Source organism: Sarcophilus harrisii, chromosome 4 (assembly GCF_902635505.1).
Source record: "Sarcophilus harrisii chromosome 4, mSarHar1.11, whole genome shotgun sequence".
NCBI classification, from domain to species: Eukaryota; Metazoa; Chordata; class Mammalia; order Dasyuromorphia; family Dasyuridae; genus Sarcophilus; species Sarcophilus harrisii.
Window position 1 is genome coordinate 51,796,786 of NC_045429.1, and position 72,089 is coordinate 51,868,874.

Below are 72,089 nucleotides of genomic sequence, written 5' to 3' on the forward strand. Positions count from 1 at the left end.
CTAAAAAAGTGTTTAAGCAGAAATATCATAGCCACTATTGTAAGTGCTTTGGAGACTATCTTTTGTGAGATAAGAGCTCCTAAAAGATTATTGATAATTTTTCATCCTAAGTCTAAAATTCTAGTATTGATATGCAAGTCTAAGAAACACTGAAACATATGTAATTATCCATTTTACTTAATTAAATCATCCCAAGGGTATTTCCATAAAAATATTAAATACATATTTCAGATAAGAGTATGAATAATCAACAAAGATCTTTTAAAGAATCTACCATGTTCTTGGTATGTTATGAGGCCCTTGGAATACCAAAAAAATAAGAAAAAACAAAAACAAAAGAAAAAACAGAGAGCCCCCACCTTAAAAGAGTTTGAATTTTGCTAGATTGACACAACACATTCCTCTGATAAGGAAATACAAGATATGTACCAAAAAACAAACAAACAAAAAAATAGATGAAGGGTGAGTGATCCCTGAATACTGGGGATATGGGAAAAGACCTTTTGAAGGAAGTGGCACTGAACTGAAGATCTAAGAACTGACAGATCTGAAAAATAGTGTATTCCAGATATGTAGGATAGGTTTCACAAAGGCACAGATGGGAAAAATGAAACATAATAGTGACTGAAACAACTAAGAGAGCATGATGTGTATTCAATCTGGAAAGATAAGCCAGAACCATATTATTAAAGAGTTTAAAAACCAGAAAGCAGAATTTATGTTTCTTCTTGGAAGAAATGGAGAGCCAATAAAACTTCCTGAAAACTGACTCAAGCAAACCCATACCTTAAAAATATCAATTTGGAGAATGTCTGTCAATGATGGTCACATGAGAGGACCCTGCCAAGTTCAGTTCCCCTGAGAATCACTCTAGTAAAGATGCAATAGGAAAAATAAAAATTTGATTAAAAAAAAGTTTTTCCATCTAGCCTAGGACTGTATAAGAAGATATATGAAAGTGTTTGAGGATTCACCAAGAGACAAGGCCCATTTTACAGATGTATAGGTAGGAGGCTATACATAAAGGCAGAGACAAAATGATGCTAAAGCATGGGGAATAAAACCTGAAGCCAAAACTATTTCTGGTAGACGATCCCTAAAATCAATATGATCTTCATTTTGGGGCCTGTTACATTGGGAGATAAAGGCAATTCCCTGTAGGTGATTGCACAAGGGGCACAAGGGGCAAGGGATACAGCATGCATTTCAGGACTCTTTAGGAGACTGGGCCAGTTATAGCCACATTGGGCATAAATAACAAAGCTATACATACACCCCCCCCCAACCCCCTAGATAGGTGAATGTACAAAGAGATGATGACAAGGATAAAGCCAGAGATAGAAATCATATGACAGAAGGGAAATATAGGGATGCAAGTAGAAGGTACAGCTTTGTGCCTGAATTGAATATAACTCCTCATATCTAGAACATGTCATGGCATGGCAGTTTTTTGGACAAATGGCTGTTATGTAGGGAAACACAATGCAAATGAGGAAAAGGGGTAAATGAGGGAAAGAAGCAAATGAGGAATCCTTGGTCCATGCTGATACTTAGGATAAAGGTCATTGGAATTTAGGGGCTGGCTTGGTTATTTATAGAGCTCAAAAATCAGTTCTGCTAATTAGTATTTTTGTGACTTTGTCCAAGTCATTTAAACTCTCTAAGTTATCGATTCCTCATCTGTGAAATGAGGTAGTTGGACTATTTTAGGGTCACTTTCAAGTCTAAAACCACTATTCTATGAGCTATGATCTTTTGTTTCTTATTGTAAAATGAAGATAATTATTCTTGTTCTGATACATGGATGGAATTTTAAGTATTAAATAAAACAAAATATGCGAAATTACTTTGAAACGTCTTTGTCACTAAAAAAATTTTATATGATGTGTACAGTAGCACTGGCATATAACAGGTGCTTAAAAAATACATGTTGACTTGACTGTTCTGCATGTGGGTAGATACAAGTGCGAGAGATAGTGTCTAAGAAGATTAGATATCACATCACATCTGTGGATTTGTTAGAATAACACCTTACCCTCCATCACCTATTTAATTCCCATTCACACTTACTCTACATATGAACTTTTAGCTGGATTTTTTAGCTTCATTCCTTTGGAATGGAAGGCTTTTTACCTTTTGATTAGACTTTTAGCTGAATTTCTCAGCTTGTTTCCTTTGGAATGGAAAGAATTCTAATATACAAAAGAGGCTTAGAGGTCACAGAAGAAGAGAAGAAATTTATAGGACACTTGAATGTTTTAAAGTTGCTTCAAGTCTTGAAGCAAATGTTTTCAAAAGCCCCCAGGTCTCGTCATTTTCCTCATAAAGACAAAGTGATAGAAATTTTTAAGTGTTTTGAGAATTGCAAAATGGAAAATGCTCTCTTTCTATTCACACAAAGGCTCTGGGGTATGTTCTTGGTAGTAATGGAAGAAATGAGTAGGCAGTCTCTTTTGTGAGCTCAGGGGGTTTCTGATTCCTGAAGTATCCCTCTTTGTGTTATTGTCTATGCTAATGTGAAGAATTCAATAGGGACAGAGATTCGAGTTGGTTTGAAGAAACCTGTGACTTTGTATCCAAGTCTATAAATGGGAATCTGGCATGTTTTACTATTACTTCATTTGTATGCTGTTCAATTCTTTGTTTATTCCTGGGGCAAGGAGATACAGAAATCAGAGTCTCTCTTATGTCACTCTCATTTCCTCTTTCTGCTGCCTTCCTCACACCACTGACCTGCCTAATTTTGCATCTTGGAGAAATACCTTAAAGCCACTAAATCAACTTGCTTTTATCATACCAAACCCACTAACTCTAAATAACACGCAGAGACTCCAAATCTACAGACAAGGAGAAAGGACTGATGAAAGTGCCATAATTTCTAGTCATTGGTTTCTCCATTAAAGCCCCACTCTGATGATTTTCTGAGGTATGGGGGTAGTTGAGTTCTCAAAGGATACGTCAAATGTGCATTTCTCTAGTACAATTATGATTCATTTGTTTAATCAAAGATATCCTAATCAAAGGTTCTGAACAGTGTCTCTGAACTTAATCATGTATTATTTGAATAATTATATTTTAACATAGTTGGTTTTCTTTCTGAGTCTATATATTTGATTTCATCCATTCAAAAATATTATCCTGAGAAGCAGCCCATAAATTTTGGTAGATTGCCAAAAGGGTCCATGTCATACACCAAAAAGTTAAGAATCTCTCCCCTAGAATGTTACATTAACAGATATTTTTAAAAGGAAAGAGACTTGAGGGGGCATCTAGTTCCCTACTCCCACCCCATCCTGACCCCATTGGCTTTGTACGAGCACTGAAATAACACTGTTAATTCCAGTTCCAAATCTGGTACTCCCAGACAGAGAATCAGGGTAAAGTTCCATCTCTGTCCCTAAGAATTCCGGGATCTAGGAGCTAGCCTCTCAACCTATAAGCAATAAACCCAATTTATGTGAGTCTAGAATGAGTAATTACACATACCATTGGAAAGTTGTGTTATTGTAGTGTTGATACACAGTCTGGGAGGTAGAGAGTAATGTTGAAACTGTCAAGTGAGATATAGCACTGCCTATCTAAAAATTGTCAGTTAAGGCTCAGCCTAGTAGCAAGCCCTAGATCAAGGAATGTGTGTTTCAGTTCACCTAATTTTGGCTACATTCAGATTGAGGCTCACCAATAGTCATATGATTATGGTTAACTTATTTAAACTCTCAGAGACTTGGTAGGTGATAACAATTTTCCCACAGAAACAATCCTCAATCAAAAAATGATTTAGTAAGCACCTATGGTGGCCAGGATTGCCCAAGATGAAAGAAATACAAAGACAATAGCAAATAAGACATATACTGATCCAATTTCAGATGCATAATAATGGACAAATCTTCTAAACTTTCAAGGCCTCAGTTTCCTCAACTGTAAATAGGAAAAAAGTAATACTTGGTCTGCTTACCTTACGGAAGTCTTATAAGGAAAATATTTTAAAAAGCCTATGAATTTAAGTTATCATTAAATAAAGGATAGAGGGGAAAAAGTTTTATTTTTTTAAAAAAACCTTTTTATGAAGCCATTTACATACTAGAAGGTATAAAGCAGAACCAGTTGACATTCTCATTCTTTTAGTTTACATCATGATTGACATCCTTCTCTAGAGCTGGCCAGTAGTACCCTTCTTAAGTTACAAAATTTTTGCAAGGTTAAAGGGGCTACAATCCTTCTAGCCATGCAATTTCTACTCCTAATCACCTGACATATCCAGTCTGTTGCCAAGTTTTGTATTTCTATTTCCCTGGATCTACTCACTGCTTACACAGTCACCAAGCTAGTTCAGGTACTTATGATCTCTCTACTGGACCATTCAAGTTGCATGCTAGTTGGTCTCCCTATCCCTAATATCTTCCAATTCCAATCTATTCCTCACCTAGCCACCAAAGTAATCTTCTTAAAAGAAATGCTGACAATGTCACTAGCTACACATATAATAAATTCTATTTATTTCTTCTAGGATGAAATTTTATGCATAAAATATGGTACTTTTAGGAGGAAATGTAAACTCTTCTTTTTAGCAATTAAATCCCTTTACAACTTGGCTTTCTCAAGTTATTACTTACTTTCCTTCATAGATTATTCTGTTGCCATACTTTTTTAGTCTTCATTCAGCTGGTATTATTCTCTATCTTCTAGCACTATAATTTTGTATTGGTTGATCTCCATATCTGGAAAACATTCTCTCCTGACTTCTGTCACAAGAAACAACTCAAGCACCAACTTATACATGATATCTTTTCAGATACTCCCAGCAATGGGCATATTCCCTTCAAAAACCATCTTGAATTCATTTTACATATGTTGCATATATAATTGTGGGGATTTGTAGTCATGCATATTTTGTCACATTTGACAATCACAAAACTCTATAAAATTAGTGCTTTATTATCCCCATTTTACTGAGCCAGAGAAAGTGTAAATGACTTGCCCAAAATCAAAGAAAGAGTGATCATCTTAGATAGGATTTGAATTCAGCCTATTGTACTATGCATCTCCTTTTAACCATATGAGTACATTTACATATTGCCTCTTCCATTATAATAAATGTTCCCTGGAGACTAGTATTGTTTTACTTTTTCTCCTTAAATCCCTATCATAGTGTCTAGAACATAGTAGGTGCTAAAATATTTTTGATTGATGAATTAATTGCATAATATTTGTAATATCTTTCAGAAAAAAAAAAAAAACTTAGGCAACTCTGTAATGAATCAAAGTGTTAAGGAGGTGTTGTAGAAAGTGCCCTATAGTGGACCTCAGGAGTCATTCTTGTAGCCTCCCATTCCCAGCTTTTTAAGTCACTTAGATTCTCTGAGGATCAGTTTCTTCAGCTCCAAAATATAATGATTATACCTTTGCTCTCAACTGCTTTTTATTTAAGTATAGTTTTGAAAATCAAATTAGATAAGAAAGTGCTTTCTAACCATAAAGTAAAATGTAAATCCCAGATATTAATATTATTATCAATTTTGCCTGTTCAAGTCTTTAGAGGAAGTTTCTATTTTAGGTGATCAACAAGGAACACACGTACTAATTTCCTCTGGCTTTTAACTGAAAGTTGTCCTTGGTGCCATTTAGAGAATAAAGAATATTCCAATTGGGAGCAGCACAGCCCAAGGTACACATTTGAAGTTAATGGACCCAATCAGAACTGGTAACTCCAATTCTATCTGGGAACCCAGTTAGAACTCTATTCCAAGGAATAATAGCTAATGTTAGGAGCCCTGTAAATCTGTAATCCTAGAAAACAAGACCATATTTGCCATAATTAAAGAGACTCCAGACATTTGTTCAACAAAAGCAGAATTAATGGAAAGGAAATTTGTTTTTCCAGTTTAAATGTTATATACAGAGAGCAAGGAAACAGAAATACCTACATAACAGCATGACCCCTAATTTAAAAATCAATTACTTTGAATGACTAATGAGAAATGCTTAAAACTTCACTGAGTCAATCAGTCAGCTTAAAACCCAACAAAATTGGATAAATTTTCATTTATCTAAAGATTTTTTTGGCCCATTAAGATAACAGTCTAGATCCACCAAATTTGCCTGCATCCAAGTCCCCAAACATATTGTCTGGTTGGCTTAAATGTTTGGTGAGTTGACAGGCAGCCTTCTCAGTGCTTTCTCTAATATGGCTTGTAGTTTTGCTAGAGCTTCCTCTGCCTGTGCAAATGTATTAGCAAAAAGAGTGATTGTTATTGTTCTTTAAGAAGAAAAATATAAGAATACTCTCCTTAGACTTTTCAAACCAGAATGATCATTTCTCAGTTCCTCAAATCATAGAGTAAAGAAACATTTATCCTACTCAAATCCTATCAGTTTTCAAACAAGAGAGATTTCAATCGTGTTTAAGAGAACATCAACTTAGTAAGAATAGTTTAATTTAAAAACATATTTATTTGTCAAATATTTCCCAATTTTATGTAAAAAATGATATTCATTTTTTAAAAATTTGAATTCTAAATTATTTCTCTCTTTTGCCCTCCTCCACACATTGAGAAGATAAGCAATATATCAAACAATTATTCATATGATCATGTAAAACATACTTCACATTAGCCATGTTGCATAATAAAATACACAAGAAAATAAAGTTTGAAAATGATTCAATCTGCTCTCAGAGTTCAATAGTTCCCTTTCTGCATGTGAATACTACTTATCATGAGTCCTTTAGAAATGTCTTGGACCATTGTCTTTTGGTAGCTGTCTTTTACTTGTAATCATTGCTACAATATTACTGTTACTATGTACAATATTCTCCTGGTTCTGCTTTTTCACTTTGCATCAGTTCACATAAGTCAGGAAGAACATTTTTTTTTGCTAATATGCAAAGTTTTAAGGGGGCAAACTGACTGCTTTTTTGTGTCTTTTAGGTACTTCTCCCTAGAGTTACCCTCCATCAACCCCTCCAGGGAAGTCAATGAGCATTTGTTAAGTGTTTACTAGTTAACTAGTTTATTAGTTAAATACAAAGCAAAGTCATGTTCTCCGCCCCTAAGGAGCTCACAATCCAATGAGATATAACATACAAACAGTCTTGTTAATTAGGCTGCCAGGTGATACAGTACTAAAACCATAATTTAAATCCTATCCCAGACATTTCTTAAGTATCTGACTTTGGGTGAATCCATTAACCTCTTTCTACCCTATTTTCCTAATCTGAACAGTGGGATAATAATAATACCTAATTTACAATGCTGTTGCAAGGATAAATTAAAATAGTATTTACAAAGTACTTTAAAATATTAAAACAATGTATAAATACTAATTATTACCATATCCAAATGAGAGATGGAGAGAAAGATTCAGAGAAAGAGAGAAACAAGGAAAGAAAGAGACACAGAGAGGTAAAGAGAGAGATAGGCAATCACAGAGAAAGTCAGAGACAGAGAAAGAGAACAAGATAAAAGAGCAAGAGACAGACACACAGAGGCAGAGAAAGAAAGAGACAGAGGCAAATTCAGAGAGACAGAAAGAGACAGAGATAGAAAGAACTGTAAGTAGGTTTCAGGCATTCAGAGGCACTAGAAAAGATTTCTGATGAAAAACAGAATTTTGCCTGAGACTTAATGAGAAACAAACCATGAAAAACACAGAGTCTGAACATAGAATGCCATGTGCAAGAAACTGCAGGGAGGGTAGAGTCTCTCTGTTATGGATTACATAGTAGGGAATAAAGTATAAAACTATAGAAGTAGGAAAGAGCCTGGTTGTGAGAGGATCTATAAGTATATATATATATATATATATATATATATATATATATATATTTTTTTTTTTTCTCTCCTAATGGTAAAAGAGAATCAGTAAAGTTTACTGAGTTACAGAAAGACACGGTTAGACCTGCATGTTAGAAAGATAATTTAGGCAGTTGAGTAGAAGATGGGCTACAGTAGAGAGAAAACCATCCAGATGACGAAGTGTGAGGTAATGAGTACCTATACCAAAGAGGTGGCTGGATTGATGGGAGTAAAGATGTATACGAGAGATTATATAAAGGTAAAAATAATAGATATAATATGTATGAAGTGAATGAGGATGAGAATCAAGGATAGTACATAAGTTGCTATCTAGGGTGACTGGGAAAATGATGATGATCAAGGCAGTATAAGGGAAGCTAGGAAGAAGAGATAATATTGGGAAAAGTGAATTTGGTTTTGAACATGTTGTGTTTAATATGTCTCTGAGACTTTCAGTTTAAAATGTCCAAAAAGCATTTGGAAATGTTATGTGGGAGGTCTGGAAAGAGGTTAGAATTGAATAAATAGATCTAAGAATGATCTGATCCACATAAAGATGGTAATTAAATCTACTGGGACTGATGAGATTATCAGATGAGAGAGAAGAGATGGAGAAAAGAGAGTTCATTAAAAATCCCCACAGTTAGCAGGTATGACTTTCATGAAGATTTACCTGAGAAATGGTGCAAAAAAAAAAAAAAAAGCCAGTGGAAAGAGAGTCACAAAAACCTAGAGAAGAGAGATTATTGGAGAAGAAATTAACTGTTTTGAAGATGTCAGGGAAGTCCTGAAGTACTGAGAAAAGGCCATTAGTTGAGGAAATTGAGAGATAATTAGTAAGTGAATTAATTAGGGAGGCATAAAAAGATGCTCTCCACCCTTCTCTCTGTCACCTAATTTCCCTGGTTTCCTTTAAGTCTTAGCTAAACCTCCACTATGTGCAAGATATCTTTCCCACTATTAGTCAAGGCTGAGCCTTTCCTCTGAAATTACCTTCAATTTATCCTGTATGAATCTTGTCTTACATAATCATTTCCATATTGACTCCCCCAGGGACCACGCTTTTGCCTTTCTCTGTATCCCCAGTGCCTGACTTAACTTGATTTAACTTCACTGCAGTCAGGACCTAATTAAGATTATAATACAAAAATGTATAGGGGGCACAGTCAACATCATTTTGTTATTTTTTTGTAACTCTCTTTATCTAGACAATGCTGTACTTTCCTGTATCTTTTATGCATGTATGTGTGTGTGTGTGTGTGTTTCAAAATTTATTTTGTATAAATTTATATGCATGTATGTTATCTCTCCAGGTAGAAAGTTTTTTGAGAGCAGGTGTTATTTCATTTTTATCCTTTTTATTCCTATCTTTGGCAGTGTCTGAGACATATAGTCAGTGCTTAATAAATGACTGTTGAATGATTGATAGAAAAGAACAGAAAGAATTAAGGAAACTCTAGATATTCTTGTACATTTTTTAAAATGTACAACAAAAATATAATTAAAAGAAAAAAGATTAGAAAAATATTAAAGATTAAAAACATCTAAAATATATAAGAAATTACATGGAAAAATGTAAATAACTATTTACATACACATATTTGTCTTTGTATTACATCATTTAGAATAGTCATTGGCACACATTTTTTTAATAATTCTAAATAATCCATATAAAATATATGCGTGTGTATATATTTGTATGTATATAGATATGTGTGCATAATGCATATATATTAGTTTTTCTTCATCTATGGCTTTTGTAAGCCTATCTTTGATATAGGCTTTGATTTTTCTCTCTTAGGCCCTGTGTCTTACAATCAATACATTTCTTTTGAACGCCAGATCAAAGGTCCTCCATCATGGGTATTTCCTGGTCTCCCAGTTGCTAGAGTTGTCTACCCAATGTATTTACTAAATTACTAAATATTTATAAAGAAAACATTCAGTACACAATGGATAAATGATCAAAGGATGTGACCAGCCAGTCAGTTTTCAAAAGAGTAACACAGATTGTTACTAATTGCTTGAAAAAATGCTCAACTTCCCTAATAATCAAAGGGATGCTAATTAAATAACTTTGAAGGAACACCTCACAGCTATCAAAGAGACAAAAATAATTAAAAGCAACAAAACAATGCTGGCAGGGTTGTGGAGAAATGGGTCTATTCAATCACTTCTGGTACAATTGCAAATTATTAGTGTTATTTTAGGAAGCCATCTGGCAGTAAACAGGTAACGTTATACAAAAATAAATATACCTCTTCACCCAATAATTTCACTGCAGAGCATATACTTTGAGATCATAATGCAACAAAATAATATCAATGTTAAGCATTTATGTTCTCTTACTTAGATCAAGATAATAGCCTCCTAGCTGGTCTTTCTTCCTTCTTATTCTCTTTCCTACATAGCCTTCCTACTACTTGAATCAACTTCACAAAGATGTTAGTCAACTATTCAAAAATTTCCAGTGGTTCTTCATTAACTATCAAATAAAATATAAACTCATACTTATAGCAGGCATTTAAGGCCTTCCACATCTAGTTATAATCTATCTGTCCATATTTATTTGATACTATTTATATTCAATGATATTTCATGTATTCTATATTCAAGTCAAATTGGCTGACTTTCTGTCCTCATTTCTTTTCCTTCTCTCTTATCTACCAGCCTAATGCCCTTCTGCTTATGTCTTAGATGCACTCCTTAGTTACATAATTGCATCCCTCCTTTCATAGAAGGAGATGCCATTTCCAGTCTGAACTGCTCTATTTTTACCTCTCAGGTATAAATGGTTTCCCCTGATTCAAATTTGTCAGAGCACTTATTATGGACCTCTCCTTTATGCATATTCCACTTTTACTTGAGTATTGATTCTTACCCCACCACTACCCCAATTAAGTTACATATCTCTTGAAAAATGAGTGTATGTATTATTTATATTTGTGCTTCAAACACCAGCATAGTGTCTCACCAATATCACTCCCCAATAAATGAGCATTTGGGTGACACAATGGATGGAATATTAGACCTGGAATCAGAAAGATCCATTTTGGGAAATTCAAATCTGGCCTCAAACACTTACTATGTGACCTTAGACAAACCCTTTATCCTGTTTGCCTCAATTTCCTCATCTGTAAAATGAGTTGTAAAATGAGGGAATAACAAATCATTCTAATATCTTTGTTAAGAAAACCTCAAATGGGATCACAAAGACTTGGACATGATTGAAAAACAATTGAATAATAAATAAATATTTATTAAATACTATCAATTAAGATGAATCTGAACAAATGACTTAAGAAAATGAAATCAGCATAGAGTGAAAAAAGTGCTAGACCTAAGCTACTTGAGACTTAGTTTTGAATTGCATTAACTCTGTGACTGAAATCAAATGAATTAATTTCCTCATGTTCTTCATCTGTCAAATGGGGAGTAATATTTGTCTCACCATATTGTGGTGAAAATTAAATAAGATATTGCACATAAACATGTTATAAACCTTAAAGTACTATATGACTGAACATAATGTAGGTGGATGCAAATCATTTGAGCATAACAGACTTAGAATCTAGTTTACTAGCATCATCTCAGAGTAGTCTGAAGTTTCAGTTTTTTGATAATCTGATAATCATTGAAGCATAGAATCTTAAATAAGAGGTCCTTAGGAAACATTTATTCTAAAACTCTCAAATTACATAGAACAAAGTTGAAATGAAGAGAGATTACTATGTTATTTTTCCAAGGTTATAAAGCCTGTTAGTGACAGAGCAGATCTAGAACCAGTCAAACTAACTCTAGGTTAAATGTTCCTTACATTCCATTACTCTACTTCTGTTCTTTTCTCCTTTTATATTTTATTTTAAGGGTTTTGAAGTAGGATCTGGAAGCCATCTTTTCTTCTTTCACTCTATTCTGTTCTTTAGAAAATGCATTTTCACTAACTTGTCAACTCTCTCCCCATGTTCCTTTCCCTTTCACCCCCAAGTTACTTGTGTAGTTAAAAATGTGACTCAAAACCTCGAGAAAACCAATATTTCTTGTGACATTTCAAACCTTCCTTGGTTTCAGTGACTAGGAATTCCTTGTATTCAGCATTTTTGTGGCATTTCTGTTGAAACCAGGAAGCAGGGGAGAAAGTTATCTGAACATTCAAGAATCCAACTTTTTAAAAATATCAATTTGAATCCCATTGTAGAAACAGTGAAAAATTCTGCCACCAGAGAGTTAAGTTTTTTATTACACTGGTTGAGGCCAATAATGGCCTTGCCCCACTGGGCTCACCATCAGGTTTGCAAATACTAATCATCATTGGCCTGTATTAATACCATTTACTTGCTGGGCAGGGTAAGGGTAAGCCATTTAGTCACTCTAGGGGTCAGCTTTACCATTTGGGGAGAACATTACTACTTGGCTTCCCAGGTTGTAAGAAGTAATAAAAATGCATCATACCCTATAGAAGAAATATGCTACAGAAATACATTACAGCCATCACAATAATATTACCTGCAATTTATATAGCATCTGTACTCTAAGGCCCTCCACAATTTCAGTCTCATTTATCTTCTCAACAACCCTGTATAATAAGGAACTGTCATGCCTTATTAACTCCATTTAATGGAGAAGAAAAGTGATATAGGGGAGGAAAAATATGAATATTTTTGATATTTTATTCTGCATCAGTTCATACAAGTCTTTCCCATGTTTCTCTGAATTCCTTATATTTGTCAAAACTTAAGTCAGTGTTACATTCTATTACATTTATAGACTATAAGTGTAGACTTACATGTTACAAAGTCACATAGATAGTTGCTAAATCTGTTATTTTTTTCTTAACTGTTTTCTTTGTTTTCAAAGGTTTCTATGGCCAAAAATATTCACCACAAAGTGACTAGGCCACAAGTGACTAGCTTCTTTGTGGGTTCTTAGAAGACAGACTTCCTTATAACAAGATTGGAAGCAAAGAAAGAGGGAGAAAATTATAATATCCAGAAATTATTGTGAAGCTAGAAATCAAACCCTTTTTTTAAGTCCTTTTTCCCCTTAAGGCAAAGATAGAATCCATGACCTACTCATGGTCACACTGTGATTGTGGGACTCATAAAAAAAATGGTAAAGTACTTTTCCAACAAAGTGCTTCCCTAATAATCAGCAATGATTCTTTTACGCTTAATTGTCCCTAGAAGCCATCAATTGTAATTTGTCTTTGATGGCCCCATAGGGAACAAGATATTTTATTTTACTGTCGACTTTAGCAAGCAACTCCAGGTGTATACAGTATTAGCTTTCTGGGGGATTGGATGACTTATCCATATCCCCCTAGAGGCTATCTCCAAGTTTGTAGGTTGGGTAGGGACCAAATATACAAACTTTGCTCCCCTTATTTAATAGACTAAAAAAAAAAAAGAAAAAAAAAAAAAGGAGGGAGACAGATTCCAGACCTTTGTTTATGAAAACCAAATAATAGGAAATTGGATCCCCTAAAAGGGCTTTTATGACCATCTTACAGAAATTTTGGAGAATCACAAGATGAGTGAAAATACTTACTTTGGGAACAGGGGAAATCAATTGGAACTGCATTGTTAATTGACCTAAGATTTCAGTTTCAAGTTCAAGCAGTGCAAAAGGATATAAGAAGAAAACTCTCTCTTCCTTTGGCTCTGTTTCTGTCTGTCTCTCTATCTCTATCCCTTTCACTGTCGGTCACTTATCTTGTGATTTCATTGGTTTGAAGAATTCCCAGGATCTAAATTCCCTCCAAAGTTTCACAGAAATGACATCTGACAATTTCTCGGTAACTTAAGGTCTTAGGGTGTAATTTGGGTCATTGAAAGTTTTTGACTTGACAATGGTAAGTCTATAAATGTTGAACCAAAATCTCATTCACACCAATATTTTTCACAAACTGCTATGCCTTGTTCCTCCAATGACAAACATGGGCTATAAAAATAATTCCATATCCTATCTACATCAAGCAATGGAACTGATAGCTATAAAGTGATTTAAAATATGTTCATTAAAGATTTAGTATGTCAGAAATTATGCAAAGCTTCCTGAATTTTTTAATATATTTCATTCTTCTTTGAAAACAATTTTATACATAAAACAAAGGGGAAATGGGAAATTGTTTCCTTTTTCTAAAAAAAAAAAAGCCATTGTTTTCGGTTTTCTTTTAAGTTACAAGTTCTGTTTGTACATTCTCAAGCAGCAGATTCCTTCTTCAAGGAAGAACTTGTTTTTTCTACAGACCATGAATTTCACTGAATAGAGAATTCTCAGAGCACAACCTCCCTCTTCTAATCCAGATTGGATTCTGCTTAACAATTTATGTTTTCAGAGTGCCTGGTGCATTAAAAAGTTAAGTGATTTTTCCCTGAGTGGACAGTCAGTAGGTGTCAGAAACAGAGCTTGAACTTGGGTCTTCTTATCCCTGAAGCTAGCTGTCACTTTATTACTAGTACATTTTCAACATCAGCCACCAGTGCTTGGCATATAGTAAGTACTTATTATTTTTTTCACAGTCATCCTTCTTTCTTCCCTCCCTTCCTCCCTTCTTCCCCACCTCCCTCCCTTCCTCTGTTCTTTCTTTCTTTCTCCTTCTTTCTTTTTTCTTTCTTTCTTTCTTCTTTGCTCCCTTCCTTCCTTCCTTCTTTCCTTCCTGTTCTTTCTTTCTCTATTCCTTCCTTTGTTCATTCTTTCCTTCCTCCCTCCCTCCTTCCTTTCATTTCTTTTCCTCCCTCCCTCTCTCCCTTCCTCCTTTCCTTCCCTCTTCCCTCCTTTTCTTCCTCCTTCTTTCCTTTCCTCCCTCCCTCCTTTCCTCTCACTCCTTTCCTTCTTCTTTCCCTCCTTTCCTGCCTCCTTCCTTCCTTCCTTCCCTCTTTTCCTTCCTTCCTTCCCTCCTTTTCTTCCTTGCTTCCCTCTTTTTCTTCCTTCCTTCCCTCCTTTTCTTCCTTCCTTCCCTCCTTTCTTCCTTTCTTCCTTCCTTCTTCCCTTCCTTCCTCCCTTCCTTCCTCCATTCCTTCCTTCTTTCCTTCCTTCCTCTCTCTCTCTTTCTTTCTTCTCCACACCAGAGGTATCAAAAACCCAGTCAACAACACTCTCAACACTCCCAAACACAACAAGAACCAGATTAAAATATAATTGGGGAAAAAGTCAACAAAATAAATAAAATGCAACAATACATATATGATATTACATTTTATAAAATTAAATCACTATGTGGCCCATAGGGATCCTTATTCTGAATCAGTGACCTCTATTTCTATTTGAGTTTGACAATGCTACTACTCTCACTCCACTGATTAGATCCTAGTCCATTTTTTAAAAAATAGTATATAAGAATTGAAAAAACCTAGAGGTGAAGTATTGTAAATCTAGGGTTTATGAACTTTTTGGTAACTGTATTTCAATTTAATTTGTTTCTTTTGTAAGCTTAGGTATTTTATTTTATGAATTTCACATTATTCTGAGGATTGGTTTTAGCATATGCCCAAAGGGGTCCATAACAGAAAAATCTAATTCAACCTTTTGATTTGTTGATAAGGACAATTTATACCTCTCTGTCCACAAAACTGTCAATAAATATGTTAAAAATTGGCTCAGGTATAATTCTACATAAATAAAGCTATTGTATAAAATATAACTACATTTTTTCACTTTTAATTTTTATTTATGTAATTTTTAATTTATGGACTAAAACAAGCATTTCCATAACATAGTATAATAAAAAAGATGTTTATCCACGAAGCTGCAAATCTATTATGTACAACTACATTTCAATGTGACGTGTTTGTTATAGATGAATCAACTATTCCATATGGCATGGACAGACTTGAAACAAACACCTCACAATCTAAATATTTACACAGTTTTCAGAAGAGGAAATTGAGGATCAGAAAAGACTGCTACTGTTTTTCAGAGAGGAGGGGGTGGGATTGCTTCATCTAAGATTTCATTGGTATGGGAAATTCCCAATGAGAAAGATCCCTTTCTCTATATACAGATAGACAACTGTTGTGCAATAATAGTCTTGTAAATGAGTGGCATAATGAAAGTTCAAGGGATTTACCAAGGGTCAGTCAGATTTTATGAGGCAGAGGCAGGACCTGAACAGGACAGTTCTTCTTGATTCCAGCGTTGGCTTCACATTGCCTATTCTAGGCTGCCTTGATGCTTTAAGGGTTACCAGATTTATCATTTCTTCAAATCAACCTCTTAAAGTAGACAGTACAAGTATTATCATCTCCATTTCACAGAAAAGCCAGAATTGAATCCAGGTGTTCTCATGATTTTCACAATGCTACAGCTGCCTTTTTATTCTATAAAAACTTATTATTTGAAGAGTATTAAACTTGGAATTCTATACTTTTACATACAGTCAAGAAACTTTAATAAATTATTGTAATGTTCTGGCTAGCTTTCTGGAAGTCCTTTGGATGGACCTTGGTCTTAGCAGGATAAACATCACGAGAATGGTCAGGAATAGTCTAGAGTCTTTATTCTGGCCCAGTCTTGATCTTAGTGGAGGAGTGCAGGAGGCAAGAGAGCCACCAGGAGAATGGTCACAAATGGAATGTCCCATTTCCAGGCCTTCTCAGCCCTTAAATCCCTTGGTATGATTACATCATTACAGCTTACTATGTATGTGTGAACTAGAGAACCATTATATCACCACACTAAGTATATATGTTAACTAAAGAACCATCATCTCATCAATTCCATTGAGTTAACACTTTGTTTCAAGTATACTTCCCCAGTGTTCCGGCCCTCTACAGATTATTAATAATCTCAATGTGAGAGATCCCTTATCAAATGGGCAATGATTGGACATATTGCTAGAGGACCTAAATAGTATCAGTCTTGACACCATCACTCTAAATTTTAAAAAGTAGAAAGGACATCAAAGCTAAATGGGACTGTGGCTTATAGACACTCCATGGAAAGCACATAAAGGAGTTAGCAAGAGTAGGTTTTTATCCTTCTCTCCAAGGTTATGAGAAATATTATTTCAAGATACAATTGGTAATCACAGATTGAAATACTAATGGTTAGTATTTGCAAGAAAGTTTGTCATGAAAATAATTATAGCTAATTCTAGGGAAATTCTATGTAGAATTTGATGATATCCTTCAATTCAAATGAACATATACTTTGATACTTGATTTCAGTGGAGAAAGATGAGGGGGAAAAAGGAGAAGATGGAAAGAAATATATTGGAAAGCATGGTTTAGAATGAAGAAACTGCAAAGTCAGAGATTTGTGTAGATCTTAGAGAAGCTTCAAGTGTTTTTATCATGAAAAAATTATTAATTTTTTTTAATTGTAGATACTAGACATAGCAAATACCTAGACGGTATAGTAAATAAAGTTCTGGGCATGAGAAAAGAAGTTCTGAGTTGAAATCTAGCCTCAGATACGTTCTAGTTATTAGACTGTGGGCAATTCACTTGACCTCTGTCTGCCAACCTTTCTTCTATAAATTGGAAACAATAAGAGCACTTACCTCCCAGTGTTGTAAAGTTAAAATCAGATAATAACTGTGAAGCACTTATCACGGTTCCTGGCATATATTGAATGCTATATGGATTTTATTGATTGTTATTTGTTTCATTGTTGTTGTCGAATTTATTTTTGAATTGTTGAATATTGTTATTATGGAAATCATCAGATGACAATCACTACATTTTAAAAGGCAGACCCTCACTTTTCTCATTCTTAAAATGAGAGTGTTAGTTTAGATACCTCTAAGATTCTAACTCTAGACCAATGATCATTGCTACCTGTTATGGGCCAGGACTCTGAACTTGAAACAAAGGATTCTTACAAGGTGCTAAGTCAATGGAATTGATAGATACAATGGTTATCTAGTTTAGCATGTTTCAATATTATCGATTTAATTTTACAACAAATAATGGTTTCCTAGGGATATAATGATTGGTTTATACTCAGTGTAGAGCATATAAGATGGGAGCCTCAACCAGGATTCATTCAGAGAGATTCAGAGGGCAGAGAAGACAGGAGGGAGCTCAAGCTCTCAGAACCAAGGAGAGTGATAGGCCTCTAAGAAAGCTAACTGGGACCTAGGAAAGGAAACACGATCTTGAAAGAGATAATAAAGGATTTGGACTTTAACCCCTGGCTACTCTTGTGATGATTACTGAACTGAAATGAAGACTGCTCCCAGAAACCCTAAGAAAACCGAACAAGAGAACATTACAGCTATCATTTCTGTAATCTTCACTGAAATGTTAGGAGATGTAGATGATGCATATATAAAATATACATAACTTTTAAACATATGGGATTGGTGATGCTTAGAATTCATGGAATCTTAAATACATTAAATATATTTACTCAATATATCCCCAACAACCTCCATGCATAATATCCATAAAAATCAAGTTGTGTGTGTATATAAATATATATATATAAAATCAAGTCATATATGTATGTACATATGTATATATGTGTGTGCATGTACATATATATTTTAAACTATAATCAAGTAATATGAGCATATATGTGCATGTCTTTCTATACATAATTACATATTACACATATATATGTATATATGTAATTTGGTGTTGGTGACTTTCCTGACATTTTTTTATCATTAATAATTTCCTATCAATCTTGGCTTAGGTTCATAAATCAACAGACTGTTCAGAATCAGAGGAAGAATGAAAAGGTTCTTTGAAAAGATCTGATGATTAAATAAAGAAGAAAGAAAATATATAAAAGGGGACACCTTGATGGCATAATGGATAGAGTAGCAGCCCCAGAGTCAAGAAGACCTGAGTTCAAATTTGCCCTCACACCCTTAACACTTACTAGCTGTGTGATCTGGGACAAGTGACAACCCCCAACTGCTTCTCAGAAAAGAAAAGAAAATACTTGATTATATCAGTGGATTCTCTTTGATTATATTCAGAGTAATAGAACCTCCAAAGGGAAGTCATAGTACATTGAATTTGCATCCATTCTCCCAAATCTAGAGTAGTTTGCCCAGGCCTTATTTTTAATTTGAACAGCACAGTCTGGATTCAAATCCTGATCATTTGTCTCTGAGCCCAGGGCTTTTTCTCCCATATTATATATACTTCATTAAAAACTACAAATTTAAAAAAATCTTTTTATTTTATTCTGAACCCAAAAAATAAAACAAGCATTTTCATGACATAGTAGAATGGAAAAATGATATTTTTAAAGACCCACAAATATTTTAGTTATTACTAAAGACAGGAGAGTTTTGATGAAGTGTGTTCTCTATTATCATACATTTATGATGTCTAAAGAATACTAAAGAATCCAAAAGGCTTAAATTAAAGTAGAAAACATCTCAGGTAGTTTAGCAGGTTTCTAAGTATGGTCTGCAAAACCCTAGGGGTGTCCATGACTCTTTGAAAATGATTTTCACAATAATAGTATGATATAATTTGCTAATTAAAATACCCCTCCTATTCCCAATTGTATATCTGGGAAAAGCTTAGTTTTCTTAATAAATTTCAACCAAAACAACATATTACAACAGATTGAATATAGAGTATATAGGAGAATCCAGCTGTCTTCTATTAAGCCAGACATTAAAGAGATTTGCAAAAATTTACAAAACGATGCTACTCTTTTTACCATTTTTTGAAAATATAGTTATTTTCCTAAAAATAAATCATTTACATTAACACATAATAAATGTATTATTTTTTTAGACAAATTAAGTAATATTTTAAATTTATCACTTTACTTTTCAATACAGTATATATTATTAGATATAATCCACATAAAGAAAATTTCTTTAGCATATGCAATAATTTTTATGAGTACAAAAGGACACCAAGGCCAAAAAGTTTGGGAACCATGAGTATAGTTAATCGCACTTGGACTCAGGATGATATGACTAGTTGTGAGATGTTTGGTAATTTGTACTGAGTTTGTGTCCCGTTTTCTAAATGGGAATACTAATAACTATACTACTTACCTCAAAGAATTAGCCTAAGAATGAAAAAAGATTAGGGGATATAAGGAGTTTTTAAAAATGTAAAAGAATATATGAATGTCAGTTATTATTATAATTATTATTATAATTAATTTTTCAGACAAGGAATCCATTCGTGGAGACACTTAGTAAGAGTGCCATTTTTTGGTGATATATATGTGTATTTATGTGTGTGTGTGGGGTGTGTGTGTGTGTATTCATTCATTAATTCATTATTTATTTGAAGATAGGAAGTTGAGTGAACTCAAGTTAATTCTAAAGATATCATCAATACAAATATTTACAATAAAAACTGTTATGAATGATGAAATGCCATATTTTCAATTCATTTTTACTTATGAGTAGAAATCTTTTGCATATCTTGCCGAGGGGTAGCACTGACATAGCCTATATTAAGGGTCACATATGTAATTAGAATGTTCAGATCTAAGAATCTCCTCTAACTGTCCTTCATGTATAGGTTTCTCTGACTTGGGAACCTTTGCCCACAACAATTTATTATTTGCCCTAAGGGCCAAATTTCATCAGAGCTGTGGCTCACCTTTCCTGTTTTCTCATTATTCTTACCTTCCCTTGATCTCAAATGTTACCTTTTTTTTTTTTTTTTTTTTTTTTTTTGAGCCTCCTTCATCAGCAATGAGACGAATAGATGGCTCTCAGTCCTTCCATTCCCCTTTTCTCACTCTCCTCAATTGCCAGGATCCTGGACTTAACCTTTCTATAATCAGTTCCCAAATATTTCTTAAGTGATTCTAAGACTAGTAGCAATTTAATTTCTGAGTGCTTCCTCCCTTACCAAGAAATTGGAATAGCATACCTGGGGAATGCCCTTTTAATTCATCTTTCTTTGATGACTTCTTCATGAGGAGGGGAATGAGAGGAAAGTAGCTCCTGATAGATTTTCTTACCCTTTCCATGTCTGCTCTGGTTGCTTTGGCAGGTGGATGGTCGTCTCCACTACTAGGCTAGCCTTCTGCTTAACATCCATTTCTCTGCACCCAGCTGGCCTCAGTTATAATATGATCTCAGCCCCATTGAAGCCCATCTGGGAACTAAACCTCCCCTGTAACTCTATATGTTATTTGAACCAGGAAGGTAAGCTTAATCAGTCCCAAATGGGAAAGCTGACCCATGTAGCGGTTAAGTGGCTCACCTTCCCCTCTCCCTCCCATTACACAGTCAGGAATGATGTTAATGCTGAGGAATGCTGATTAAATATGTGCCAGGTGGATGCTTAACTCAGTGAGCCACTGCTTACTGTCTGTTCTTACCCCAACTCTCCAATAACATGATGCTCCATTATTTTTAGGAACTGAATTCACTCACAACTAAGTTGTTCACAGTTACTTGCATTCTTAGTAATACTCAAAATGTCTCTATGAAATAAGTATTTGTGTCCAATGTTGGGCATTTTGTTTTAAGAAGGAGAGTTGTGAGGGGAGACGGAGCCAAGATGGTAGAGTAAAGGCAAGAATTTACCCAGCCTCTCCCCTAAACTGCTCCAAATTACTGTAAGTAATGACTCTAAACAAATTTTAGAGCATCAGGACACACCAAAAGACAAAGTAGAATGTTTTCCAGTCAAAGGCAACTTAGAAACTCAGCAGAAAAGTTCTGTGAAAAGGTGGGAGTGGTGGGGGGGAGTCCAACAGTCCTAGAGCAGGAAGGTCTTGTGTTGCTCCAGACTGAACCCCACCAGGGCCTACCTCTGAATTAGTGGCAGTACTGTTGCCTTCCAGATTTCTGAGTCCAGAGACACCAAAGAGGAATTGGAAGGTCAGTAGAAAAGGTCTGTGAAACCAGAGTGGGAGCCCAGTGAGCAAACCCAGTGCAGGTCCAACTCTAGCCTCAGACCCAGACCTGGCCCAGCCTTGGCCCTGCCTCAGCACCTATCTCAGCCCTGACCCAGACCCCAGTGTCATCGAGGTGGGATCTCTAAATAAGCAGCTGTGGTGGACCTCTCAGACTGGGGATGCCAGGGAGAACTTGGAAGGTCAGTGGAGATGTGTGAAAGTCTTATGTTCAGTATCCAGTTTAGATTTTGTCAATAGATCTGTAGAGAGGACCAGAAGGGTAGATCTTACAGGGGTGAGGGAAGGAGGGAAACACATCTAACAGCTCCAAAGTAGAAAAGAGTGCTTGTGGCCAGATTCCTTGAAGGATTTCTTAAAACAGCTGCACAAAACCCTTGGTTTGAGACAATGCATCCTCCACCCTTTAAACAGAGCCTTATTTTAACAAAGAGGTAAAAGGAGAGTGTAGTAGGCTAAGAAAATAAGCAGAAAACAAAAAGAAAGCTTTGGACCATTGAAAGTAATTATGGTGACAAGGAAGATCAAAACACCCACTCATAAGATAATATCAAAGTCAAAACTCCTACATCCAAAGCTTCTAAAAAATATGGATTGAGCTCATGTCTGGAAGATCTGGAAAGAGATTTTGAAAATCAAGGAAAATAAATAGAGGAAAATTTAGGGAAAGAATTGAGAGTGGTGCAAAAGGAAATACAAAAAGCTAATGAGGAGAAGAATGACTTAAAAAAGCAAAATTGGCCAATTGACAAAGGAGGTACAAAAACTCACTGGGGGAAATAATTCCTTAAAATAGAATTGAGTACATTAAAGTTAATGACTTTATGAGAAATCAAGATACAAGAAAGCAAGACCAAAAAAAAATGAAAACATAGAAAAAATGGTGAAATATGGCTTTGGAAAAACACCTGACCTGGAAAACAGATCCAATAAAGATAATTTAAAAATTATTGGCCTACCTGAAAGTCATGGTCCAAAAAAAAATCCTGGACATGTTTATTTCAAGAAATTATCAAGAAAAATGTAATGATATTATAGAATCAGAGAGTAAAATAGAAATTAAAAGAATTCCCTCATCACCTCCTGAAAGAGATTCTAAAATGAAAACTCCCAGGAATATTATAACCAAATTCCAGAACTCCTAGGTCAAGGAGAAAATATTGCAAACATTCACAGAGAAACAATTCATGTATAGTGGTGCCTCAGTCAAGATAACACAAGATTTAGCAGCTTCTACATTAAAAGACTGGAGGGCTTGGAATATGGAGAGCATGGAGAGCAATGGTGCTAGAATTGCTCCAGCAAAACTGAGTATAATGCTTCAGAGGAAAAGGTCATCATTCAATGAAACAGAGGATTTTCAAGTGTTCATGATGAAAATACCAGAGATGAATGGAAAATATGATTTTCAAACACAGGACTCTAGAGAAGCATAAGTAAGTAATCAGGAAAGTAATAGCATAAGGGACTTAATAAATTTTTCTGTTTACATTCCTACATGAGAGGATGATACTTGAAATGTATTAGATCATTCTAATTATTATGACAGTTAGAAGGAGTATTTGAATATGAAGGAATAATATCTATTTCAAAATGATGAAATTAAAGAGTGAGAGAGGAATCTATGTACTAAGAGAAAGGGAAAGGGAGGAGTGGAATGGTGCGAATTATCTGCTATAAAAAAGAGACAAAAATGTTTTATAGTGGAGGAGAAGAGGAGAAGGAGAAAATGAGTAAGTGAACCTTACTCTCATCAGAATTGGCTCAAATAGGAAATAATATACAAACTCAATAGGGATATCGAAATCTCTCTTGCCCTGCAGGAATGTAGAAGGGGAATGGAATATGGGAAAGGAGGGAGGATGATTAAAGAAAGGGCATATTGGAGGACAGAGTGATTGGTAGCAAAACACTTTTTCAGGAGGACCAGGGTGAACGGAGAGAGAGAATAAATGGGGGGGGGGAATGCAATTAGCAATAGTAATTTTAAAATTTTTTTGAAGCAAGTGTCTCTGATGGAATTTTATTGTTCTCGAGGAAATGAGCAGGATGCTCTCAGGACAAAAAAAAAAACCCTGGAAAGTCCTCCATGACCAAAGTGAAATATACTATATACAACGCAATGGCAATTGTTCTGGGATGACCAGCTGTAAAAGACTTTGTTATTCTCAGTAGTATAATCATCCAAAACTACTCTGAAGGATTTAGGATGAAAAATCCTCTCCATACCCAGAGAAGGAACTGACTGTGTCTGAATACAAATCGAAGCATTCTCTATTTCTCTCTCTTTATTTTTAACATATTTTTTCTTGAGGATTTTTATTTTCATTAGGGTGAGAGAACTGTTTTCTTTTACAACTTTATTTTTCTGGCAATGTTTTACATAACTTCACATATGATTTCTTAATTGTGAGTGGGGATAAAGGAGAGAACCTAAAACTCAAACATCTTAAAAAGCAAATGCAAAAAAAAAATGTTTTGAATGCAAATCGAGAAAATGTCAAATAAATAAATACATTAAAAAAAGAAAATCACACAGGGAGGTTTTGAAGTATACACTATTAATAAAAGAACTCTCAGTACCTGCCAAAGGCTTAAGAGTTAACTCTAAAAAAAGAAGGATAATTGCAAGTTTGAGTCTATATAGAAAACTAAAAATTATAAGGCTGGAAATGATGCAACATATAAATGATGCCACATAGGTAAACTGATAAAACTGTTTATATTTAACCTTGAAAAGAAAAAGAACTGAGATCATAGAACTTGAAACTAGAAGACACATTTAGAAGTATCCAGTTCTTACTTTTTTATCTCAGTTTATTTTTTGATTTTGTTAAAATTTGTTGAGGACTCTACTCCCAAGAACTTTTTTTCCTGTGACATATCTATAAATATTTACTGGATTAGAAATTAAAATGTCATTGTGTTATTATGAAAAATGGAATTTAATGGTTCCCCTAAAATCTTTAGCATTTTCAAGGGTCCTCATACTCCACTAAAATCTACTTATCTTATCCAATCCTTTTTTTTTTTTTTTTTTTTTTTTTAACAGATGAGGATGCAGAAGCCTAAAGAAATTAAGGGCTTTACTCAGAATCACACAGTTAGAAGCCAGTGTTCTAAAACAGGCATTATTCTGGCTCTGAATTCAGTGACTGAATGAATGAATTAAGGATTTATTAAGCATTTACTTTTTGGTAAAGCACTGTCCTAATACAGATTTAAAGAAGATATAATCCATGCTCTTTAGGAGCTCACATTCTAATGCCCTTCTACCACGTCATACTAACTTAAGGAATATGTAATGACTGGTACATAGAACTATCATATTTTGTTTTCTTGGCTCCAAAGGGACAGATCAAGAACAAAGGGTAGATATAGTAGAAAGGAGAGAGAAACTAAAGCTTGATATCAAGAATATTTCCCAACAATTAGAGACATACAAGAGTAAAATGGACTGTCTCAGGGAGTTTGAGTCTTGATGACTCATTAAGGGATTTGCAAAAGGGATCTCAACACTTCATGTGTTATGTTAGAGGATCTCTGAGTTTTTTTCCAGTGCTTCTATGATTCTATCAAATATATTTCATGAGACAACCTAACAGGTTAATTCCTGCATCACTAAGCCACTATCAGTTAAGTAGTTATTAAACACCTACTATGTGTCAGGCATCATGTACTATAAATTCAAGTATAAATAATGAAATGATCCTCACCTGCAATGAAGTACATGTAAAAACAGCATAAAAATAAATGTAATGAATATATATACACAAAGTAATTTTTAAAATGTACTATGGGAGGGAGGGCTGTAAAAAGAGGAGGGATCAAGCCAGACACCATGCAGAAGATGATATCGGAAATACAACCCCTTTTGTTTGTTTGTTTTTAACAAATTTTGTTGATATCTTTTTATATATCACTAAATTTTTTTTCAATATCCTTGTTCCTTCTCTTTCCAAAAATCCATTTCACATATGCATATGGCAAATTATATATGTTTGTGTGAGCATATGCATTGTGTATATATGTGTACACATTGATATACACATGTATGTACACACACATACAAAGAATAAGAAAAGTAGAAAAGTGAAGTGGGGGGGTCTTTTTTTTTAAAGTCTTGCTTATTCCATCTAAATTTGTAATATTTAATATTAATTTTTGGTGGTTGTTATTTCCAATTTAATTTTAATCATGTATATTTTTCTTGGTTTCTTATTATACTCTGCATCAGTTGATAAAGATTTATTCCTGTTTCTCTGCATCCATCATATTATTTGTTTTTTATAATACAATATTCAATCAATTCCATATAATTAATTTATCTAAACACCTATTTACAGTATGTTTAACCATTTCCGAAGCCCAAAGCATCTACTTTGTTACTGATGCTTTGCTTTCACAAAAAAAAGGTAAATATAGGCTAAATCTTTATCCTATAAATATTGTGATATATATGGGGATATGTTTAACCTCCTTCTAAATAACAGTTTAGTAGTAAAATCTTTGGATCAAATTATAGACATTTTAGTCACTTCATTTGCATAATTCCAAATTGCTTTCCAAAACAGTAACACTGATTTAATTTCACAAACAATGCACTAGGAAAGCAATCTTCCAATAACAATTCCAACATTGATTTCCCATCTTTGTGGATTTGCAGAATGTGAAATTTGTATTTTTTTAAACTTGAAATTGTCATTATCAATGATTAGGGACATTTTTTTCACATAGTTATTAATGGTTTACAATTGGGGGGGAATTATTTTTCATATTCTTTGACTATATATTAGAAAATAAATATATGGATAGGTGTAGATAGATAGATATACAGTTTATCTACATATAAATTGTGTACAGATGTGCATATATAAATTGTCTTCTGTATGTATCTATATTATATGTGTATATGTGTATACATATCTAAAGCTTTGTTGTTCTTTTATTTTCAAAGAGAACCAATGATATCACAAAGTGATATCTTAATTTGTGCATGAATTAGATTTAAATGAGACAGAATTGTGTAAAGTTGTTAGCCTCCTTCTCTCTTCCAGAGTATCTTGGATATCAAACTCTTATCAGAGAAAATGGAAACAAAGGTTTTTGTTGTTATTATTGTTGTTGTTTCATCATTTGGCCACTTCTTGTTTTTAATCTTAGTTTCATTAACTTTTTCATGTAAAAAACTTCTAAGTTTTATATAATCAAATTTCATAAATGGCCTCTACACTTTGATTGGTTAATAATACATCTATGCATAATGATGAAAGTTTTATTATCTACTTCTTTTCCAAATGTTCTATGCTATGGTTTTAATATCAAGTTCATTTGTCTATACTGAACTTCATTTTAAAGTAATGGTAGAGCTCTGTGAGGTAGATGTAAGTTGAAATAAATTCCAGATATGGGGGACAACGAGTGGAAAGTCCTGGAGATGGGAGATTGAATATTGTCAATAAGGAATAGAGAAAAGAATAATTTGGCTGGATTCACAGAGTGTAGTAGGTTGAGTAATATCCAGTGGGATTAGAAAATTAGATTAAGTCCAGGTGACTAAAGCTTTAAGAGTTAAGTAAATGAGTTTATATTTTAATCTTAGGGTAATAGAAAGATACTAGAGTATGTTCAATAGGGGAACCACATTGTTATGTCTGCATGTCAGGGAAAATTACTTTCACAGAGTGCACTGGGATGAGGAAAGAAGAGTTAGAGAGAATAGCTAGATGACTATTGCAGCTAGAATACTAGGCCTGGAGTCAGGAAGACTCCTCTTTCTGAGTTGAAATCCAACCTGAGATACTTACTAGTTCTTTGCATATATAAATTAATTAATCCTGTTTGCCTCAGTTTTCTCAGCTGTAAATTGAGCTGGAGAAGGAAATGAGAAACCACTCTAATATATTTTCCAAGAAACCCCCAAATGCAGAGTGGGACATGGTGAAAAAATGAGTAAACAAAGAAAATAACATTGTAATAATGTACTCAAAAGCCCATGAGGGCATAACTTAAGGTAGTAACTTTGAGTGGAGAGAAAGAATTAGATGCAAGAAATATTGTTCTGGTAGAAACAGTAAGATTGGGAATTGACTGAATATATGAAATGAGGGAAGATTATGAGTTGAGGATAATGCTGAGGTTAGGAACCTGAAATACTAGAAGGATGATGGCGCCTCTGACAGAAATAGGAAAGTTGGAAGAGGATAGGGTTTTTAGGAGGAAAAATATTCATTCTATTTTAGGCAGTCCTGTGCAGAATTTGACAATAGGAGATTTCCTGATTTAAAAAAAATTAATTTCAAAGGGCCAGGAATAAACAGTTAATCCATTTTATTTATTACAACTTTATCTTCCATTTTTCTGTTGTGAGGATTGAAGTATTCCAAAGTCTTCTGTGACCTGATGGTCACACAAGAATCAAGAGTTTCTGAACTGTGGTATGTTTCTTAAATACTTGACAGCATTGCTTGGAGCAACAGTTGAGCACAAAATAGGAAAAACTATGTAAATGGACAGAAAATGCAAGTCAATTGCCCACTTAGACCTGGTGGTTCTCATGTGCTAGAAAGGCAAGTGTCAATTACATTGGCACTGTTTGGCTCTGATTATCAGAAAAAAAAGACAAAGAAAGAATCTTACATTAAAAAAGCATTTTAAATATAATTTTACAGAACCATGGGGTTACAAAGTCAAGTTTGGGAATAAAGAACATAAAATTCAAAGAAGGAAACTGTACTTCAAACATTTTTCTCCACTGTCATAGGCTTGTTTGAGGAAGGTAATAATTCTCCTTAATGAGTAAAGCTACCACTAAGAGCCTCAGAGAAGACTTTCTAAAATTCTGACCCTGACCTAGGCTCCAGCCTCAAATAATAAGTCACTTGCAGTGGGAATGTTGGTGACTCTCATATTTTAAAATGTACTTAACCTGAGAATTTGGCAGTTCATTGGCAGAATTTTTACTTTAAGACCTGAGAAATTTGAGCTTTACACTCTGCCCTCTTCCCCCCCTCCCAAGAGGGAGAATAAGGAATTTTTTTTAACTTTAGCCCATCTATTCTATTTTTCCCATTTTCATTTTAGCAAACTTTTAAAATAAGTTTTACTGAAGACTTTTTGTCCCCTCTTAATAATAGTGTCTTTTATCTGTTGATTATTTCTATTTTCTCCTGAATATGGCTTCTTTGTATATAGTTCTCTTCTAGTTGGATAACACCTTCCAAATAGTATAATGCTAAGTCCAGGTGAAAAACTAAATTTGATAATGTTTAAAAAAGACTTCAATGAACAATTCTGGGATCATATAACATTTTATCCAAGCATGAGATTGGTACCATAATTCTCTATTTTCTTCCAGATTAGACTTAGGAAAGAGAAGCAAAAATACATTGGGCATGAAGATCTTTCAGAAAGCAGGTTTATCCTATATAGCTGCTAAGACAGTATTGCAAGCTTGTGATTAGGTAAGGATCAAAGAAACTGGGAAGGGAGGGAATGAATTTACTTTAAACTAAAATAAATTTCCATTGAACAGTCCTGATAAAGTGCAATGGTCACCCGATTTCACCTTGGCTTTTCCATCCAAGGCGATTAGGTAGTTTTCTCACCATCTCCCCAGATTTCAAAGAGAGGGCTGTGAACTGCAGCTTGCAGATTGGAGAGTTATTGACTGCAGAACTCCTTGATTAATTTACTTTAGACCCTTAGGAGCTTGGGCTATGGAAATGGGACACTGTAAGTTGCCTGCTGTGCCTGAATTGTATATCCACCACAAAAACAGAATCCCCACTGTTATCTAGAAGTCACTTTCCTCGGTGGTATTTCTCTAATGATCACATATTGTTTCCCAGAAAGTGCTCCTAAATTATTTAGGAGGAACAGCCTGTCACCCTGAGCATTGAGCTCTGCTTTCACATAGCCAATTTCAAAAAAGGTAGACTTGATCTCATTCTTGGGGCTCAGAGAGAGCAATCTCCAATAAAGATTTCTGTGTTTGGGACCGTTGTGGGTGTTGTCTGTATGTGTGATAATGTGAAGAGGTGGTGGTGGGGAATCTGTTTGCTTAGGGGAAATTATAAACGAGTGGGTTCCTGGAGTCTTGTAAACTGTTATCACAGATTGCCCAGTGACGTACAGCCTGGAGGATAAAGAATAGTTCTCAGCAATCAATTGTGGACTTTTCCCCCTTTTCTTTTTAATGAAATGATGCTCTGGCCTTTAATTCAGAGGAGTCGCCTGCAGGCGAATAGAAAGGAGAGAGGAAATGAGAGGGCCAAGCATTAAGAGAGAGAGGGAGAAGAAAAATAAAGGGGGAATCGAGGGAAAGGAAAGGGGGATGCCGGAACACAGAAGGTAAAAGGAATGGAAGGAGGGGAGAAGAGGGGGAAATGGGAAAAGGCGGGAGGAGGCTAAGGAGAGAGGCAAACAGGGAAAAAATTGCAGGTAAAAATAAAACAGAAAAGGCCCAGGTGGAATTCATGCAAACTGTTCTCATCAACACTGCTACTCCCTCCTGTCACTAGAACTGTCAAACAGGCTCCGCTCGTAATGAAAGGAAAAATATTTTATTCAGATTTATTAATTTGAAAATGAAGCCCGCCTGTCGAGAGGGGGACAGTTCTTCTCAATCTGTCATCGTTGAACCACACGCTCCTGACACCGGGATTCATTTGTCTTGTCGGCTGTGACAGTTGGATTCTCCCAGAGCTCTTCCTAGTGGATCGCCCTGGGATTTTCAACCGGATGAAACACATTCCGACAAGGAACAGCCTCTTTATTAATGCAAATTACATGAGGAGGAGAGGAAAAAAAGGGAGGAAGAGAGAGGCTCCAGCAGCCGCTCTGGTGTTCTTATCCCTGTATCAGTCATTTGTTATTTACATTTATACACATTTTTCAGTTTTAATAAAAGGAGACTCGGATTTTCAGTGACATTTATGGACAGTTTGTTTCCAAAAAAATGATGCCATCACCGTAATTGTATGCAAAACCTGCAGCCCGCTTCCCCTCGGTCGCGTCTAGCCAGCTTCCGTGGGAGCCCGTAAATGCACTTTATACGGCACAGGCAAGGGCCTTGGCACGGCGGGCGGCAGGCGCCGAGGGGAGGGATGGTTTATGGGCTGACAAGCCCGGCCGCTCCGCTGCTGCGGGGCGGGGGCCGCTCGGAACTGCGTATCGTCATCTTCCTCGTCGCCTTCGGGCTAGTCTCCTCGCCCCTCCTCGGGAGCTGTCCCTATCCTAAACCTCCCCGGAGCCTTAGTTCTCCAAGGCGCGTCTTGGCCACTCTTCAGAAGCGCAAGAGGGTAAGGGCCGGGGCTAGGGGGTGATCTTCGGGGTCACTCCAAGTCCCCATCCGCGGCTGGGGTTCTGTGAGGTTCAGTTCACCCTTTTGTCTGTCAAAGGCTTGTTCGCCCTTAGAGGGCTAACGTGAAACATGTCCCTCCAGAAACATGGATGTGAAAGTGACCCTGTAACTGCCTCTGACCTCCAAACCCTCCTGGCTATGTGCCGGCCTAGCGACTGCAGGGCCTTCCCTCACCTGACCCAATTGACCGAAGCCTTCCCAACACCTTCAAAGAAATGGCGGCCTGCATAATCTAGTTCACTATCTAGGGAGCCAAGCTTTAACAGTCACCTTTGTGACCTCCCAGAATTATTTTCTAGGTCTCTGGTTTGGAAAAAGAAGGGTTGTTTCCCAGAGTGATCCAGAATCCTAAACTTCTCCCAACAAACTGGGAGCTCCTGGAGAGCAGGTACTATCTTTTGTGTCTCTGCATCTCCAGCACTTAGAAAAGTACCTAGCACAGAGTAGGAGCTTAGCTAATAATTAACGGTGACAATCAGAGGCCCAAGGAGAAACAGAGATGACCTGAGTCTTTGTACTGCATGGTTGAAACAAACAAGCAAACAAGCAAACAAATGAGTAAATAAATAAATACACCTTAAAAGCTTCCCTGTCCTTATTTTCTCATACTGTTTGCCTATTTTGTAAGAGGACAGCTTTCTCATACAATTATAGAATCTTAGATTGTGAGGCACCTGCGGATTATTTTATCCAATCCTTCTACCCAGAACAAGGAATCCCACTGTAACACGTCTCACTGGACATACACGCCCCCCCCCCCCAATGTATCTATATAGGGATTAACTTTCCTTTCTAAATTTTTATGCCACAGCTGCAAAGATCTCAATTTTCTGTGATGCATTGTATATAAAAAGACTTACAATGCTGTGGAAAACAAAAACAAAAACAAAACTGACTATGGAGTTAGATGGCCTCAGTTGGATTCCTGACTCAGCTCCACTAAACCCCCATCATCACCATCACCTTCACCAAACCCCACCTTTCAACTCCCCTGTTAGATGTCTTCCTTATTAGAATGTGAGTCCTTGAGGGCAGTAACTGTCTTATTGTTTTTGTTTTGTTTCTTTTTATATTACCATGTATTTATGGTAAATTCACATTTGGTTCTAATTTTGAGGTCATTTTTGAACTAGGGGGAAAACCACAAGGGATTATAAACCCAAATTCTACCTGCAGAATTGTTGTGTAACAAATAATTGTAAACAAAATAAGTGCCCATTCCTTGGGGAGTTCCTAAACAAGAATAACATGTCATATCACTGTGTCATAGGGAATGACAAATATCATTAATTTAGAGAATCATGGGAAGACATAGATGATCTGATGCAGAACCAACAAAACTCTCTCTATAGAGATATATAGATATATAAATATAGATATATAATGATTGCAATGATGCAAATGGAAAGAACTTTTAAAAGAGAGAGGGAAGCTAAGTGCTACATTCCTGTGTAATTATTATGACCAAGTTTTGTTCTAGAGAAGAGCTAAGAAAACATGCTTCCCTTCCTTTATTACATAGACCTTTAGTAATAAAGGGTATGTAGTATTGCAAATAATGTGCCATCAATTTATTGATAGTTTTACAGACCTGGGTTTTTCTTTTCTGTCTTTTGAAATCTCCTTTATAGAGAATAGCTCACTGAGCAGGTGATATAGTCTATTTGGTAAATAAGGCATTATATATATCACATATATGTGCTCATGTTGTGTATATATATATATATATATATGTATATACATAGATGCACATATTCACATACACACATATATACATATACACATATGTACATATACACATGCATATTTGATAAAAACAAGATTTTTTTTAAGCATACAGAGAAGAGAATATAGGATGTAATTTAGCTGGGATGAGAAGAGGTAAGTAACAATGGAGCAAAGGGAAGTGCAGATAGTTAATTAATAGGTTAGAAGTCAGGTTCTACCCCTGCAGATCTCTACTTATGTGACTCTGAGTGTATCACTTTATTTCTCTGAGATTCCATTTCTTTCCCCAGGGTTTTGTTTAGCTCCAGGTCAGAACTCTTTACTGGACTGAAATTTAGTGTTCACATCAGAGGTCTCTTCTACAAAGTGTGATCTGCAAAATAAAGGCGTTAGAAAAATGATCTGTAAGGTGACGTCCAGCTCCACCATTCTATCCAGAATACAGGATACATTTTACTGTTGTATCCTGTTCATATCTAGGTTTTGTTAAGTGTAAAGAATGCCTATCAGGGAACCTACTTTTTTAGTCTTACACGGATGTCTGAATATAGGTAGCTCCTTTCATTTCCCCTAAAATTGTCTTCCCAATTAAATGAAAGGAAAAGAGAAGACAAATAGCCCAAAAGGCAACGAGGATGTCAATGATGTGTGTGATACAATTAATGGAAGCAGGAAAAAATTACCTCCTGACTGGTGAGGCAACACAAAGAACCAACAACTGTGTGTAAAACAAATGCCTGGGTTGGTGCACATTCAGCACGAGTGTGTATATGTTTGTTTAATGATGTCTCCATGGTCTATAGAATTAATATTTAATAGCACTTGTCAGCAAGATCTTATACAAGGGTTTGTTTTGCATTTTTTTAATGCTTGTTAGTGGTTCTGACTTCCTGGGTTGTCCTCCTTTAATATTTGAGTTACTCAGTGCAATTTCAGCTTCTTCAGGGTTTGCCTGCCTTTCCATTTCATATCATCAGGGGGGTCAGAAGAATTAAAGGGACCTACTTCCTCAGTGCCCTTCCTCTCCCTGAATACATAGAGGATAGAGGGAGGGGGTATGAATGAGTCCTCTACTGAGAACACCATTAATATCACCATTAGCTGAACCATTGGGGATTGGGGTTAGATAGATGAATAGATTAGATAAAAAAAGAGCATGCTACAGATCCTAGAGCTTTTGTTCCTTTAGGAAATCTATTTTTAAAGGAATTGTGTACATCACAGCATCTCAGATGGGGAAGGGACCTCAGAAGCTACCAAGTCTAAATTGAGAGCAACTCAATGCAAAGCAACTGATGATTTTTAAAAGAAAATATGATCACTGAAAAATTTGGTTTAGCCCTCATGTTGTTGGCTAGGAACACTTGAAAGATTTTTTTTCCTTTGAACAGTGTGGGACAGTGTAAAGATCCTTGAAGACAGGAATAAGAAGTCAGTTTCCAGTCCCATCTCTGATACCGGGCAACATAATTCACCTCTATAAGTCTTCAAATTCTTCATCTATGAAATGAGGGGTTGGATTTATCAGACTCTAGTTCCCCCAGCTTTCCAAGACCACTCCAAACATTACCTTTGCCATGAAGTCTTTTCTAACCCTTGAAGCTTTCATTCATCTTGTCTTTGCACCCTTTTAGTTTGTTTGCATCAGTTTAGTACATTCTAGTAAGAATAGAATAATTCTGTTTTATTCAGGGATATTCATTTTCTTTCTCTCACTTGAACATAAATTCCTCAAGGATTGAAAACAGATCTGATTTTTTTCTCTCTTGCTCTTTTTATTTAAAAAAAATCTCCTTTTCTTTCACCCTCACTCTCCCCACCCCAAACAAACATGTAGCAGCTATAACAGAACACAAAGCTCGGGGAAACTATAGTCTCACAGATCCAAATCCTGGCTATATAACTCCAAAGAAATAACAGGCTGAAAAGGTGCTCTACATACTAGAATAAACAAGTGAGGAGTTAGTGAACAAATTATAGTTATATGTTACCAGGCAATATTATTGCACTATAAAAGTGGTATATGAGGAATTCAGAGAAACAGGAAAGATGATAACTGACAAAATTTAAAGAAAGCAACCATGGAATGACATATAAAATATATCTGGTTTTTATTACAAATATGTGCTATTGTGTTATTATGCATATGTGTTATATGTAATATAAATAAAAAGCATTAAAAAAGATCTTAATTCGTATTAAATACAATGCACAACCTTGGTTTCAGAGGACAGATTTATCACATACCTATTCTTGGAATAGAGGTAGGAAATTCAGGTAGTTATATCAGATGCTTTTGCCTGTTTTTCTTTATTTCCTCATGGATTGTATGGGAAAGAGTAGTCATATTAGGAAATGTAGTATAAAAATAAAGGCAAAAATAAATAGATCCTTTAGAAAGGTAGAGAGAAGAAATTGCAGGTGGACCATTACTACCCAATTGATGGATTGATTGATTTATATGTTCTAGTCCTAAGTACAATGGGAAAAGTATATTAAATCAACAATTCAATTTAGGAATTTTTTGTTGATAATCTACTATGTAAAAAGTACTTTTCTGTAAAGAGATTTTATATGAAGTAGAACATTTTCAACTCTAAGGCTTAAAATAATGTTCCACAGTAGACATGGTATACATCCTCTTTTCTTTAGATAGAAAGCCTTGGTATGGTGCTATAATATTGCATGCCATTCCAACTTAGTAACACACTAACATCAAAACACTAGCACCCTTACTGATTGGCAACAAATACACGCACACAAACACACACACACACACGCACACACACATAGAACATAGTGTCTTCTTGCTCTGTGCCTATGTACAATTTACATATAGTGATTATCTATCTGCTCACTACTGCCTGGGTAGTGGGTTTTCATCAATTTGACATTACATCTACTTATAACCCATCCTAAGCTTTTTCCTTCCTTTTCATGCTTAACTGTGATCTGTTTTAAGAAAATAAAATAAATGAGTTTCTCAGAAAATCTCTATGAGCACTTTCTCCAGAGAGAGACCCCCACTGTGAGCAACACAGGCTATGGCCATTGTTTTGTTAAATAGTAATAATAACTTAAAATGTGATGACAGCAGCTGATGCCTAACTGCGGGATGAGGACTGGTCTTGTTAGTGTTGCCTGGCAACCAAAATGCAACATCTTGGAGAAAGTGAGGAGGCCCAGTGAGCAGAGAGAGGTTATGGCACTAGAATCAAGGGAGTTGAAGAATCCCTGAGAACCCAAAAGAAATGCTCCTTTCCAATTGGCTTTTCTTTTCACAACTACTCAGTTTCTAGTTAGACTAGAAATGAATAGAGCAATCGAAACACATTTTTGAAGTTTCAGCTGCATTACAGAATGATGGTCCTGGTTGTCTTGGACCTGGAGATATCAGAAATTCTACATAAATCCATTCTTCTATTAACTCTCCTTACACCTTTTAAAATACCATTTTGGTAGGCCCAAGAGAGGTGCAATATTTTTATTTTTATTTTTATGGGTATGAGAAGTCAGGTGAGTCTCCTTTTCTTTCAAAGGACTTTCAGAAACAAACCTGGAACGCTGTCCATCATTAATAACCAGAGAAATACTAGAGTATAGAGTAAAATAGTTGGATTCAAGAACTCAGTTATCCTAAATTAAATTTCTCATGCAAATGACACCTTTTTCATGTCATGGAAACATGCTATATACATGTTAATTTAATGTAACACTATTGTTCCTGTTTTCAAATTTATTTCAAATCAATGTGTAAAGATAGAAAAATGGAGTTTTTGACTTTATCTATATTTAGTAGAAAATCAAGTGGAAATCAAAACATATTTCAGTGCGGTTCACCTATATCATCAAGCTGAGTCATATGGAAGCCTACAAATATTACTTTCTTTAACTATGAGTAGTTAAGATGACTACAGGCAAATTAGACAGACCTTACAGTAGCACATCTTATTCAATGGCTAGTCTTACAGCCCACCTGGAAAATTTCCCAGAAGACAAACTTAAGAGATTTAAGGCTTAACTGTTCAATATTTGATGCATATCTCCATTCAAATGGCAACTCTAAAACCATAAGATTCTCACAGTCAAACCTTACTCAGCAGTTGGGATAATTATATGACAAAATAGCCCTTTTATTACAAAAATTCACTCTAATAGTTCAGTGAGAATTTTAAGCCATTATTATTTTATTCTCCTCTTGGTTTTGACTATGAATGCCTAAATGAAGACTTCTTGCAGTATTATTTTTAGGGTCAATGTATAACCCAGGCTATGAATATTTTTTAAATTGAATTCTTCCAAGAGGGATACAAATCCATCCTCTGATTTTCATCTCTTACTCTCCAAAATGGATTCATGGTTTATATTATGAAATTCCTTAAATCAGACAGAATTTACTCTTGAATTCTATAAAACTTTCTCAAACACTTGTTGCTCAATATATGATGATGATGATGATGACAAAAGAGGAAGAACAGGAGGAATAGGGATCAAAAAGGAGGAGGAAGTGAAGGAGGAGAAGCAGAAGAAGAAGCAGAAGGAAGAGGAGGCAGATAAGGAGAAGGAGAAAGAGAGGAAGAAGAGGAAGAGAAGGAAATAAAAGGGGTAAAAGGAAATTCATATGACTGTTGTGGATTAAAAAGGAATAATAGCAAGTTGGACATAATTGTTTCACATGCAATAATCTTTTTATTGTATTATGTTAGGAAATTCTTCTTTCATTCCAAAATTAACTTAAAATTTTTCTCATATACAGTGTATTCAATTTGACTTTGTCTTATATCATAGTAGTTAAGCATAAGATGAGAAAAAGGAAAGGAATGCTATTAATTGAGATTTTACTCCAAAGTCAAATGAATACACATGTGAATTCTACCAAACTTATAAAGAACAATTAATTCCAATACTATGCAGAGTATTTGGAAAAATAGGGAAAGAAGGAATCCTATGAACTTCTTTTCATGAAACAGATGTGGTAGTGATACTTAAACCAAGTAGGGTCAAAACAGAGAAAGAAAATTATAGACCAATTTCTCTAATGAATATTGATGGAAAAATTTTAAATAAAATATTAGCACAGAGATTATAGCAAATTATCCCCAGGATAATATACCATGACTAAGCATGGTTCATAGTGGAATAATAGAGCTGTTCAAAATTAGGAAAACTATTAGCATAATTGATTATATCAATAATAAAACTAACAAAATTATACGATTATCTAAATAGATATAGAAAAAGGCATTTGACAACATCCAACACCCATGCCTATTAAAAACACTAGAGAGTATAGGAATAAATAGAGTTTTCTTTAAAATGATCAATAATATCTATTTAAAGTCATTAGCAAATATCATATGTAATAGGGATAAACTAGAACCATTCCCAGTAGGATCAGGGATGAAACAAGGTTGCCTACTATCATCATTACTATTCAATAACATTAGAAATGTTAGCTTTGACACTAAGAGAAGAAAAAGAGAAGAAGAGAAGAAAATGAGATTAAAGAAATTTGAATAGGTAATGAGTAAATTATCACTTTTTGCAGATGTTGTGATGGTATACTTAAAGAATCCTAGAGAATAAACAAACAAACTACTAGAAACTACTAGAAAAGTACTAAAAACAATGAACAACTTTAGCAAAATTACAAGATACAAAATGAATCCACATGAATCACCAGCATTTTTATATGTTACCAACAAAGTCCAACAGCAAGAGATACAAACAGAAATTTTATTTTAAATACCTGTAGACAATACAAAATATTTGGAAGTCTACTGGCCAATGCAAAGTCAGAAACTATATGAACACAATTACAAAATACTTTCCACAAAAATAAAGTCAGATCTAATCAATTGGGAAAATATCATGTATTCATGAGTTGGCTGAATAAAAATAAACAATAAAAATGACAATACTACTAAAATTAATCTACTTATTCAGTGCCATGCCAATCAAACTCCCAAGAAATTATTTTATAGAGCTAGAAAAAGTAATAACAAAGTTCATCTGGAGGAACAAAAGGTCAATGAATTCAAGAAAATTAATGAAAAAATATAAATAAAGTTGCCTTAGTTGTACCAGATCTACAACTATATTATAAAGCAGTGGTCATCAAAACTATTTTGTCTAAGAAAAAGAGTAGTTAATCAGTGGAAAAGGTTAGATTCACAAGACATAATACTCAATGGATATAGTGTTTGATAAACCCAAAGACCCCAGTTTTGGGGATAACAACTCACTATTTGACAAAATCTGCTGAGAAAATTGGAAATTAGTATGGCAGAAACCAGGTATTGACCCCCATACCTCCTACCCTATACCAAGATAAAGTCAACCTTGATTCATGATATAGACATAAAGAGTGATATTATAAACAAATTAGAACACAGGATAGTCTGCCTCTCAGATTTGTGGAGAAGGAAGGAATTTGTGGCCAAAAAAGAACTGGAGTAGATTTATGGAATGCAAAATGGATAATTTTATTATTTTTTTTTGTATAAACAAAACCAAGGCAGATAAGATTAGAAGGGAACCAGAAAATGGGAAAAAGTCACATTCAAAGGTTCTTATAAAGGCCTCATTTCTAAAATACATAGAGAATTGACTCAAATTTATAATAATTCAAGCCATTCTCCAACTGATAAATGGTCAAAAGATATGAACAAATAATTTTCAGATGAAGAAATTGAAACCATTTCTAGTCATATGAAAAAGTGCTCTAAAGCACTATAGATCAAAGAAATGCAAATAAAGACAACTCTGAAATACTACTACATTTCTCTCATAATGGCTAAGATGACAAGAAAAGATTATGACTAATCTTGGAGGGGATGTGGGAAAACTGGGACACTGACATATTGTTGGTGGAGTTGTGAAATGATCTAACCATTCTGGAAAGCAATTTGGAACTATGCCCAAAGGGTTTTCAAACTGATCCAGTAGTGTCTCTACTGAGCCTGTATTCCAAAGAGATCATAAAAAAGGAAAAGGAACAACAAGTGTGAAAATGTTTGTGGCAGCATCTTTTTGTTTTTTTCTTTTGGATCTGATTTTTCTTGTGCAGCATGATAATTGTGGAAATATAGAGGAATTCCCCATGTTTAACATATATTGGATTACTTGCTCTCTAGGGGAGAGGATGGAGGGGAAAGGAGGGAAAAATAATTTGGAACACAAGGTTTTGCAAGGGTAAATGTTCAAAATTATCGTTGCATATGTTTTGAAAATAAAAAAGTTTTAATAATAAAAAATAAAAAGATTTTTACTAAATTCCCATAATGAATTTGATTCTATTTCAGATATAAGAGGTAAAGAGATATAATGGTTAGAAACTCCACTGCCTGTTAGCTACAAGTCCATGGCCAAGTCATGTAAACTCTCAGTGTCACAGGTAACTGTTGTAAAGACTGCAGGAAACAAATGAACTCCTGGTCTATATCCATGAAAGGAGTTCCTATACCAGGAATTTACTACACTAATAAAATCACAAATAAAAAAAATAAACAAATAAAACATTATAAATAACAAATAACAAATAACAAAAAAACAAATAAAACAAATAAAAACATTAAGTGCCTATTATATATAAGGGACTATACTATGTGGGAAGAAAAAAAATGGTTATTCATTCTTTGCCATTATGGGAGAGCTTACAATTTAATAGGTTTGACTGTCCCTAGTACACACTCTCTTCTAGGTCTCTGGGGTCCTTTAGATCCCTCTTTTTCTAGTCTCTCCAGCTTAGTGTCTTCTGTTTGAACTTTCTATTTATATTTATACTGTCCATATCTTCTACATACATTGTTGTTTACTTGTTTTCTCCCCATTTAGAATGTGATCTTTTTGAAGGCAAAAACCATGTTTTTGGCTTTACTTGTATCCTCAGGCTTGGCAAAGTGTTTCTTACATAATAAGTACTTTGTAGATGCTTGTCGATCCAATGGCTGATATATTATGCTATGATTTCAAAGCATTTTTCTTATTTCACTTGATTTTCTCATTACCCAATCAACAAACTTTTATTAAGACCTATGTGCCAGGCAACATTCAGTGTGCAAAGAATGTAATGTCAAAACAAAACATCCCTTGCCCTAAAGTTTATATTCTATTGAGGCAAAGAATATGTATCTATGTAAGGAGATAAAACCCTGTGAGGTAGGCAGTTCTAGGATTATGATTTTCAGTTCCTTGATAAAGAAACTGAGTCTCAAAGGTATTAAATAATTTGTCCAAGATGACATAGCTTTATGGAACCAAATCAAGATCTGAAGTGAAGGAGGAGGAAGTGAAATTAGGAATTAAGGATAATGGGCAATTTATCTAAACCTTGAAGAGTAGGAAAGATTTCCCTTGGCACAAATGAAGAACAGGGTAATTATGGATATAAGGCTACCATGAGCAAAAACACAAAATAGGGTAACTCTTGAACAAATTCAACAAATGCTAAGCAATTAACTTTAGTTCTAATATCCAATACGGGGATGGAATTATGATTATTGAATTCTTAGATGTAGATCATCATCATAATGACTCTCACTCAGTACAAGTATCAACGTCTACTTACCAGATGAGAAAATTGAGTCTTAACAAAGCTGGAATTCAAGGTCCAGACAATTTCTGCTGTACTTGTGAGAGTGATAGGGCTAAGATAGTAAAATGAGCTGAATTGATTCCCACAGTGGGACATCTGGAGATGGATTTTGTGCTGCCTAAGGGAGCTTAATAGAGTTCCAATGTTGTGATGTGCTCCATACCACCTCTCCTGCTCAAATTTCATCTTAAACTTTTCTCCCCGCCATTCCGGTGTAGATCACCCTGACTTTCATCAGCTGGTTACAAAGATTCCATTAGAAGAACTAAAGGCAGGTGCAGCTCAGAATGGAGCAAGTTCTCATCCTTGCATGCTTGCTCTCTCTCCTGGTGTTCACTAGTTTGTATGATTAATTTTATCAATTTTCCTGACCTGCTTTGCCACCGAAATAAATATGACAGCTGCAGTCTGTGCCAATTCTTCCTCTTGCCAAGTGAGATGCTGAGATGTGTTTTCTTGTTGATCGCAGACTTGGGTAAATATCGAGTAAATAGACCGAACAGGATTCATCCTGGTCGCACAGACAAATCAAGCATTGAAGCAAGAGTAAATCCTTCTATAGGAAAAAAAAAATTCCCTTCTTGCATTGCCCAATTGCTTCCCCAAGGAAAGGCAAACATTCTCAGACCCATCCTATCCACATCCTTTCTGATTCAACAGAGCCCAAGGTACAGAAAATTTTGAAACAGGAAGTCAAAAATTTCATTTTCCTTTCACCTTTGGCTGTTAGATATATGTGGTGGAAGTGAGTTGAGGCAGGAACATTTCAGGGATATCTAGGGGTTTGTGGGCAGAAGGAATAAGTTATAGAGTCATCCTCACTATTATATGAAAAGCAAAGAAAAGTGACAGTCACATACGAAACATTATCTACATTCTGCTTCCGGTTCCTAATGTGTAATGGGCTGAGGTTTGAGTTGATGCACTGAGGTCCCAAGTACGTGAGGCTAAATAGTAATTGGGCTATACTCTATTAATATACATGATTGGATAAAGAATGGTCCTTGCCCGCTCTCCGTGCAAGTCCTGATGTGTTGTATAGGAAATGAGGATTTGGGTGGGTAGAGGCAGAGAGAGACAGGAAGAGAAGCTGGGAGAGATTGGGCCTGGGTTCCATACTCCTAGCTGCTGGTCATGTGGCTGCTGGTCTAGCTAGCTTCTTGACTCAGCTACACACATTGCTATTGCCCATTCTCTTCCACCTCTGATCCTTCTTCACTGAGAATAAAGACTGACAATTTTCCCCTAACCTGAATTCCTGACTCTGGCTGATTTTAAAATATGCAATCTTCACACTAATGCACAACACAAAGAGATCAAGCAAGATGTCCATATAACAAGACTTCTTCCCACCAATATTCTATTCCAGTCCCATTTCTTTGGTGTTCTTCTCATGCTATTCTTTCATTATGCCTTTTTAACACTGACAGATTCCAATTAGACATAATGAAAGAATAGCAAGTTTAATATGGATCCCTGTGACTTCAAAAACTACATGTCGACATTATCTATGTTCTATTATATATATATATGTGTATATATATATATACATATATATATACACATATATATATATATATATATATATATGTATTTCTCCATGTTACTTTTATCTGATTCAGTTGTACTTGGGAAGGGTTGCATATTTGACCCTTCTGATCAAAAACACCCTGGCTTTTTATAACATTATAGAATCATCAATTTTGAACTGGAACAAACCTTTGAGAGATGTTCTAATCTAATGTCTCATTTTACAGAGAACAGAACTTAATGAAAGAGATAGAGTTGGGATTTTAACTTCTCACTTCAGAGCCAACCTGTTTCTATATTTCATTATAGATGAGACAATTAAGGCCTATTGAACTGATATGATTTGCCTACTGTCATTCAGATGATCTGTACCTAAATAAGGACTAGAGCCCCTGGGCTCTGCCTCCTAGAATATGTTTCTTTCATAACATCCCATGGCCTTTCTTTCACCTCAATCACAATTTTGCCCTAGGCTGGCCCAGCGTTGCCACTCCCATGTTAGCTATGCTACTCTTCTGGTTGTGGGAACCTGGGTGTAGCTGGAGAAAAAAAGACATTGATCTTGTGGAACTTGCCTCCTAGGCTGCCCCTCCCTTCTTACCTGGCTCTTGCATTCGCCCTGGTCCTCAAGAAACACACTTGCCCTAAAGAGGATCTGAAGAGACTGGACCTGAGACACAATAATCACTTGCCAGAATTTTCCACAAGAAGGATAGAAGGTCTGAGGAACAAGTGTCAGGTATTGACAGAGGGCAGGTCTGGGCAGAGTAATATATTCCCATTGCCCAGGAGTTGTGGTCATATTAATAACCGCAAGAGGAGCAATCATAGTAATAAATTGTAATTGGTGCTCGTTTATATTTAATTTTCTATGGGTTTAAGAAGAATAAGGACAGTATGTTGCACATAGCAATCATTTAATAAATGCTTCATTAATTCATTTATTCATTCATTCATTAGCCACTAACCTGATCAGGAAGAGTCCACAGCACCCAGACTCCTGTAGTCCTCTATGCCCCATATAAAGGATTTTTAGAGTGCTCCCTCTAATACTTCTCATATCATCATCATCATCATCATCATCATCAATCATCATCAATATTATCATCATAGTTAGCATTTACAGAACACCTATGCTTTGCTGGGCAAAGTATGCTAAAAATATCTCATTCGATCCTTGTAATAACTCAAGGAGATAGGTTCCAGCATTACTCCCATATTACAGATGAGAAAACTGAGGAAAATAGAGATAAAATGATTTTCCAGAGTCCATAGCATATGAATTCAGGTCTTCCTACTTCCCAGTCCCATGCTGTAGTTACTGTCCAAATGATCTAGTGTCCATCTGCTGCTACCATCCTATTTATAACAGGGAAATTTAAACACCAGAAAGGGTGATTAGGACATATTGTTGTCTTTTTTCCCATCATGTTATCATGTAAAGCTTGTTCTCAAGTATCAGAATCTATATGCGGAATCCTGCATATGAAGGCACTGGAAAAAGGGCATTTAATCAGTCAAGTTGCAGCTTCCCAAAAGCTCAGGCAAGCCTCATCTCCTGAATTCAGCTCTCCTGCAGGGAGATGGAAGTAGGGGTGGGAGAAATATAGAGAGGAAGAGGGGAGGAGGAGAAGAAGAGGCCCCCCGCCAGCCAACTCCATGTTGGAAGCAGGATCCATGACACAGCCCCAGGAGGAGGAGTTTGCTCCAAAAATGCAAAAGCTCCAATATTATCTTGCACACCAAGCCTGTCTTCTAATGACAGCCTTGGGAGCCAGACATTTCTAAGTGCTAATTAGAGGTGTTGATTATCATGGTAACCCTGTAGGGGCTAAACCAGTGCCTCAGAGCAAAAGCCACAGATAAAATAAAGATTGTTACAGTCGCTTATGGTGGTGGAGTATCAGTTCTGGAATGTCAATGCTCAGGCTGGAATCCAATACAGAAAGAAAGCTAACCCCCCTTGAGTTCTGCCCAGCCTCTTACACCAGATTGTCAAACAATTTATAAGAGGCAGGGCCCATCAGGGGAAATATCCTGAAATCTCACCAACCAGGGAAAACTTGCTAGGACTTCAATACAAAGAGTTACATCTTGAACAGAAGGCACACCATGACCAGCCCTCCAAGACTCTGCCTTTGAGTTCTTTAAACAAAAGAGCTTTCTCTACACATCCCTAGGCTGTCAACAGATATTATTCCAAACATTCAGATAATTGAAAGCACCGAACATTAGCCCTCATGAAGACAATACATTTAGGTGTTTGAGGGAACTTTTCACTTTGTGTCTGGACCTTTTGGAATCAAATTAACACAGCATCAGACTTCATGAGTAAAAATGGGATGTGAGGGACAAGTTCCTGCACTGGGAATGAGAGGGAGATCCTTTTGCGGCATTTTCACCGACTTGCTGTGTGACTTTGGAGAAACTGCATTCCCTCTCTGGGAGCAAAATTTAATCAGTTTTATATCTCTCAATGGATGATGATGGAAGGAAAAAAATAAAGTCAACTCTTTCTTTTAGAAAGGAGAGAAGCATCAAAAGTGAATAAATTCCAGTACAGACAATGCTTTTTTAGATATGGGTTCATCATGGAGGAGAAATTATGCCTTTCCATCCACGCTAGTTCAATCTAGGACAAAGGTTTTCTATTACTGTACCAGTAGTGTTCCAAACAGATGTGGGGTTGGTGGTGGAAGAGAAGGGAGAGCAAGTATTGACCCCTACCAGACAGAGAGAGAGAGAGAGAGATGACGTTGGGTTTGAATTACAGTTCAAGAATTATGTGACTGAGCCATGTGAGTTGCAGTGTCCTTCCACCACAGAACTGTGTGAGGACCACGGGATCCCAGAATCTTGGTTGGAAGGGAAATCAATTGCAATCTAGTCTGACTTGTACCTAAACATATATATGTAAACAGATATAAAGAAATTGCTGTGTAATGATAAAGCATTCTGGAGAGCTAAATTAAATTACTAATAACATTGCTATTTTCCCTATTATCCCACTGATATTACCATGGTGTTCCCTGGCTCCCCACATCTTCTCCACATCACTACAGGCCACATTTCTCAATGGAGAAATTTTGTACATTGAAGGCACTTTATCCTTCCAGGAGGCATAAATCTGTTATATTCAGAGTCCACCGTGGTTTGTTACTGGTCCCTGTCTAAATAAAAAGAGAATCAAGTCATATGCCTATAAGACATATTGCATTTGGGGGAATGTTTCTACAGGATTCTCTTAAATAGTCGAAAACTGTCTACGTTTTTGACTGTAAACATCCATTTTTAAGTCATATGGGCAGAGTTACTGTGTAGGGCAAACCCCAGCAATGATTAATCAGGAAACAATAGAAACTGGTGTAAGGAAAGGCAATGGAATTGGCTTCATAGCTCTATATGTATATTCTATATCTACCCATTTATCTATATGGAATCCCATTGATTTTTGATGGAATATATATATATATATATATATATGTGTGTGTGTGTGTGTGTATACACACATATATATTCCATTTACATATACACATATATTCCATTGAAAATGAATCTTTGAGGAATTAGGGGAAATGGTGCCCTAAAAGCTAATATCATTATTACACAGAGTAGAAGAGAGAATTAGGTCTCAGATTTAGCCTTAACTTCATAGTAACCGTTTACAAATTTGGATTGTATTCACCAACATTAGAAGTCTACTACAGGTTGAAAAACAATCAAATCTCAGGAATTTGGTGCAGTCCATTCCCAGTGAGATAAGAGAGAAGATCCATCCCTATCAGCTGGTGTTTTATATACAGTTTAAGAATTGTTCTTTCCAAATATTCTGTGTTTCTCAGTATAAGGAAACTCTCTCTGTGTGTGTGTGTGTGTGTGTGTACTTGTGTATCTCTGTGACTCATCGTCACATGGAAAGGAAATGAGCATCTCTGTGATTTCTCATCAATTCAAATATCTCCTGTTTCCCAAGGACTTCTTAGAGCCAGAGGCTGGCTGCAGTGAAGATTTATACACCACAGGAAGGGTTAACCTCATCTCATGGCCACTATTGTCTCAGGACAACTTGTCAGTCCGCGAGAACATCCTGTAATGGATTTGAAGTGGATTGCTCAGCCCATCGCAAGGTAGATGCTGTATTTATTGAATAGACATTAAAAAGAACATTTCTCAATTTCTCAGCACTGAACTCAGGGTCAATGGATCTTCTTGGCACTGACATGCTGAGTCAACTCCTAGCTTAAAGCTTTTAAAGGGACTGGGGTTAGATTAAAGGATTAGACTCCGTCCTTAACGTTTCCCTGGCAGAATCGTTGGGTCTTAAATCATTTATGTTGCCTTGTGGGGCTTTGCTTGGCCTTTTGCTGCTACCTTTGAAAGAAAACACACACACACACACACACACACACACAAATACAAACAGTCTTTTTGCAGATCTGACTGGAGACTTTTGTGCCAGCGCTGCTACAGAGATTGAGAAAAAAAAAACAACAACAACTTTTCATTTACATCAGTGGCCCTGTTACATTCAGTCTTGTATGAGGGGGGTGCCTGTGAAGGTGGGCTCTGATTGTGTTACTTTCCTGAGTGGAATCCAATCATATAAGAACTGAACTCTTGCATCCTGTCAGTCTGACCCTTTAAAGTGAATCATTATTAAATTGCTCTTATATGACCCCCATTCTTTTTCTCTCAACTTCTGTTGTACATCCTGTATATTCCCTATATCTCTTCCCAAAATTCCCTTGTATTTAACTACTTGGTTTTGACTTGTATTTACTTTTTATACATATTCAATATGCCCTTATATATGTACTTTTGTTCTTCCTAAGTACTGTCAAACTCAAATAGAAATAGGGGCCACTAGATGGTATATAAGGATGCTAGAGAATCATATATTAATTTTAATCTGTTTTATTGTAATTTCATTTATTTGTTAAACATTTTGCAATTTCATTTTCATCTTGTTCCTACTGCATTTGGGAGTGTTGTGCACCAACTGTAGTGAGCTAGTGTGTTTGACAACTATAGTCTTCCCTAGAATAAACTACTTGTGAGTAAAGATTGGGTTATTCATTGAATTTATGTTCCAAGTGCCTATAATACCTGGCACATAGTAGGCACTTCACAAATCCTGAGTGATTGATTAATTATCCCTTCCTTCTGCTTCCAATCTTGAACATGCATATCAGGATATACACATGCATTATACTTCACATAGTAACATAGAACTACAAACATATCCCCCTAAAACCTATTTTTGTGTTGATACTCATGTACAATGTAAAACTTCTCATATCTTGAGATACATAAATATTTATTTTGCATGCACAAATATATACATGCCCATACAAAGAGACATATGAGTATGTATAATCATGTCATATATTCCTATGTGATAAAATGATTTTAGAAATATTTAACCTAAAAAGCTTTTTTTCCACCCTATGAGTAAACTTTCAAAACATCCTCATTGATATAACTTTGAATTTTATATATATATATATATATATATATATATGAATATTCAACTTATTAGCTGTGTGACTCCAGGCAAGTCATTTAACCATGTTTGCCTCAGTTTTCTCATTTGTAAGATTCACTGAAGAAAGAAATGGTAAACCTCTCCAGTTTCTTTTCCAAGAAAACCCAAGATGGAATCATGAGAATCAGATGCAACTAAAGAAACCAACAACAATACCAAAAAAAAAAAAAAAAAAAACATGAACAATAAAAACAATAACAATGGGTCATGTTGGGAGTGAAGAGGAGAGCTTCTGAAGAATATAGATGACAAAAGAAAAAGTCCAAATAGATCATATGCTCATAGACAATAACGGTGCTTTGGAGTCCCTTCAATGGAAACAACTGCTCAGAAGTCTAGCTCCTTCACTTTCATGAACTTCCATTCCCCATTATTTAATTTCCAAAAAGAATCTTAGGACAGAGTGAATAAGTAAGTGCTAGAAATTACAGATGATGGCTAAAAGAAAAAATATACTGTAGAAATTGTGAATGAGAATGGTGCTGAATATTCAGTGTTTTTCATTATGGAGGCCAATATTGAATTCATTCTTTGGCTGTTACATTATACTATTTAGTCATATTGAGCTTGCAGTGATCAAAAACGTTTATATCTCTTTCAGAAAACCTACCTCATTCACCATGCACACATTAAGTTGATTTTTTGAGCCCAAGTAAAAGATTTTACATTTGTTTTTACTGAATTGGATCTTATGAGTAATTCCATTCTATAACTTTTCTTCTTTTTTTTATTTTTCCAAACAATTTACATAGTATTGGAATTAGTTGTTCTTAAAATTTTGATAGAATTCACTTGTGAATCCATCTGGCCCTGAAAATTTTTTCTTTTTTCTTTCTTTCTTTTTTTTTTTTATTTAATAGCCTTTTATTTACAGGTTATATGTATGGGTAACTTTACAGCATTGATAATTGCCAAACCTCTTGTTCCAATTTTTCCCCTCCTTCCCCCCACCCCCTCCCCCAGATGGCAGGATGACCAGTAGATGTTAAATATATTAAAATATAAATTAGATACACAATAAGTATACATGACCAAACTGTTATTTTGCTGTACAAAAAGAATCAGACTCCGAAATATTGTACGATTAGCCTGTGAAGGAAATCCAAAATGCAGGTGGGCAAAAATATAGGGATTGGGAATTCAATGTAATGGTTTTTAGTCATCTCCCAGAGTTCTTTCACTGGGCGGGCGTAGCTGGTTCAGTTCATTACTGCTCTATTGGGAATGATTTGGTTGATCTCATTGCTGAGGATGGCCAGGTCCATCAGAATTGGTCATCATATAGTATTGTTGCTGAAGTATATAATGATCTCTTGGCCTTTCTCGTTTCACTCAGCATCAGTTCATGTAAGTCTCTCCAGACCTTTCTGAAATCATCCTGTTGGTCATTTCTTACAAAACAATAATATTCCATAATATTCATATACCACGATTTATTCAGCCATTCTCCAATTGATGGGCATCCACTCAGTTTCCAGTTTCTAGCCATTACAACGAGGGCTGCCACAAACATTTTGGCACATACAGATCCATTTCCCTTCTTTAGTATCTCTTTGGGATATAAGCCCAGTAGTAACACTGCTGGATCAAAGGGGATACACAGTTTGATAACTTTTTGAGCATAATTCCAAATTGCTCTCCAGAATGGTTGGATGTATTCATAGTTCCACCAACAATGTATTCGTGTCCCTGTTTTCCCACATCCCTTCCAACATTCCGCATTATCTTTCCCTATCATTCTAGTCAATCTGATAGGTGTGTAGTGGTATCTCAGAGTTGTCTTAATTTGCATTGCTCTGATTAATAATGACTTGGAGCATCTTTTCATATGGCTAGAAATAGTTTCAATTTCTTCATCTGAGAATTGTCTATTCATATCCTTTGACCATTTATCAATTGGCCATTCTATAACTTTTTAAGATCATTTTGTGTTCTCAGAGTGACACCCAATGTGTTAGCTATTTGTGCCTTCGTTGTGTCATCTGAACATTTGATAAATATATAATCCATGACTTTATAGTATTATGAATAGGAAAAGGAAGAAGGATATTGTGGTTTGAGTTTTTGTGTCTGATTGACAGTCTAGCATCTTCACATGCTGCTGTTGGCTTTCCCTGAATCATACCTAACTTTCTAAGTTCTTTATTCCCAAACATTTTTTTAAAAAGGCTTGGATTGAGATACTCTTCTCTGCACAGTAAAATAGTCATGTACCTCAGTTTTGATTCTGGAGTCAGAAATAGATCAGTTCAAATGTAGCCTCATATTTATCTAATTGTATGATCTTAGGTCTCTTAATCTCTGTCTCAGTTTGTTCATATATAAAATGCAGAAAATAATAGCACCTACCTCCCAGGGTTGTTGTGATAATCAAATGAGGTAATATTCGTAAAGCACTCAATATAATACCTGGCACATAATGGGTACTTTGTAAATTTAGCTATCATCATCATCATCATTAACATCACCATTTCTTCCTTGCCATTTCATAACCACATTGAAGATGTCTAATTCAACAGTAAGGGAATCTGGGTAGTCTGTCCTATATCTACTCAGGCCATAGGTTCCCATGAAATTCTAAGTAGTTTTCCTGACAAGAAGGCAGATCCCATCGATAAATAATTTTCATCAACTTATGATCAAGCTCTGGGTCACTCCATTGAGGAAATGCTGTCAAGTTAACATCAAACCATTAGGTTGCAAACATTTTTCAGGAAGGTTTTCTTCACTTAAAATGAAATCTGCCTCTTCATAACTTCTACGAATATCATCTTCTCAATCTAAGTAAAACAAATCCAATCCCCCTTCTGCAAGACAGACTTTCAAATGTTTAAAGACATTTGTAAGGCTTTTCCTCCCCCGCCCCCAAACTCAATTCTTCTCTCCACCAGTTTAAGTTTTTAGGCATCTCCTGTTCCTTTAATCAAATTTTGTATGGCAGGGATTGCAGGCTTTTCATCATTTTGATTGACCTCCTCTGAGAACGTTCCAGTTTTCCAAGTCCTTCCTAAAATGTGGCATCCAGAACTGAGGAACAGTTTTCCAGATGAGATCTGGCTAGAGCCAAGTAAAGTGGGACAATTACCATTCTCATTCTCGATTTCCTCTCTGTCCTAACACAGCCTAATTGTTTTAAGATTTTTTTTTTACCTTCAATGCCATGCTATTGATCTATTATGAATATAATCCACTAAACAACAAAACAACAGCAAAAAGCACAACTGTTTTCACACAAATTATTGCCTAGGGGCACTTCTTCTATTTTGTGATTGTATTCTGTAAACTCAATTGTAGGGCTTGATATCATCATCTAATATGGTAAATATCTAGTCAATGAGTCAAGTAAAATATCTTTTTTATTTTTGGTGAGGTATTAGTTTTAAGAGTAACACAGCTGACCACTCAAATTTTCCTAACTTTGAGGGAAGTACTCTATCCACTGTGCCATATGATGTGCCTCATAAAATACCTCTCAACTCTGAAGCTTTTGAAAATTCAATAATCATTCTATCTAAACTTTCTTTCAAATATTGTTAAAAATATTGAAAAGCGTAAGGACAAAGATAAATTTCTATGGCACTCACCTAGCACTCTCCCTCCATGTTGACATCATTAATTCTTATACTCAAATTTCTCAGTTTATTATTGTCATTTGACAGCTATATTTATTGCTTTGCTTTGTTACTTATAATTTCATGTATGTGTATCTCAGCATGACCACTAGATTATCAGGTCTATGAGGGCAGGGCTTGTGTTTTCTTCTTTCTTTTATTCAATTCAATGGGATTACCCAATAAATGTTGGCTAACTGCTTGAGCAAGTTTCTTATAAGCAGAAGCTCCAGTTTTGCACATAATAGGTTTGTTGCAGTGACACCGACTTTAGTTCAATGTCATTTATTGGACAGGAACTTGTTTTCAGAGCATGTCTTTCAATTTGAAGGACCACCAGCATCCCCAGTGGTCATGTAGATAAAAAGTCTTGATAAAATACTCAGAACAATTCCATTGACTGCTTCATTGAAATGCTATGAATGATTCTAGAACAAAAAATATTTAAGTTTTCATAAAAATCTACAAGGTTAAGGTTTTATTCTAAGAGCAGAGGAAAGAATAAAAATAATCATTTAAGCAGCAATAAAAAGCAGCAAATTGTTTTATATGCATTAGTAGTTTGTTTAAATGTACTCTATTGGATCTAGGGTAATTTTCAATTTTTTAAAATTCTTTCTGCCCTTTAAGGATTTTGTTGGTAAATCCAGTTACATTTATTATAATAATAAAAAAATTAACTTTGCATTTGCTAAGCATTGTTGGGAGAAGTAGGGTATGATAAACCAGCATAAAATCAACTTTCTTTTCAAAAAATCATAGTCATAAGAACTTATAATGGGAAGAGATAAGAGGAGGTAAAATACTTGTCCAAGGTTAAACAATTAGTTTCAGAGCTGAAAGAGGTGAGTATGGACACTAAGTTGTATGACACCGTACAAAGAAACTAATCTATAGACCATGGACTTAGAGTTAGAAAAGACACTAAACGTCACCTAGTTCTGCCTCTCCCTTTTAAGTAATGACTAAATTGAGACTTTCCCCAAATTATAGATGTTGGATCATAGGGTTTTTTTTTGTTGTTAAAAGAAAGCTTGACTGCCATTTAATCCAAGCTCCTAATCTTTCAAATGAGGAACAACAACAACAATAACAACAACAAACTCAGAAAAGTATTGTCACTTGCCCAGGATCACACAAATAGGTAAATAATAGAGGCAATATCTGTCATATCTTCAGAGTCATTGCGTTGTTCTTTAGTTAAAAGTAAAAAAGCAGCAATCTAACCCAAGAATTCAGGGATGGGCTGGAACTAGCTGAAATGAACTCTGGAGAGCATTAAATATTCAAGTGGCTACATCTCAGAAATCAATAAATCCTAGAAATCATGGTTTGATTTATTGTTTTGATGATATATATACTTAAGAAAGTAATAGAGAAACTGGTAATAAAGTAGTTAAACTTAAAATGTGCCCCATATACATTTTCTCAGAAAGCAGGCTGTTAAATATTTATTAGTACATCCCTGACCAACATCCTTTAATTTCAAACACAACAAATTGTTTAAATTCTTCCTCTGTGACTTTGTGTGTTAAAAACCTCCCACAATTGGTTGAACCTTCCTGGTCCTTATTTTTCTCAACTCTAAAATGTCACAGTTGACTTAGATAATCTCTAAAAACATGTCCATTTCTAAACCCTATACTCTAGAGTCCCATCTTAATTCTCCTACTCTGATAGATACTCCATCTCTCTTAAGAGCCCATGAAACTATTTCAATGATTTTTTTTTTCACATTTTCTTATCTTGACTTAATGGTGGTCAGGAAACCATCCAACTTTCTTGTTCCTGCATATCAACTGATCAAGAAAACTATTCCCTCTTTCTATTTCCTTTTTTTATTTATCCAGTAGGATCCTTGAATAGCTTTGGATTCAGTGTTCATGCTGGGCAGGCTAAAAGAGGCCTGAAGATCCATAGATGGGTAGATAGATAGACAGATAGATAGAGAAAGCCATTATTTTTTTTTCTTTCTCCTTAGTCTTGAACCCTGTGATCATAGAATTGTGGAATTCAATTTAAATTAAATTGGAAATGTAATTCAATACCTTCAATTTCCAGAAGACTCAGCTGAGGCTCAGGGTGATAAAATAGCCATCAAACTCATCCAGATAATGACAGAATTGTTAGTCAAGCTCAGGTCCTCTGACTTCAAACTCATCATGCATTTGTATCTAACCTTTACCAATCTCACAGGATAAGGTGGTAGTTGCAAAACATTTAAACTGCATTTCTCTGATTTTTTTTATAATTTTGAACATTTTTCAGATGGCTGGCAATTTAGTTTCTTCTTTTGAATGTTATTTATTCATTATTTATGTCATCTCACTTTTACTTCTAAGGGAATGACTCTTAATGTTATATATTTGTGACAATTCTCGACAGATTTTTTGGTGTCAGATTTTTTTTTCCAGAGAGGTTTTAATGCAAATATTTTCTTCCCTAACTACATATTTCTTTTGTTAATCTAGCTGGATTCTTTTTATTTGTGTATTTTTCCTAAAATTACAATAATGTATTTTGTCTAAAATATTCTCTATAACATTGGTTTTCAAGTTTCTTGGTTTCAGAACCCCTTTACTCTCTTCAAAATATTTGTCAACCCCCAAAAGAGTTTTAAGCAGATTATGTTAATTAATAGTAACCATTTTGTTGTATTCTGTTAAGCATCTATGATATTGCTACGAATAAGCTTAAGATTCATCTAATGGAGCACTGGAAACACTGGGAGTAACCAGACAACACTCAGAACTGCTGCTCGATGGTATGGCTAGTTATGACTTATTACACTTCCTCAATAACTCCTCCTGCTACTAAAACTCCTAAAACTTTATTATAATATTAATATGTGTGGAAATGTGTATGATTTGTACACAAATGTGTACACAAAAACTTGTGTTTTTATATTTGGGAGAAGACAAATGAGGATGTGTGTGCTGGCTAATTTTGTTTAAGTTTTTCTCTTATTGCACAAATAAAGTTTTAGGAGTTTTAGGAGCAGGGGAAGTTATTGAGGAAGTGCAATAAGTCATAACTAACATATTTAACATGTATTGGTCAACCTGCCATCTGGGGGAGTGAGTAGGGGAACGAAGGGGAAAAACTGGAACAAAAGGTTTTGCAATTGTCAATGCTGATATATTACCCATGCATATATCTTGTAAATAACAAGCTATAATAACAAAAGAAAACCTTTTGTTCCAAATTATTCTCTCTCCTTTCCCCCATCTCTCCCTTAGGCAGCAAATAATGCAATATAGGTTAAATATGTTCAATTCTTCTATACATATTTCCAGGTTTATCATGCTGTACAAGAAAAAATATCAAAAAGGGAAAAAATGAGAAAGAAAAAAAGCAAAGAGATAACAACCAAAAAGGTGAAAATGCTATATTGTGATTCATATTCAGTTCCCATAGTCCTATTTCTGAATACAAATGATTTTTCTCAATCAAAAGTCTATTGGAATTGGTTTGAATCATCTCACTGTTGAAAAGAGCCATTTCCATGACTTGATCATCACATAATCTTGTTGCTGTGTATAAGGTTCTCTTGATTCTACTCACTTTATTTAGCATCAGTTCATGTAAGTTCAAGTCCTTCCAGGCATTTCTGAAATTCTCCTGCTGATCAGTTCTTATAGAACAATAATAATCCATAATATTCATATACCATAACTTAATCAGCCATTCCCCAGCTGATGGGTATCCAAAATAGTCTTCTTTCAATGCATAATATTTATTTAATTCTCGACAACATCATTCCTTGATGATTCCTTATGGCAAGAAGGTGACACTTGTTCTCAAAGGCTATCTCAACAGAATACATGCTCTGAGAGATTGTATAAATCTGGGAAATCTATTTGAGTATAACCCTGACAACAGATTGAATGCACTCTGAAAACAAGCCTAACTAAGGGCAAAGAGATCCATTTAACAGTAGATTGACAATTTGATGAAACTGTTAGTCATGACAACACAGCAACCAAAGAAAAGCATTAGGTAGTCCTGTGACCATGCTACAAGGAGATTCAACAAGATTTCAAGTGAAGTATTTCAAGGGAAAGGGCAGCAAAATAACACAACTAATACAGTTCTGGACTTGGAGTCTTCCTGAGTTCAAATCTGGATCCTGTACAAGTCATTTAACCCTGTGAGTCTCAGTTTCCTCATTTGTAAAATAGACTAGAGAAGGAAATGGTAAAACACTGCATTATCTCTGTCAAGAAAACCCCAAATGAAGTCACATAGTGTCAGACATGAAAAATCACAACAGGACAGGATATACTGTGCATACTCAGCATTGCGGCCTCACTGGTTAGTCTTCTCATTGAATCTCTATAAACAAAGGCAGAAGGGAGAAGGTTATTGTAATATAATGGAAAGAGATTTCCCAAGTTCATGTTGGAGCTACAAAATGAGGATGATTTTGATTTTCATCCACCTCCAAAAACAAGAAATATTTTCTGAAGTATTACATCATCTTCTGTTACAAATGTTTTCAAACAGACCAATCTGAAAATAATTTTATGCTATGTTTCAACATCTATTTTAGAAAATGAAAAGGAAGAGAAATTCTTCAAAGAACACAGTAAAGCCATCTGAATTAAGTCAACATATACTATAATACTTCAGTGAACTTAAAGAAGAGGAATAAATGGAACTGAGAAGATAATAAAGCAAATACAACTAGGTCAGTACATCTTTACATATATATATATATATATACATACATACATATGAATAAATATGAAGGATATATATATATATATATATATATATATATATATATAGAGAGAGAGAGAGAGAGAGAGAGAGAGAGAGAGAGAGAGAAAGAAACATAATTATGAAAGCTTGGAGTTATTTATTTTTTCATTAGTTTAGAGAACTTCTAGTTTGAAGTCTTCTCTTATTATGAAGGTCAGCACCTCCCTCCAACTTATGGTCTTTAAGATTTGCCTGATGCATTGAAAGGCTTAAGAATTTGCCCCATATTTTTAGACATACAACTTAAATCAAGGTGTTCCCAATTCTTATGCTGTCCTTTTATCCACAATTTTATCCATTCTCATCAATAGTTTTTTTAATATAAGAAAAAAACAAATATTTGCCTATTTTTTCATTTATTACATAGAAGTATACACATACATCTACTTTTCCTTCTACATAAAATTGAATGAAAATTATTTACACACTCAACTGAAGTGATGCTAGTGTGGGTATTAGTAAGAAACAAGTAAAACTCCTTCATTGGTGTTCTTATAACTGATAGTTCAAAGAACCTCCATAATCCTCCACAATTCTCCATTCATAGTTGCATGACACTGTGGTCAAACATGGGAGGATGAGCAAAGGAGTTGCATAAAAGGAGAAAAAATGCGTGAATTGTGATCCCCCCTAATTGGAAAGAATGTTCATATTAATGATGTCTCATATTTATTTGAGTATTTCTTTATTGTATTGGATTCCAGGTGACATAATGCATAGAGCTCTGTCCTAGAGTCAGGAAAAACTGAGTTGAAATAGGGATCTAGCTATGTGATCCTGGACAAATCACTGAACCTCTCTCTGTCTGTCTCAGTTTCCTCATCTGAAAAATAGAGATAATCTCAACACCTACATCCCAGGATGAACATGAGGATCAAATGACATATTTGTAAAGCACTTAACACAGTTGTCTGGCATAGAATAGGCACTTAACATATGCTTGTTTATTTGTATCTATTTAGTTATTTCTTCAGAATTGAAGAAACTAAGTAAAAGGACAACTGCAAAAGAAAATAAAAGCAAGGAAAGAATTCTTTATAGATTTTACCTGGAAAGAATTCTTTGCTTGTTTTTATTTCCTTTTGCAATTGTCCTTTTACTCATTTTGACAGATTTGTTGCTCTCTTGAGATGATGAAGAGATGAGGGGGGGATCATCATTGATGGTCATTCACTCACTCATCTTGCTGTATCTGCAGTTCATTCATCTATACAATGGGTACAATTACATCGCATAACAATGGCATGAGGAAAGCCATTTCCAGACAGAAGCTTTGAGTTCTTATTAAATCCTGGATGCCTCAGGTTACCTATTTCTAAAATGAAAATTGTAATATTTGTGCTATCTACCTCTTGGGGCTGTTTTGAACAAAGCATTTTGCATACCTTAAAACACTTTTAGAATTGCCATATGCTGTTTTAGAAAGAATAATTCAATTTATTTCAATTCAAAAAAAAGCAAGAACTAACTTAGTATGCTCAAGTCAGTCATGTAACTATTAAGTGCTACCAATTTTTAGAAAAGAGAAAGATCCAAGTGGACTAGACTCTTTGAAGAAGGTATTATGGAGAAAATGGGACCAGAGCAGCAAGTAAAAGGATAGAAAGAATTTCAAGGAATAGATACAGTGCTAACAGAGTTGAAAAGGAGCAAAAATACAGCAAGAAGACGCAGACCCAACTGTAACAGAGTTCTTTTAGGGAAATAATGGGCAGTGATGTCAAATACGTAGGATAAATGCGCTTATTATGATGAGCCTTGAATCTTGGAAATGAAGGGTAAGGCATTTACCTTGGAGTCTTTTGGCAGGGAGCATTGGAGGTATCTGAATCATGGAGTGACATAATTGACTCAAGAGTTTTTAAGACAATTCTTCAGGCAGTATGTATTGGATGAGTCGGGGAGAGAAAGACTAAAGAAGACATGGATATGAGATAGGTGACTCAATATCCAGCTAAAAATGAGGAGGAATTAGATTAGGGTTTAGTCAAATAGGAATGAAATAGAAGGATATTTAGATATACATATATCTGGATAGAAGCCAATGTTCATCCATTGAGAAACAACAAAATAAATTGTGGCATGTAAAGGTGATAAAATATTACTTTGTCATAATAAATAAGGAAATCAGCGATTTCAAAAAGACATAGAAAGACATATATTAACTGAGGCAGAATGAAATGAGCTGAACCAGAGGAACAAATTATACTATAACATCAATATTATAAAAATGATCAATTCTGAGGTCTTATGGAAACTGATAGAGAAGGAAATGAGTAGTACCTGGAGAACAATTTGTACAAACATTGAAAAAATAAGTAACTTTGAAAAATATAAAAACTCTGATCTTTACAATGACCATCCATAATTCCAGAGGATCAATGATGATGATATTGCCTATTACACAGAAACAATGGACTGAGAATGCAGAATGAGACTCATACATATACATCTGTTCATATGTGTTTACTAGATGTGTATATTTGTGCTATCTGCTTCTTGTGACTGTTTTGAACAAAGCACTTTACAAACCTTAAATAAGTTTCAGAATTGCCATATGCTGTTTTAGAAAGAATAATATACACATGTGTGTATATATGTATTTTTGTGAATATATACACACATATATATATATATGTATGTGTGTATAACTAGAATTAAAACATATCTCGTGTGTGTGTGTGTGTGTGTGTGTGTGTGTGTGTGTGTGTGTGTATTTTGGAAATCAGAAAGAAAAGAAAGAACCCAAAGGTGATTGTAAGGATTTGAATCTATGTGACTGAAAATTAATGCTATAACTGGCAGAAATATAAGGAAATCATTTTTTCTTTCCAGCATCAGATCTTCCAAAATTTAAATTAGAATGCTCTTTTCCTTGAATCTGGCAAGCTGAGAATATAATATCATTTTTGTTTTGTATTTTAAAATGTTATCTTATTTTTATTGATATGATCAAAAGCAGAGACTAAACCTGTGATTTCATTGATTTAGAGATATAATATAAAGACATTCCCTCTACTATGCCAGCCACCAGCATCTCTATAGTTTAGTGGCCTAGGGCATGGAGAACTTGAGTGCCCAAGATTGCACAGCAAGGATGTGCTAGAGGTGGTACATGAATCAAAGTCTTTCTGATTCTGAGGCTACATTATCCTTATGCCACATTAACTCTCATTTTCTTGATATAATATATTTTTCTCTCATATTCATTTCTGAATATTTCTCTTCCATGTACTCTGTATCTAACAAATCTTCCCTGTTATCAAAGCTTTAAAAAGACAGAGAAAAGAAAGAATTAATGAAAATAACTAACACATCAACTTTATTTGTAAGTATCCATACTTACAATATTCCATATCCATTGTCCTTCACCTTTACAATGAAGGAAAATAAGTGTATTTTCTCTTCAGGGTTAAGCTAGATTATTATAATTCTTCCCATATTTCCATTTTGTTCCCATTTGCATTGTTGTAAGCATTTTCCTAGTTGGATAACAATTTTTTTAAAGTGAAGGGAGAAACTCTTAACTGAAAAGAACTATCAAGAATGACGACTCTCTTCTAAAGTTGAAATAATACATTTTATCTTAAAATATTCCTGTTGACATTCCATTTCCATACAGGATACATGTTTTGCATGCATGATGTGTGTGTGTCATGCAGACTTAGAAATCAAGTTCCAAGAAACTCAGACTGTATTGTTCACAAGTACTCTAGAGTACATTGTCAGCTCCAACATGAAATACAGACATTTGTGATCTTCAAATAATAGAATTATCAATAAACTCTTATAGACACTATAAATTGGTTGTTATCTTTTTCTTTTTATAATACAGTTTTATTAAATTCAACTTGGTAAGAGAAGGAAAGGTTTGTTTTTTTTTTATTTTAATGACACTCAACCATACTTTAAAAACATATTTGTAAGAATTTGTAGAAACACACAATCTTTCATTGTACTTTCACAGGGAGCTAAGTAACATTATGGATAGAGCACTGGGCCTAGAATCAGGAAGATCAAGATTTGAATCCTGCTTCTTATCAGACATGTACTAGCTGTGTGACCCTGGGCCAATCACTTAATGTCTCTCACCCTCAGTTTTTCTATCTTTAAAATGAGAATAACAATAACACCAACTTCATAAAGTTGTTTAAAGACCAAAAGAGATAACATAAATGCTCTTTGCCATGACATGAAATAAATGTCAATTATTATTGTTTTAACTATTTATGGACATACTTACAAAGAGGCAGAAATGATTAGAGAGCATCCAGCTGGTCTTGGAATCAGGAAAACTTAGTCTCAAATCTTGCACCTGACATATAAGTATTTAATGGTGGTGGAAAAGTCACTTGAATTATGAATTTTCTCAAGCCACCCTTTAAAGTTATAAGTTGGGAAAATTCTTGCTACAAGGAACTCTTCATGATATTGGAATCACAGTATTAAAAATATTTGTTTTTGAAATAACTGTCTCCCCCAAAAGTCCCTATAATAAACCCAAAAAAGAAATTCCAACTGAATATATGGAAATACATTTCCTAGGACAATGGGCTAGAATTCTTTTTGGGGATGTTGATTTTAACTTGTAGCACTAATAAATAGAAGGTTACAGAGAGGTACCAAGTGGGTATCAGCAAGGTGTACAATATGGCTAATACGGAATGCAGAACAAAACAGGAATAAAAGTCATACGCTATGAATTATATTTAAAAAGAGAGAAAATTGACCGCTAATGTTGCAAAAGCCAGGGGATGACAAATGGACAGCTAATATATTCCAATTACACTCACAGAATGTCAGAGGAAAGTAAGTTTAGCCTCCATTACTTGGAGTGAACCCCAGTTAATGAACTTTTAGGAGCACAATGGAGAAGAGTCACATAGGACAGAGTACAAACTGTATTATTGGAAAAAATTCCCAAATCATTAAAGTCACAGTCTCTTTGAGTTTTTTTAATATCTTTACTAAAAGGACATTTAATTATCAAAATTATTTTTGTTCCATAGAATTTGTCAGGTGTGAAATGAAAGAGGTATCAGGCTTGATGATATCTATGTTCCCTTCCAACTATCAATCTATAATCAGTCAGCTTATTGTCTAGCAGTTAATTAACATTTATTAAGTGCATACTATGTGCCAGACACCATGCTAAGCATTGGAGACATAATAAAAGATGAAATAACTTTTTCTGATTTCAAGAAAGCCATAGTCTAATGGAATAGATACTTGTAGACAACTATGGAAAAAATGAAATATATGTTGGGAAACTGAGGGTAAGGCTTTTTGCAGAAAATGGGATGTTATCTGAGACTTGAAGGAAACCAGGAGGTAGAAATGAGGAGAGAAAACATTGTAGACATGGGTGACAGTCAAAGAAAATGACTAAACTAAGACATGGAGTGTTTTGTTATTGAAACAGCAAAGAAACCCATGCTCCAAAAACTAAAGTTCAAGTTGAAGAGTAAGGTATAAGAAAATTAGAGGCAGAAGGGAAATAGGTCACAAAGAGCTTTTAACACTAACAGAGGATATTGTATTTGATATTGGGAATGATAAAAAGCCATTGGAGTTTATTGAGTAGAGGTGAGTAACATAGTAAGACAGTCCCTTTAGGAAAATCTTTTTTTATGGATAAATGGAAGATATATAAGATAGGGGGAGATATATAAAAGTAGGAAGACCCACAAGTAGTCTATCACAGTAGTAATATAATAAGGACTTGCACCAGTGGGAAAAGGAAGGAGCATCAGAGGAAAAAGGGAGCATAGATGAGAGAAATTTCACAGGTGAAATCAATAGATCTTGGCAACATATTTGAAATGGACAATGATAGTGAGGAGTTAAGAATGATGCCTGAATGGCAAGCCTGAAGGAATGGGGAAGTTGTAGCCCTTCTGTAGTATGTGAGAAGGTTGCAGTTGGGAGGGAGTCTCAGGAAAGGTGAAGAGTTTGGTTTTAGATATGTTGAGTTTAAGATGTTTGCTAAATATCCAATTTGAAATATCAGAAAGGCAATTGAAAATGTAAGACTGGAGAATAGCAGAAAATCTAAAGCAGGATAGGTAGATATAAGAATCATCATGATACAGATGGTAATTAAATCTATGGGATCTTAGAAAATCTCCAAGCAAAGTAGCATAGAAAGGGCAAAAGAAGAAAATTCAAGGCAGAATTCTATGGAAAACCTATGGTTACAGAAAAAGACAAAAGTTGAGAATGGAATCTAGCTTGTGAGTGTGAATGATTAGAAAAATGGTAATATTCTGCATGATACTAGAGAAATTTGGGGGAGCAGATGGTTTGGGGAAAGTATAATGATATCACTTTGCAATATGCTGGGGTTTCAATGATCATAGTTAAAGAAATCTAATAGGTAAGTGAAGATGAAAGTCTAGAGGTTAGGAGAAAGGTTAGAGATGGGAAAGGACATCTGAGAATCAACAGCATAGAAATTATAATTGAACCCAAGGGAGACGATGATCTCATCAAGGGAAATAGCATAGAAATTCAAGACAGAGCCTTGAGGGACACTTAAGATTAATAGACATGACCTAGATATATTTCTAGCAAAGAAAAGTGAGAAGTCAGATAGATAGGAGCAAAACTAGTAGAAAGTACGTTTACAAAAACCTAGTGAAAAGAAAGTATCCAGCAAAATAATGATTGGCATTGTCAAAGGCTGCAGACAAATCAAGAAGCATGAGGTGTGAGGAAAGGCCATTGGATTTATCAATTGAGAGATCACTGGTAACTTTGGAGAAAACACTTTCAGTTGAATGAGGTCAGAAGACAGACCACAGGAAGTTAAGAAAAGTGAGAAGAAGAAAAGTGAAGAAAACTGATAATGCGTATTTTGATGAAGGAGAAAGGGAGCAATCTGTTAAATGACCTGAATTTTTTTCAGTGAAATATGAGGAAACATTCTCAGTTGAAAGAGTGAGCAGAATGGGAGCCACAGAAGGATTGAAAGGGATGAAAATGTTTTGAAGACTCGCTGTTGCAATCGTCCATCAGTTAGAGAGGTATAAAAAGACTACCTTTCTATAGTGGGGCCCAGATAATTAAATTTCAGTGGTCCCAATCAGAGCAATCACATGGTTTTCTTCAGGTTTGTTCGGGATGATATGTATAGGAACAAAGGTAATGAATAGGGGGAGTAATTTTTGGCTAAAGGTGGGCAAACTTTGAAAAAGAGTATGGTAGAGAGTAAATGGTTAGCCAAGAGGTCTGAATTAGGAATGAGGAAGAATTTAGGGGTGGTGTCATAGGAAAGGACTAAAATATAAAAGGCTTAGAAGTCACAGTGAAGGCACCAAAAAGACCCCGTATTCACTACAATATTTATAGCAATACTTTTGTGTTTGAAAAAATGGAAATAAAGCAGATGTTCATCAGCTGGTATGGCATAAAAATTGTGGTACATGAAATATTCTGAAATATTAAAATAATATAATGAAATAGAAGTACGGAAAGACTTTTATGAAGTGAAGCAAAATGAAACAAGAAGATCCAGGATAACCATATCAAAACAACAAAACCAATATTAATAAAAAGAAGAAAAACCTTTCCTCCTCTTACTTGAACAATTTCAATAGCCTACTGATAGATCTGATGACTTCAAGACTCTCTCCATCCCACTACAGTCACCAAAGTGATTTTCCTAATGCACAGATTTGATTATGTCACACACACACACACCCCTATTCAGTTAAACTTCTCTGGCTCCCTATTACCTTCAAGATAAAATACAAAATTCCCTTTTTGCCAATTAAAGCTCCTCATAAGCTACCACCCCCTTCTCCTTTTCACTGTCCTTATATCTTACTACTAGCCAAGTACTCTTCAATCCTAGCTTCCCTGCTGTTCCTCAAAAAAGATACTGCATCTCTCAACTCTGGTAATTATCCTCTGGCCGTGCTCCATGCCTGAAATATTCTCCCTTTTCATCTCTGTCTACTACTTTTCCTGGTTTCATGTAAGTCATAACTAAAATTCCATCTTTGACAGAAAGTCTTTCTACATTCCTCGTAATTATAGCGTCTTCCCTCTTATTGATTTCCTATTTATTTTGTATATATCTTGTTTGAATATATTTGTTGACTTGTTGTCTCTTCCCTTATTGTGAGCTCATTGAGAGCAAGAATTATTCGTTTTGCAGCCCCAGTGCTTATCACAATGCTTAGCATAGTAGGTGCTTAATAATAATAATAATAAAAGAAACTGAAGGTAATGTAATTATAATCAAGTATAATCCAAAGAAGAAATAAATGTGTCTCTTTCCATTTTCAAAAGTGGAAGGAAGGAAGGAAGGAAGGAAGGAAGGAAGGAAGGAAGGAAGGAAGGAAGGAAGGAAGGGAGGGAGGAAGGAAGGAATGGAGGGAGGAAGGGAAAGAAGAACGGAAAAAGGGAGGGAGAGAGGGAGGAGGGGAAGGCCTTACTGACTTTGGACACACATTTAGGTGATAAAATTACGGACAAAGAAGTGGAAAGAGCCAAGTTTGTGCACTTGCAAGCAAGGCAAATATGACCAAAAGATTTAATAGTACAGTACACATTACGTTCTCTCTATATTATCCATACAAAAATAAGAATTAGTATGTTTATATCCTTCCTTCACCCAAGACTCACCATTATTCCTTATATTTATATACTGCTTTAGAGTAAAAAGTAATTTCACATATATTTTGACATTTGAACCTCCCAATAATAATGTGAAATAACAATGTTTATTATTATTATTATCATCATCATCATCATTATTAGTCATCTAGCCCTAATAATACAGTGGACACAGTGCTATAATGGATAGAGCCCAGAATCTGGAATCAAAAAGACCTGAGTTCACATCTATTATCAGATTGTTACTAGTTATGTAAAACTGAATAAGTCGTTTAATTTATGTCTGTCTCAGTTTCCTTATCTGTAAAATAGGGTCTATATTCTAGAGTGGTTATGAAGATTAAATGAAATATTTGTGCTTTGCAATTTTAAATGTTCTACATAAATGTCGGCTATTATTATTATGCTAGTTATTATTACTCCCATTTTGTAAATACATATCATATTATATCATGATGCTAGGACATTACTTATAATGTCCTGCTGAGGTATGTTATTCACTGCCCAACCTAGAGAAGTCCAGGGATGCCAGGTATTGATTAGCTGGCAACTAGTAGGTATATTCTTTGTCCACAGTGACATACGAAGTAGATTAAAAATAACAAAATTCCAAAAGGCCCTTAGACCTTTTGCTCATACACTGACAATGGTAGGATGTTGGGAGAGGGGATAATGGATGCTCAGTATCACAGTTTTTAGACTGTCTGTAAACATTCATTTATCCATTGTTCCACTTAATGTGGGATCTTTGTCCAACAGCTAACAAATCGCTACACTGCTGGAGAAACTGAACCACATCAACACTGACATTTCCACTATAAATGAAACTAAAAGACAGAAAGAAGTTGCAATTTCCTAGAACAATGGCTCCCAGGTTCTCCTCAGAGAGACACATAAAGGAGCTGGCCAAGCTTTATAGTGCTCATGATGGGAGTAAATAAACAGAACCCCAAGAAGAGAATTGCTATTCAGATGCTGGCATTGGCTTAAAGAGATGAAGAAGCAGAGACATTTTATAAAGAACATGAAAAGAGTCTCCAAACTAGGTAAAATATGCCTTAATATCCAGGGACTCAAATATAAAGATAAACACAGGAAAGGACTTTGAAAAAGACTTTGGAAAGCACAATTCCAGACTGAGAAATTAAAGATAAGAAAGAAATGATTCACAATCATAGCTCATGGATGTGATTTTTCCTTTCAAAGAAAGATTCAAAAGACACCAGATGAGGTGAGAACAAAACAATTTCTAACAATCATACTCCTTCCCCCCAAAAAAAATCTGTCTTTCTAACTATCTATCCATCCATTCACACAACTGACTATATCTTGAATGACCTGAAACAATTGTTTATCAAATAAGAACTCCCACTTAGATTCCTGTCAGAACATAGATTATTTAGAATAAAAATGAAATTACATGCATGTATATAATGTAGACATGTGTCTGTGTATACATATACAGTAGATATTATATGTATTAATATATGTGTATATGTTTATATACATATAGTTGTGTATATATAATATATAGTATGTGAATATATAGATGTATGTATATGTATGTATACATAAAGTTGCAAATATAATATATTGCTGTATTAAATAATACATAATATATATTTACATGTATTTCATGTATGTGTATTATATGAGTATACTTTGTGTGATTTGTTAGCTGTTGGGCAAAGATATATAGACATAGACACACATGCATATATACCATATTTATATATGCATATACACATATATTTATATGTATATGTATATACATACAAATTACAGAGTGACCCAGTACTAGCTTAAAATGGCACTAATGCTTTTAGGGCATCAGGTATATGTGTACACATGTATGTTCATGTAAACATATCTGTACATATGTATATAAGTTTGCATGCATGTGTAAATGTATACATATATAAAGAATTCAACTGTTAAATCTGAAAAACTTGGTGGGGATGGCAGGGAGAGGAATCGATCAAGTATTTATTAAGTGGCCTCTTTGTGCTAGAAGAGGTGAAAGAAGCTAGTAATATAAAGACAAATATTAGACAATAAAAATTAAACAAAAATTAAATGCAGTCTAACAAAAGGACATAAAAATTCACTTAGACATAAAAAGTTATTAAAATAGGAATGGGAAAGGTTCCAAGTGGAATAACAATAGGGGTAGGAATTCTCAGAGGCAAAAGTAAGACAGGAGGGCTTTCACTGAATGGAGGAAGGTGGATGGAGAGACATGGAAAAGGGGGATAAAGTAATCCAAAAGTATAATTTAATGGAACCTAGGATCAGATAAGGGAAGAACAATATCAGGATACAGACAGAAATAGGAAGAGATGTAGTAGAAGCTCCCAACTATACCTACAAATCAATCTGTTCTTATTGTAGTCAAACACATGAAGTTGGAAAGAATTTCTGGGTAAAAAGCAACCATAATTCCTTTTCTTCTTCCTATTTTTAGCTTAAGTTCTGCATTTACTTTATGCTAACTAGGGTGAGAAAGGGACAGAGGGTCTCCAAGACAGTATTTTGGGAGGTAAGAGCTGAATGTCATAGAAAAGTGCTACAGATTCTAGGCACTGATACAAGTTGGTCTTGCCTCAACTTAAATCATTTTCTCATTGTTAGCTGATTCCTTCTGATGCCCACTGATTCTATTAAAATGGGAAATGTCGCTTCACAAGGCTCAGTTTCCCAGATATTAATTCCATATTTCATTAGTTCCCCACACAAACAGGAGATGAAAACATATAGCAAAGTGGGCAGGTGTATAGTGTGAGCTTTTCCAGCATGTCTAAGTCATTTTCCTTCATGGAACCACTTGAAATGTTTTGTGCAACTGGTCTATAGAACACAATATGAGACATATTGGATGACATATTATTCTTCTTTACTATTTTAATATTCTATGATTCTGTTTTAGTATCCTATATTTAAGGCTGCTTTGTTATATATAATACTAATAATGTAATTTGTTACCTTATATTGATCCTCGGAAATGACTTTTATAGTCCATAGCAATACATGAAACATAAGGCATGGAAGGGAGTACAATTTAAATGTTGGAAAACTATGGAGAGGATGGTAAATTTGGAGTTAGAAGACTTGGATTCACATCCTGATGGCTATTTTCTAATTATGCTACCTGGACACATCACTTAAATTCTCTGGACCTTAATTTCATCTTTGAAAAGATAATCTTTGACAAGATAATCTATAAAATTCCTTCCAATTTTAAGTCAATGATTCTAAGCAAAAATAATTACATTGTCACTATTATAATGATAACAATAATAATGGCATCTTTATATGATCTCACAAAAAATCAACAGTTTCTTCATTGTTGTGTAATCTTTCTCTAATGGTATCAAAATGTCATTTGGATTGAATATATGTAAAATTCTTAACATATTTTACATGTTTATGCTAAGGAACAATAGAGACTAAAGACTTTGAGCTTGAATCCAGGAACACATTGAATAAATGGATAAAGAAGATACTTAAAGAGAACTTGGTCTCTCCTAGAAAAGGTACATTAAGCTATCAGGAAAAAGCTTTAGCTGAAAATGTCAAGAGGCTTACTAGTGTCTCAGTATCAACACTCAAATGGAAGAAAACATTCAAAGTAATTAACACCACAACAATATCAAACATAATATGTACTTCTATAATTACAGAATGAGCCATAACAGATTTGGAGAATATACAGAAAGATCCATACAGTAGTAACAAAACACAGTATTTATCACCCTAAAGTAATTATGGGAAAACCGTATACTTCCTCACCAAAAAGGAGGAAGAGAAATGTTCTAAGAATACTTGACACAAAGACATTTGAAATAAAGAGCACATCTCCCGACAGAAGTAAAGACTGATAATGGGTACATGTTTCTGGGGTGGCCGAATATAGTTTTCCTCTTGATGAACCATTGAAATGACTAAGATACAATATTGCAGTCAAAAAATCTTCCATAAGTAACATCAACATTAACTCAACCAATAACATGTCAAAAAAAATACAATGTCAAACAAATGACTAAAATATAAACATATATGTACATATACAGATAATATACATATACACATATAATATAATACATAAAATTAAAAAAAAACAAAGGGATCTATCATGGTGTATTTACCACTATATATTCATTCATTATTCAGTGGAAATTGGGCAAAAAACCTTCCATTTGTTTGTTTCAAATATATCTCTACAATTCAAGAAAAATTTAGCTCATATTTCATACCTAGCCAGATATGACCTAATGGTAAGAATTCTCTATCTGAAACTTGTTATCCATATAGTAACATATGATAAATATCCATATCACAAATATATTCCCCAAAATATTTCTGAGAATAAAAAAAATCAACTGCACTAAAATTAGAGTATCATCACAGATACTGTTGCCCACAGTCTTCAAAAATAGTAATTTTCTCTAAAGACTTAAAGACAACATTTATGTGGGTGGGGATTGGGGTGTGTGTATGTGTGTGAATATATATATATATATATATATAATATATATATCATGTTGCATCCTGTATGTATGTATGTGCATATATATGTATATGTGTGTATATATATGTATATGTATATGTGTATATACACACACATACATACATACAGGATGCAACATGATATAATGCCTAAAACTCATATTGATTATGTATACCTGGGAAAGTTATTCTCTCAAAATCTAGGCAATTCTCAATGATGGTACATTATACACATGCATATGTGTGTATAAATACATATGTGATATGTGTACATGTTTGTTTTGCACTCGTGCAAACATGCATAAATACCTAACTATATATGTCAAACTTTATTAGTACAAGGAATATTTTTACACAGGAATTTCTTGTAGCAAAAAAATAACAGATCTAGTGAAAAAACCTCACTAGTTTTTTCCTAATGCCATGTCAAACATTCATGATCAACTTTCAAATATATACAGTTCTAGAGAAGTTAAAAACTATGTAGGAACGGGATGAGATAGGTATCATTCCAGTGCCCTTCTCTATTTTAAGACTTGATCTTTAGATGATTCCAGTGAGTATATAAAAATGACTTCATCTTCAAATACTACATATATATATATTTATAAATCAATATATATGTATATATGTGTGTGTATATATATGTATATAAATGTATGTGTATATAAGTGTGTGTATATATGTATGTTAAAAAGCTATTTTATCCATCTGGCAATAATCCACAGCACATTAACTATCAAAGAATAATAACAGGATAGCTTCTATTCTCAGGCCCAACTCCATTTGAATGACATAAAGAAAGATCAATAAAAATAAAATTTATGCAGAACATTTTTTTCTATTTTATAAGCAAAGAAACTGAGGCACATAAAAGTGAAGTGATTTGATAAGTAATATGTTACTAGAAGGAACAGGTCCATGGACTTTGAATCCAGTCTTCTTCCTTTTATGTGATATCTAAGGGAAAATGTTTTCATCAAAGATTAGGCGAATACTAGCAATGAATTCCAGTTCCCTAAGCCATTTCAACTTTCTATGAAAAGCAGACTCAGCTCTGTATGTCTCCTTTTTTCTGTAGGGTTAAAATATATAGCCCTTAAATTAACTGGGATTTGGAACTGAGAAGAATTGTGTCCAGATTGTTTCTTGACTGGGTTGTTTGAACAGCAAAGGATAATTTAAAAACAACCCAGATTTTTTTCCTACTCCCAACCTCCACTATATACAATGAGTAATAGGACACATAAAAACCATATAATCTATGATTCTCCCCAAGTTAATCTTGTCTTATTTATGCCTCCTCTGCAAACACTCACTTTTAAGTTCTCCTTCCCCATATTATATCCATTTTTTTCTCCATCAGAGAAGTTGAGTATAAAGAGGTTGGATCTCTTCAGCAGACCAGCTGACCACACAGCTGGCTGTGGCATCTTGGGATTATCACTCTCTCTGAGGCAATAATTTAGCTAGGTACTAAATGAATTAGCCAAAGAGTGGAATGGAGCAAGAGATTTAGAACAAAGCAGGGGTACCAGTCATTTAACAAATACTTATTAAGTGCCTACTACATGCTAGGTACAGTGCTAAATTATAGGTGTGCCAGTAAATGTTTAACAAGAGATTGTCGGGGGGGGGAGGAGGAATGTATGAATGAAATATTTATGAATTTAATCTGCATCATTAACATGTTGTCCATCACTTTCTTGTTACTAGAAAATCAAGCAAACAACAAATCAAGCCTTGTTTTGTAGAGTCTGCCATTTGCTGAGGTGTGAATGTCCACACTGAAAATTTTAACAATTGGTTTTTACAAGTCAAAGGGAACTGATTCCAACACACCTTTGGACTAAAGGAACATGAGAATGGTAATTATCTGGTCACTAATCCATAGGATGCTTAATGGTGCAGTACATGGAAACATGAAATAATGCAGAACAAAATAATTTTTAAAAGATTAGATAGAGAGGGCACAGAAAATAATGAAAAGGTAAGGGCTGGGGATAGCAAGGTGGTGCAGTATGAAGAGTACCTGAATGTAGGAAGGTTCATCTTTATGAGTTCAATTCTGGCATCAGATACATATTAGCTGTGTGACCCTGTACAAATCACTTACCCTATTTGCATCAGCTACCTGATTTGTAAAAATAGATGTAGAAGGGAATTGTAAACCACTTCAAGTATGTTTGCCAAGAAAACCTCTAGAGAGGTCACAAAGAATTGAACA